Below are 71713 nucleotides of genomic sequence, written 5' to 3'. Positions count from 1 at the left end.
TATATATATATAAAAGTGGGCAATAGGAAAGTTAGGTGGCATCTCTCTTAAGCCAAGAAACATATTTATCTTTTTTCTCCTTTTTTGGGGTTTTTCATCATTTTCCCATTTATTTTATATTAAAATTTCTATCTTCATAACTCACACCCCTTTATTTTCATAACTTATATTTTTAATAATTTCAATAACTCCCATACTTATTTCATAATTTTCACTAATGGTCTTTGATTTTGTTATCTTTAGGTTTTTGTTGTATAAGTTGAAGTAGTGATTTTTTTCAAATAAAACATAGAGTTTGATATCTATTTTTTGTTGTATATATTTATACTATACAATTATAATAACTTTGAGTCGTGATTTTCTCCTATGTCGAAGTGAGATTCTAATGTGCTTTTCTTTTCCTATTATATATTGATTTATCATTTTTCTATATGTTCTTAATTCTTTTTGCCTCTATTTCTTTTCTTCAATGAATTTTTTGGAACTGTTTTTTCTTGTCTAAAGTTGTTTCTCTTCTAACACTTATAACTCCTTAAATTTCCTTCAAATGGGTTTCTTAAAAATATAACATGTTTACTCTAACGTTCTTTTTCAAAATTCTCAATTTCTTTTCGTGTTTTCATAATGCTCAAAAATATATTTACTTTTGGTGTTCAAAAAAAAAAAAAGAAACAAAAGCAAATAAGGATGAGATCAAAAGAAGAATAGTCTTACAAAGAAAAAGTGTGGCATTGTGACCTTTCTTGAGGAACAAAGATAATTATACCACCATTATCGTAAAGTTTTACTTGTATTATGAAGGTTGTACCAAAAAATTCAAACGTTCAATTCACTAGGCATTAATCTATGATACTGACAGTTTGTAGGTAACTTTAAGTTAACATATAATGTAATCTAATTAATTAAGAAAATCGCATGCTATACGTTTGGTAGTTTAAAATCACTAGACGACGAGTTAGTAACTTTATGAATAAAGTATTTTTGATTTTCGGGTTATGCTACTCAGCCGTCAGCAATGTCAGGAATGCTATAGATGATTGAAAATTTATTGAGTTCATAATCAACTGTCAAACAATACTCATTATTCTAATGTTAGGATTTACACACCATTAATTTTGGTTCTTATCTTCTTAAGTATTATTGACAGATTTTTTTTAGTCCTGTGAATGCTTGGTGAATTTTATTCTTTAAAGTGTGTCATTATCTCAAATTTAATATTGTCGTTACTCAATTAAATGTTTCACATAAAAGCATGCTTTAACTACCAAAATAATGCAATAAATTAACAGAATAAAAGTTTTAACATTAATGTTGCAAGGTAAGAGGAGGAGGTTCTACTAATAATCTTTTGTCCGAAAGCATGTATTTTTTCTCATAGGAATTTTCAGCTTCTCAATATGCAACTAATAATAATTTATTTTATTTTATTTGTGTAGTTAGTAGTTTTAAGAATTTATGCAACTTTTATTTTAATTTTTATTAGTCTTGGACTTTCTTAATTAGGTAAAACTTAAATAATATTAATTGGTAATATACAATTGACTATACATTACATAAATTATTTGCTACAAATGAACTAAATTGATGAACTAAACCAAATGTAGTTTATTTATTGACGATTTTCTTTCTCATAAAAAGAGGGATAATATCTGCATTTGTTATTAACTTGATAATTTTTAAATTTTATTAATGTTTCTTAAATCCCGCGCAAAACACGGGTAAGTTTACTAGTTTCATACTAAAAAGGAGGGTATATGGAAAAAAGACGTACTCCCTCTGGTCTATAATAAGCGGACATTTTAGCATTTTATTTTTGGGTCAAAATAAATGTTTTTTTTATAAAATCAAGAATGAATTAACTTTAGTTTTTTAAATTTGCCTTTATTTACATATCTTAATGTGTCTTAACAATATATAAATTTTAATTAAGGATAATTTATTCAAAAGATTTTTTTTAAGAGTTAGCATTTTTTTAAGGGGTATGCCAAAGACCAAAAAGTCATAAGAAATTTTTTTTGGCCATGTGGTAGAATGATTGGAAGTGAGCAGGAGTGTTAATTTCATTATGTATAGGAATTTTTACCTTCATATACACTATTTGAAACTTTATTACCCTCCCTACTCAAGTTTCAATTTAATTACAAAGACATATACAATTTACCAATTATATACACTTTAGGAATTAAATGAGTATCCCTTTATATTAGGAATTGAATGAATCAATTATTTTTCATCCTTATTCTCTCTCCCTCCTGCGGTCTCTCTCCCCGTCTCTCTCTCTCTCTCTCTCTCTCTCTCTCTCAATCCCTCATTCTAGTAATGTAGAGTAAAAGGAAAGAGAGCAGCAATTCCACGCTTATTGAAATTCCAGTAATGTCGAGCGAACGTGTTGCACAATTGGTGTTCAAATTCCAGTAATGTTGCATAATTAGTGTTCAAATTGAAATTGTTAATCAATAAATTTTGAAGGTGTTTGACTCTCCACCATTGATAACCATTAAAAAGCTTTGAAGCTTTGAATTCGATTTTGGGTTTTCAAAAACCATTATTTATTTGGATTGAGTATTGTTGCAAATAATTGAGAATATTGTTTGGAGTTTATATCTCTATTTTGAGGGTGCTTGGTGAAGATTAGACTTGATTTTGGCTGAATTTCATATTGAAACAAGAAGAAGAAGAAGAAGAAGACGACGACGACATGACATATAATATACTTACGAATTGTAGTAAAGTTGTAGTATAATTGTATGTAAATTATATTCTGTTATAGTTATATATATTTTTTATTTGAATGTTGTATGAAAGTTGAACAATAGTTGTATAATGTAAGAATCATTGTATAAAATTTATATGTAAGTTATCAATACAATCTTTTTACATAAAGTTATTGATATATATCAAAATTGTATTAAGAGAGTAAGTTTTGATTGGAATTTTAGAGAGGAAGAAGCACACACCACAGACAAAATATTTACAAATCAAATACAAAATATATACAAAGACATATTGTATAAAATTTGTATAAAAATTATATTTAAGTTATATGATATTGTAGTTGTATATAATCGGGTAGAAATAATATATGAAAGTTATAGATAAGTTGTATAATATATAATTAGTTGTATGATATTTATTTTTACTATGTATAAATCAAATATAAAATATACAAATGACATATTGTATAAAATTTATATAAAAATATCAAATATTGAATGCGGAAAATTTTACTACTACTTTTATTTATTAATTTTAAAAGAACGAAAGATAAAAGAAAAGAAATGATCAAACAATGGGGGGCTACAGATCCAACATATCTCTTATTATTGATTTCGTTCAGTTGTTCTCCAAGCAAGACTAACCAGTATGGCCCATACCCTTAGAATATCTCAAATCCTGATATCGTGCTTTAAAATTCTGGCAACTAACTTTAAAATCCTGGTATCAAGGCTATTTTTTCAAAAAAATTCTTAACGAGGTCAAAGTATAAATGGTGACACTAAATGATCCAATCTCTTTCTACTTTTTCCCCTCCTTTTTTTTACATGCATTTCATCCACAACCAAATCACAATTGCGACAAAATGCATTTTTCCATCGAACCTACTAATTTGTTTTTGTTTTTGTTTTTACTTTTACTTTTGTAGGTTTTCAGTTTTCATCGACAAAACGACGTACTCGTCCTCATTTTGTTGTGACTTTTGTATTAAATTTTGGTTTGGGCAAATTTCGGGTGTTAATGTTAATTCAAATTATGAATTTCATATTTGAAAGAGAAGAAGCTTTTCTCCATAGATAGCTTCCAACTTCACTGGTATGTTAAATGCAAAATGTCTTGACCCAAAATCCACTAAGGGTCATGATGGCGCCGGACACCATTGTCAGGCAAGCCAACCGAAAATACTTAATTAAATTCCAATTCTAGTATTGTTTAAAATTATTTTTCTTTATACATTAAATAACGTATAATAAAATTTACTGAAATAACCATGAAGTCTTTAACAAAACTTAACGTTTAATAATCCAAAAAATCCTTCCAGAACCCGGTGTCACAAGTGCATGAGCAGTTTCTAGGAAATAATATAATACAACAATCGTCCAGAGTACAATGTTGGACAGAAAATAACTACCGAAAACTGAAAGAGACTCTGCTAGTTGCGGGTCGCCTCGAGAAGTACAACTCACCTAAGTCTCCGTATCAACCATGCTGCTACGCCCAGTAGGCCACTAGAGATGCATGTGCATGTGCAACCAAAAATGCACAGAAGTATAGTATGAGTACGAAAACAGCATGTACCCAATGAGTATCCCGTCTAATCTCGAAGAAGTAGAGACAAGAGGTCGACTTCGACACTTACTAGTGGTCTAATAATGATATATTATTAATGCGAATAATCAAGGATTTATTAAGATTGACAGTAATTTCAAGTAAGTCATGAACAAGTGACAGTTCCTTTTTATATTAAAAATCTCAAGATTTATAATCCAATAGTTTCCCATTTATTCAAGTCGGGGAGAACAAATATCAATCCCAAATAATCTCAAGGAAAGCAATACAAGCATGCACAAATCATGCCGAGGACGTACGGCCCGCTCCAACAGAAAGTAAATTGTGCACTGGCGAGGGTCGAACGACGCGAACCATAGATGCATCTATTTTATCTGCCGAGGCGTTCGGCCCGCTCCAAAAATAAACACATACAGACTGACAACCAAGAAATCCACACGGAGAAATTTTCCAAAGAAAGTCAATCCTCTTTTAACCATTTAAGAAAAATGAAGTTTAATAAGTTTAGAAATTCATTTACTAATTCAATGTGATTTAAGCAATTCAAGTTGTCAATAAGTTCACAAATAATCCAAGTATAACATGCTCTTGGGTCCTAAACTACCCGGACAATAGTATAATAGTAGCTATACACGGACTCTCGTCACCTCGTGCGTACGTAGCCCCACAAATAGGAGCACATAACCAATGAACTCACCTATGGGGACAATTCCCTCTTTCAAGGTTAGAAAGGAGACTCAGCTCGCTCCGAAGATCCATAACCGACATTCCACGCTCTTCCGAAGACTCAAATTGATGTACAACGCTCCAAAACTAACCAATAATTATGCAAATCCATTAATATACGCTCAATTAATCATTACAATCCAATTTATAACAATCCCTAACCCCGATCGAAAAGTTGACAAAATTGCCCTCGGGCTCACGTGCCCGGATTCCGAAAATTTTCGAAGATTAAGCTTACCCATAACTCCACAAACTCAAATATATAATTTACTCTCAATTTCATACCCAAAATCGTGGTCAAATCCCAAGAATATAAATTTCTAGGTCTTTCTACCAAAACCCTAAATTTCTACCAATTTACATGCTAAAATCCATACATAATCGATGTATTTAACTCAAGATGGATAGGATTAGCTTACCTTATCGTTGATGATGATAAATCCCATTTGAAGCTCTCCAAAAATCGCCCCAACAAGAGTAAAATGGAGTAAAATGACCAAAAACTCCGATTTTAACACCCTCACTGCCTCAGCACTTTCCGCACCTGCGGTCCCACGACCGCTTCTGCGGTTCCGCCCTTTCTCCACTTCTGCGCCTTCTCCACCGCAGGTGTAGTCCCGCATCTGCGGCCAAACGACCGCATCTACGGTCCCAGCCTTTTTCATGCCTACCCGCTTCTGCAGTGCAATTCCTCGCTTCTGCGGGGCCGCTTCTGCGGTGAACCCTTCGCAGAAGCGGTTATACCAACACACAGACCCCTTCAACCAAAATTCCAAATTTTGATCCGTTAACCACCCGGAATCCATTCGAGGCCGCGGGGACCCCAATCAATCATACCAACCAGTCCCAAAATACATTACGGACTTGCTCGAGGCCTCAAATCACATAAAACAACGCTAAAATCATAAATCAACCTCCAATCCAAGCTTTATGAACTTTAGAATTTCAAACTTCTACATTCGATGTTTAAACCTATCAAATCACGTCCGATTGACCCCAAATTTTGTATATAAGTCATATTTGATACTACGGACCTACTCCAACTTCCGAAATTGAAATCTGACCCCGATATCAAAAAGTCCACTTCCGGTAAACTTCTCAAAAACCTTCAAATTTCTGTCTTTGGCCAAATGACTTTAAAATGACCTACGGACCTCCGAATTCACTTCCGATCACGCTCCCAACTCCATAATCACCATACGGAGCTATTCCCAGACTCGGAATCCTAAACGGACATCGACAACACTAAAATGCACTTCAAGCCAAACTTATGAAATTTCTTCCAAAATGCTAACTTCTACAACAGGCACCAAAACACTCCCAGCTAATCCTAAACTCAATCCGGGCATACGCCCAAGTCCGAAATCATCATACGAACCTGCTGGAACCTTCAGATCCCGATTTTGAGATCGTTTACTCTGAAATTCAATCTTAGTTAATTCTTCCAACTTAAAACTTACGAAATGAGAATTCTCTATCCAAATCAACTCTGAACTTACCAAAATTTAATTCCGACCACGCGTACAAGTCATAATACCTGAAATGAAGCTGCTCATGGCCTCAGACTGCTGAACGACACGCTAGAGCTCAAAACAACTGGTCGGGTCGTTACACAGATTGCTTTTCAAATTGGAGAGGAATGATGATTGAAATGATTACATGGAGTTAGGATGCCACATCCAGTTTAGGTTCCTCCAACTTTAATTGATTACTGTATATTAAGGCGGAAGAAAAATAAGGAAAGAGAAGAGGAGGAAAAAAAAGAAAAAGGGTGTAACTAAATTCCTTGATTGAATGCACTAATAATGGATATCACAACCCAAGTTCTCCCTCCATGAACTGTCATGACGGCACCTAGTCTCTACGACTAGGCAAGCCTATCATTTGCGGAAATGAAACGAAAACATAAAAGCTAACAACTAACATGTAAATTTAAATAAGAAGTTAAGATGTCGCTCGTCATATATAATAATCACTCTCGAAATGTACAAAAATTCTCCCAAAACCCGGAATATTATAAGTCACAAACTAAAGAAAAAAAAACAATATTTCTATACTACAGAATCTAACAAAAGGAAATACAAGAAGTGTTTGACATGGGGAAGAGTAGAAAGTCCACTTTGAGGTCTGCGGATGCGGTAGATATACCTTGAAGTCTCTACAGCTGTCTCGCCTCACTGATAATGCGACTGATAAGCGATAACTGGATCTGCACATGAAAGTATGTGCAGGGAAAGACATGAGTATACCACAACGGTACCCAGTAAGTGTCAAGCCTAACCTCAATCGAGTAGTGACGAGGTCAGGTCAGGGCCCTACTGGCGTATATATAATAAAACAATATAGGATGAAATACCGCAGTAAGCAAATACTGAAATTTAATAGGAATGAAATAACAGAAGATAACAGCTCAGTACATAGAGATAACAACAGGGGAATCTTTCGAGATACCATCTTGTAGTTCCAAACGTAAATGTGCAGAGGGGATCTTCCGGAATACTGTTCCGTAGTCACAAAATAAATATGCATGACAGGGGGATCTCTCAGAATACCGTTCCATAGTCCCAAAGTAAATATGCAGTACAGGGGAATCTTCTGGAATACCGTTCCGTAGTCCCAAAGTAAATATGCAGCTCAACCAAGAGAAATAACAGTTAGAGCAAGAAAACCTACAATTGAGACTAAGTTCAAGTCAAGGAAAAGCAGGAATTTCACTAAACATGATGTACAAAGTTCAGATAGGTAGTTAAGACACGTAGGCATGCTATTCTGAACTAAACAGGATAGTTACATATGCTAGAGTAGCTCAAATAAGGAGAAACAGTTTATTACTTAGTGAAAAATGGATTTTTACAACAAATAGCCCGTGTACGTTCTCGTCACCTCACGTACATGGTGCTCACATATCAAAACAGTACCAAATCCTAAGGGGAGTCCCCCCCCACAAGGTTACGCAAGCCACTTACTTCGAACTAAGCTCAATTAATAAGTCACAATGCCTTTACCACGAATATCTGGCTCCGAGTGGCCCAAATCTAGCCAAAATCAATTATATAACATAAATATAACTACAAATAACTAATCTAGCTAATGAAATCAAAGCTAAATAAGAAATTGGAAAATCGCTCAAAAAGCCTCCCCAGAACCACGTCTTGGAATCGGGTAAAAGTCACCAAATATTTACACCCATTTACTCGCGAATTCACTCGTACCAAAGTTACTCAAATCCGATACCAAAATCTTGATCAAAACCCAAAAATTCGGCCTAAGAACTTTTCTCAAATTTTTCCTAATTTTCCACCCCAAATCACTAATTTAATGATGAAATTAAAGACATAATCATGGAAATTAACCAAAACTAGGTAAGGATCACTTACCCTAAACACCCACACAAGAATCTCTCCAAAAATCGCCTTCTACCGAGTTTCCAATTCAATTTTGTGATATGAACTCAAAACCCTCGATTTTGAATTTTAAATTCTGCCCAGGTGCTCCCTTCTTCGCGAACGCGGAATACCCCTCACGTTCGCAAAGAAAAAATTACTCTTGCCCAGAAATTCTACATCATGAATGCGATACCCTAGTTGTGAACGTGAAGGCCTCACAACTCAACCCTACGTGAACGCGTAGGCATAAGGGCCTGGGGACCCAGCAACCAAACTCTTCTACGCGAACGCGGGACCCTCTTCACGAACGCGTAGACATATGACCTTAGAGCTTCGCGAACGCGAAGCATAGAATTTCCACCCGCCCCAGATGCCTTACGTGAACACTAGACTTCTCTCGCGAACGCGATGAAGGAAATCTCTGCAACAAAATACCAGAAAAACTACTACTTTCCTAAGTCCAAAAATGACCCGTTGAGCATCCTAAACACACCTGAGGCCCCCGGGACCTCAACCAAACACACCAAATAGTCATAAAATACCATAAAAACTTATTCGAGCCCTCAAATCGCATTAAACCATGCTAAAATCATTAATCACCCTCCGATTCAAACTTAAAGAACTTGAAACTTCAAATTTCCATAACCGATGCCGAAACCTATCAAATCACATCCAAATGACCTCAAATTTTTCACACAAGTCATATTCAACATTACAGACCTATTCCAACTTCCGGAATCAGATTCCGACCCCGATATAAAAAATTCCACTACCGGTCCAAAACTCCAAAAATTTAACTTTCGCTAGTTCAAGCATAATTAAGCAACAGACCTCCAAAATACAATCTGGACACGCCCCTAAGCCCAGAATTACCCAACGGAGCTAATGGAATCGACGGAACTCCATTTCGTAGTCGTCTTCATACAGTTCCGACTACAGTTCAAATTCTAAGACTTAAGCCTCCGTTTAGAGACTAAGTGTCCCAAAATACTTCAAAAGCCAAAATGAAACCTCCTAGCAAGTCACATAAGCAGAAAAAGATACGGGGAAACAACTAATAGGGGATCAGGGCTATAACTCTCAAAACGACCGGCCGGATCGTTACAGTGGATTTGGAGCCGTTTAAGGTGAAATGTAAATACTCTGTAAGTAATCCTTGTTTGAGGTGGGTAATATACAAAATTAGAACAATTTTGATAAATAAGTTTCAAATATTATATAGGAACTAAAAATGGGAGAAATTTAAAAGTAGCCATATTTACAAATGGTCATTCAAAAATAGCCACGGTTTCAAAAGTAATCGAAATTTAGCCATTTTTCATGTAAAGATAAATTTGAACGAAAACATTGTTCAAAATCCGGAAAATACTCCAGCATAATATACTGGAGTTCCAGCATAAGTATATTGGAACTCCAACATATAATAATGGAGTTCCAGCATAAGTATACTGGAACTCCAGCATATTAAATGGAGTTCCAGCATAAGTATACTGGAACTCCAACATAATATACTGGAGTTCCAGTATAATATACCGGTCCAGTATAATATGCTGGAAGTTCATACACAGGTCCTCCAATCTCCAGTATATTATGCTGGAACTTTTCGCGTGTTGGAGTTCCAGCATAATATGCTGGAAGTTCATACACATGTGCACCGATCTCCAGTATATTATGCTAGACCGGTCCCTGTTGCAGCAAAATAGTGGCGATTTTCAATGACTTTGCAAACGCTGGCTATTTTAGAATGACCAATTCACAAACTGGCTAGTCCGTGCTATTTTAACCTAAAAATCCATGTATAAGTGTATATTTGCTCGAGCTGGAGTATTGATAAGTTTACTTATGACACAATACCTAACTTGTCTCAACTTAAATTATGTTTTTCTTCAAAATTCCAACAGAAACATGATCTTTTGTCACGACCCGAATTTCCCACCCTCGGGAGTCGTGATGGCGCCTACTAATGGGATCTAGGCAAGCCAAACCTTAACTACTTGCTACACTTTCATTTTTGCTTCTTTTTAACAAACACAAGTCGATAATATGATAAAAGCGGAATTTTAAATAAATAAGCGGAAGTCAACAATTATATATCTTAAGGTCACGTCTATTACAACTTTTAAAACCTCAAATACCCCAAAACCTGGTGTCACAGTGTCACAGACTATCTAAGATTTCTACATACAAGGTCTGAAGAAATAGCAGTACGCTGTTTTTGAATAAAAGAAAAAGAAACAGGAAGTAGAGATAGAGGGAGACGCCAGGGCCTGCGGACGCCTGCAGTCTACCTTGGGTCTCCGGGTGGACTGAAGGAAGCACTTCAACTACTTTCCGAAAGTTGCTCCTGGATCTGCACACAGTGCAAAGTGTAGTATCAGCATAACCGACCCCATATGCTGGTAAGTGTCTAGCCTAACCTCGACGAAGTAGTGACGAGGCTAGCACTAGACTACCAAATAAACCTGTGCAGTTCAAATGTATATACAACGGAAAAGAAAATACAGAAAATAACCAGTCAATGTGGGAGGGGAAAACATGTTGTGGGGAGAAAACAGTTCCGAATAGAAAGTCATCAAGTAAGGAAAGAAACAACATAACTAGAATGTCAACAAGGAAGCAGAAATCATCAATTGCACGACATCACCCTTCGTGCTTTTACTCTCAGCCTCACCAAAGTAGTTATATAATAAAAATGTGCACGACATCACCCTTCGTGCTTTTACTCTCGTTCTCACCAAAACAATCATATAATCAAAATGTGCACGGCATTACCCTTCGTTCTTTTACTCTCTTTCCTCACCATATAATCAATAGAATCGGCACGGAATGACACGTCGTGCAGCACAACATCACCCTTCATGCTTTACACTCTTTCCTCACAATAACAAACAATGCACGACATCACCCTTCGTGCTTTAATACTCTTCCTCACCCAAACGACAATAACAAACAAAGGGAAAAGGGAATAAACAAAATAATAATAGAAATCCCGGCAAGGGAACAACATCAATAATCTCAACATCCCGGCAAGAGAGATAATCAACAAAGCAATAGTATCCCGGCAAAGGAACAATGTAATAACTCTTTCTCTTTCTTTCACTTTTATTTCATAACTCACTTTACCACTTGAGTCAATGCTCCAAAGGGTTCAATCATCTCATATGGTTCAATCATCTCATATACTTTCACAATTTGTAATATAACTTGAGCCAATGCTCTTCGATGTTCAAAGGTCACAATTTCCTTCCACAAGCTTTTCACAACAAATAGAAATCATCACCAAGGCATGAAAGATACAACGAAATCAAGATATTCACAATTTTAATACTCACGGTCATGCTAGACACCAACGTATAGATACTCGTCACCATGCCTATACGTCGTACTCAACAATTACCACATATCAAATAGGACTCAACTCCTAATCCCTTAAGCTAAGGTTAGACCAAACACTTAACTCGATGCCTCGAACACAATTCAAGTTTCAATTATAGCTTTACCCCTCGATTCCTCTGCCAATTTGCTCGTATCTAGCCCCAAGTTACTTAATTACATCAATAAATGCTAAATAAATCAATTTGAATGCATAAAAATGAGTTTTCCAAAGTTTTACCTAAAAAGTCAAAATCGCCCCCGGGCCCATATGGTCAAAACCCGAGGTTCGAACCAAAACCCGATTAGCCATTCCCCCACGAGCTCAAATATGTAATTTGTTTTGAAATCGAGGTCCAAATCCCCAATTTTTGAAAAACCTAGGTTCTACCTAAAACACCCAATTTCTCCCATGAAAATAATTGATTTGAAGTTGAAATCATGTTAAAAGATGTTAATGATTGAAGAAAACTAGTTAAAAATGACTTACAATTGATTTGGAGAAGAAATGTTGTTTGAAAAATCGCCTCTTATGTTTTTGGGTTTTGAAAAAATGCACAATGACTGAAAATCCCGTCTATTTATACCCCTCTCAGACCCCCTGTACGGACCGCACAAAATGGATTGCGGCCGCACAGGCCTTCCTGAGGGTACTGCAGTCCAGTGCCCTGTGCGGACCACACAAAGTCGACTGCGGCCGCACATCAGCGCCCCTGTGCGAACCGCACAAAGTCGACTGCGGCCGCACAACAGCGCCCTGTGCGGACCACACAAAGTTGACTGCAGCCGCATAGCCCTACTCCGCGCACCGCACAAGGCCGACCGCGGACCGCACTGGCGGGTTCAGAGGCCTGCAACTTCTGGTTTTAAGTCTAAAACATCCTGAACCTACCCGAAACTCACCCGAGCCCTCGGGGCTCCAAACCAAATATACACAAACTCCTCAAAACATTGTACAGACTTATTCGTGTAATCAAATCATCAAAATAACATCAAATTAAATCTTGAGATCAATGAAATTTTCTCAAAACTTCTTTAAACATAAATTTTGCAATTTAAGTTCGAATCACGTCATATGACATCCGTTTTTCACCAAATTCCATAGAAATGTCTTAAATAATATTAAGACCTGGACCGAGCACCGGAACCAAAATACGGGCCCGATACCATCATGTTATAACCAAATTTCATTTCAAATTTCTTTAAACAATTTCAGAAAATAATTTCCTTTGAAAGTTCATTTCTCGGGCTTGGGACCCCGGAATTCGATTTTGAGCATATGCCCGAGCCCCATATTTTCCTACGAACCTTCCGGGGCCGTCAAATCACGGGTCCGGGTCTATTTACCCAAAACGTTGACCGAAGTCAAATTAGCTCATTTTATAATCAAAATTTATCGTTTTTCACAGATTATCATATTTAAGCTTTCCGGCTACGCGTCCGGCCTGCACACGCAAATCGAGGTGACTCTAAATGAGGTTTTCTAGGCCCAAAAGGTCATCACATTCTCCACTTCTAAAACAACTGTTCATCCTTGAACGGACAGAAGAAGGAAGTACCTGAGTCGGGGAAAAGATGGGGATAACGGCTCCGCATATCGGACTCGGACTCCCAGGTCGATGCCTCAGGAAGCTGACCTCTCCACTGAACACGAACAGAAGGAAAACTCTTCGACCTCAACTGACGAACCTGCCGGTCTAGAATAGCTACCGGCTCCTCCTCATAAGACAAGTCCCTGTCCAACTGGACATTGCTGAAATCTAACACGTGGGATGGATCACCGCGATATTTCCGGAGCATGGACACAGAAAACACTGGATGCACGACTGATAAGCTCGGTGGCAATGCAAGTCTATAAGCCACCTCTCCCACTCAATCAAGAATCTCAAACGGACTGATGAACCTAGGGCTAAGCTTGCCCTTCTTCCCAAATCTCATCACGCCCTTCATAGGCGACACTCGGAGCAATACCCGCTCTCCAACCATAAAAGCTACATCTCGAACCTTGCGGTCTACATAACTCTTTTGCCTTAGACTGAGCTGTACGAAGCCTATCCTGAATAATCCTGACCTTGTCCAAAGCCTCCTGAACCAGATCCGTACCCAACAATCGAGCCTCTCCCGGCTCAAACCATCCAATCGGAGATTGACACCGCCTACCATATAAAGCCTCATAAGGGGCCATCTGGATACTCGACTGGTAACCGTTGCTGTAGGCAAACTCTGCTAAAGGCAAAAACTGATCCCACGAGCCTCCAAAGTCAATGACATAAGCTCGGAGCATATCCTCCAAAATCTGAATAGTCTGCTCGGACTGCCCGTATGTTTGAGGATGAAATGTTGGACTCAACTCCACCTGAGTGCCCAACTCTCGCTGAACTGCTCTCCAAAAATGCAAGGTAAACTGCGTACCTCGGTCCGAAATGATAGACACAGGCACACCATGAAGACGAACAATCTCCCAGATATAGATCTCAGCTAACCTCTCGGATGAATAAGAGACTGCCACAAGAATGAAATGCGCTGACTTGGTCAACCTATCAATAATGACCCATACTGCGTCAAACTTCCTCCGAGTCTGCGAGAGTCCAACAACGAAATCCATAGTGATCCGCTCCCACTTTCACTCGGGAAGCTCAATCTTCTGAAATAAACCACCAGGCCTCTGATGCTCACACTTAACCTGCTGACAATTCAAACACCGAGTTACATATGCAACGATATCCTTCTTCATTCTCCGCCACCAATAATGCTTCCGCAAATTCTGATACATCTTCGCGACGCCCGGATGAATAGATTACCGGGAGCTATGGGCCTCCTCTAAAATCAACTTTCGGAGCCCATCCACATGTGGCACACACACTCGACCCTGCAATCTCAAAACTCCATCATCATTTAAGGTAACCTGCTTGGCACCTCCGCGCTGCACCGTGTCTCTAAGGACACACAAATGGGGATCATCATATTGCCGATCACAGATACGCTCCAAGAAAAAAGAACGAGCGACCGTGCATGCCAATACACGACTAGGCTCAGAAATATCCAACCTCACAAACTGATTGGCCAAAACCTGAACATCCAAATCAAGCGGTCTCTCACTGATCGGAATATAAGCAAGATTGCCCATACTGGCTGACTTCCTACTCAAAGCATCGGCCACCACATTGGCCTTCCCTGGGTGATACAAGATAGTGATATCATAATCCTTCAACAACTCCAACCACCTTCTCTGTCTCAAATTCAACTCCTTTTGCTTGAACAAATACTGAAGACTCTTGTGATCCGTGAACACCTCACATGCCACGCCATACAGATAATGCCTCCAAATTTTCAATGCGTGAACAATGACTGCCAACTCCAAATCATGAACCGGATAGTTCTTCTTATGAATCTTCAACTGGCGTGAAGCATAGGCAATGACCTTGCCATCCTGCATCAACACTACACCAAGCCCAATATGAGATGCATCACAATAGACTGTATAAGGCCCTGAACCTGTGGGCAACACCAACACCGGTGTCGTAATCAGAGCTGTCTTGAGCTTCTAAAAGCTCGCCTCACACTCGTCTAACCATCTGAATTGGGCACTCTTCTGGGTCAACCTGGTCATCGGGGCTGCGATAGATGAGAACCCCGCCATGTCTGACCATTTGGGTCATCACATCTTTGTTCATTAGTAAAGTTTAATCATTTTTGTTAAGTCCAATTACATGTTGAATTTTTTAAGTCATAAGAAAATAAAAAATAAAAATAGCAAAGCTTATAAATTTAGTGGTACTCTACAGTAGATGTGGTCTTATTTCTTCCCTTTCTCCTTCGATTTATCTAATACTAGAATTTTTTGAAGCAAAAAAAAAATAAAAAAATATGTATTCCAAAAGGACGTATATGTATCTACATAGCATACTTAAATTAAATTTGCAGTTCTATTTTCTATTTCCCCCCCTCATAATTCTTTATATCATTTCATTTTTAACATATAAAGGAGTGCAACATAAGGTGATCCAGTCAATCTCCGAAGAATGGAGAAATCTCCATCTCTTATGCCCAAAAGCCTTTAATTCATTTCTTTCTCTTTCTCCCCTTTACCAGGAGCAACCAGGCCTTTCCTTATTCTGCCTAACCATTTTCCAAAAATGTCCACCTCCATTTTCCTCCTTTGGCTTGTTAGCATTCCTCTAGCCATTCATGCTGCCCCTAATAAAAATGTTCAACCCCACGGTAATTAATATGCTTGTTCAATTTCTATGACATTTGTAGATTATACATTAACATTTGTCTTAATTTGTCTCTAAATTCTGAATTCGTCTATGATGAATTTGTTGAGTTGCGAATTGTTTTGACATTTTCGATAATCATTTTGATCATACAGGTTTCCTTCTAAATTGTGGTGGAAGTGAAAAAATTGAACAAGATTCGCTTACATATACACCAGATGACAATTTTATAAAAACAGGAAATAAATCAGAGATACAACAAGAAGGGCTAGTGCCTTTATTATCATCTGTTCGTTATTTCCCAGATGATGTAGAAGAAAAATTTTGCTATCATTTCCCAGTGAATAAAGGAAGGAAATTGCTGGTGAAAACAATATATTATTATGGAGGTTTTGATGGAGGCAAAGAACCACCAATATTTGATCAGATTATTGATGGTACAAAGTGGAATATTAATACAACGGCGGATTATGCTGAAGGCCTCAGCTCCTATTATGAAATTATCATGGTTGCTCATAATAAGGTTTTGAGTATTTGTCTTGCAAAAAATGAGCACACAACTTCAAATCCTTTTATCTCAGCGATTGAATTGCTGTATCTTGATGATTCCCTTTATAATTCTACTGATTTTGGGAAATATGCATTGGTCACTCTTGCTCGTCACAGCTTTGGATCTCATGATACCATAATGTATGCATGCATTTCTACCCCTTAATTTTTTATTTTTTTTGATTTTTCACTATCGGTTTTTGGGATAATTTTGTGGATGGTCATCCAATTTTCTATTGAAAACGCATCATTACGTGGAGTGGCTCTGATACCATATGTAACAGTCCAGCCCATTAGTGATATTGCCCGCTTTGGGTCTAAGCCCGCACGGCTTTAAAACACATCACTAGAGTTTTTACTATCAGTATTTTGGGGATAATTTCGTGGATGGTCATCCAATTTTCAGTTTATTGCATCAAATCCATGAGATTAATGTTTGAAATGGAAAGACAAATCCTAAATTGCAAAAAGTAAACATTTTCCGAAAATGCTAAATTCAATCCCGAAATCACAAGTAGGTTGTCATATGCATAAAATTGTCAGTAAGTATAGCTACGTCTTTAACTCACTTTACATAATATTCATGACTCATCTATCAACCCAATCTAATACCCAATGTCTTTCACCATGTGGCATATAATGACTTTTTTTATATTCTTTTAAGTGGTGCCACATGAATATTATATAAGGTGAGTTGTCGAAGTGACACAACCTACTGTTTCTTGGGGACGTATTTTGCATTTTTAGATGTTTATCATTTTTTGTGATATATAGTCACAGTTGAGTTACTTTTCTTTCCCATTACAAAAATTAGTTTTAGATTTTGGTAGAAGAAATTGAAAGTTGGATGACCCATCTGCAAAACTATCCCTTAGTTTTTGTCATGACCCCTTTCTTGAGCTGGAAACAACACAAATATACATCTATTTGATGTTGAAATTTTCAATACGTCCCCTTCATACATCTATATGAAGGGAAGTCTTGGCGTAGCTGGTAAAATTGTTGTCGTGTGACCAGTAGGTCAAGGGTTCGAGCAGTGGAAACAACCTCTTGCAAAAATATAGGGTAAGACTGCGTACAATAAACCCTTGTGGTCCGGCCGTTCCCGGACCCCGCGCATAGCGATAGCTTAGTGTATCGGGTTGCCCTTTTTATTCTTCTTTAAATGTTTTGTTTGGTTACATGGATATTAATTGACAATTGATAGATGATGTTGAACATGTGGAACTAGTTTTCCAGATGACAAATTCAATCGTTATTGGTATCCATTACTCGACGACAATCCAGTTGTAACAAGCCATACAAGTATAACTCCTTCAGCATTCTGGAATATGCCACCTGAAAAGCTATTTGAAAATTCAATAACAGCTAGTAGAGGGAAAACTCTTGTGTTAAATTGGCCACCATTTCCAGTTCCTAAGACATACTACTACATTGCTTTGTACTTTCAAGATAGCAGAACGCCGAGCCCCTTTAGCTGGAGAGTTTTTGATGTTTTAGTGAATGGAGCAAAATTCTACAGCAACCTTAATGTCACGACCGATGGTGTCACTGTTTATAGCACAACTTGGCCTCTTGAAGGGGAAACTAAGATTACATTGATTCCCCCGAATAATAGTCCCGTTGGACCTGTGATTGCTGCTGGTGAACTCTTCCAACTTTTGCCTCTTGCTGGACTAACTCTCACTAGAGATGGTAATGGTTTTCTTCAGCAATATTTTCTTTACTAGTCAGTGGCGGATTCTGAGCCGAGGGTCTTTTGGAAACAGCCTCTATACCTTCGTTAGGTAGGGGTAAGGTCTGCGTAAACTTTACCCTCCCCAGATCCCACTTGTGGGATTGCACTGGGCTTGTTGTTGTTGTTGTTTCAGCGGCAGATCCAAATTTAGACGCCATGAGTTTTGAGTTGGATCCGCTACTGTTACTATTTGTCTGTCAATATAGTTGTTAGTTTCTAGAGTAACGAAGGGAAGTCTTGGCGTAACTGGTAAAGTTGTTGTGATGTGACGAGGAGGTCACGGGTTTGAGCTGTGAAAACTGTCTCTTGCAAAAATGCAGGGAAAAGCTATGTACAATAAACCCTTGTGGTTCGGCCTTTCCTCGGACCCTACACATAGCGGAAACTTAGCGCACCAGGCTGCCCCTTTTTTTCTAGAATAACACATTTTTTGTTGCACTTAAACAGTGGCAGTAATGGAAGATTTGAGAAAAAGCTTTAACAAAAAACCTCAAGATTGGCATGGCGATCCATGCCTTCCAAAAGACAAGTCATGGACTGGAGTTACATGCTCTTCGGGCATGAACACACGAATCATCTCCCTGTAAGTTTAATTTTCTGATTTAAATCCAGGAGTAGTATTAGTAATTTAACTACTGATAAATCAAGATCACTTTTCTGATACAATTTTGTGCACTTGGTTATGTTTTGGATGAAGGAATTTAACCAATGCTGGAATTTCTGGACCATTGCCGCCAAGCATATCTAAATTAACTGCACTCACTCATTTGTAAGCTATCGTTTATCATATCACATTGCTTGGTTTTTGTTATCTACAAATTAATGGAATATTACTAATTGAAAATGGCTCATTTAAAGGTGGCTTGGCAGTAATGAACTTACAGGTCAAATACCTGATTTAAGCCAATTGAAGAACCTAGAAACCCTGTAAGTTCCGATTTGTGTTTCCTTTTCCTACTTTTTAATATAACCGAGAGATTTCTAAGGGCCAGTTGGTGCACAGCTCGAAACTTGGCGTATAATGGGCCTAATTCTATCCTTCTCTACTTAAATACGAGACTTCGTTCGAAAGGCAAAAATGCAGATTTTATTCTTCCTATTTGACACTATTTCTTATCCAATATCTGAATTTCTAACAAATTCATGCCTCCCTGCAATGGAAAAGGCACCTGGAGAACAACCAGTTGCAAGGATCAATTCCTGAATCATTAGGACAACTTCCCAAACTTAAAGAAGTGTATGCTCCTCTTGACTAAACTCTGTTTTTATTTTGTATGTATGATGATTAAAATTCAGCTCTTTAAGTTATATTTCTGGTTTTATAGGTTTCTTCAAAACAACCACCTCAAAGGGAGCATTCCAGCAAGTCTACAAAACAAAAATGGCATAAACCTTAAGTGAGTAATCTTGAATTGAAACATGTCACTATTTACAAATTTGATACAACTTTTTTGATCTTATTGAAGGGGGTCTTGGCGTAACCGGTAAAGTTACTGTCATGTGACCAGGATGTCACGGGCTCGAGCCGTGGAAACAGCCTCTTGCAAAAATGCAGGGTAAGACTGCGTACAGTCGACCCTTATGGTTCGGCACTTCTCCGTACCCTGCGCATAGCGGGAGCTTAGTGCACCGGACTGCTTTTTTTTTTTTTTATCTTATTGATGTTATTTAATATCTTTTGTTTTAGGGTCACTCCTGGAAATGAAGTATCAAGTTAAAGAGAGGAAAAAATGTAGTACACACCAGAGTTTGTTACACATTTCAAGAAGTGGACAGAAACAAAGAGAAACACAAGCAAGAAGTTGGGATGGAGGGAGACGAAAGAAGAGCATTTAGTCTTTGGTATACTTGGTGTATAGCATAAGCATAATCAAATCTAAAATTTTAAAAAATAATTAGCAACGTGAGGGTGTATTTGTATATCAGTTATTATGACTAGTAATGATTTAATAGAGGATAGATGTAACCATGTTTTTTTACTAGAACTTTTGCTTTTTTTTGGTGGGTGGTGGGGTGGGGGTGGTGGGTAATGAAATATTGTATAAAAAATTGTTTTGAGAGGACTTTGCCAAAGTTATGGAGAGAATGTAAAATATCATCACCTAAAAGTTATCTGAAAAAGGAAAAAAAAGAAGTCAAATGCAAATTCTTCCAAGTTTAAATGGAATAGCATTGGTCACGTCACAGTTTGCTCGACCTATTTCTTCTAAGAGCCAAACAAAACTACGTTTTTCGTCTAAGAAACCATTTTCGCTACTAAGTTGTGTATTCGGATTATCTTTTCCGAAATTGTTTTTGCAATTTTTTTTAGAAATATTTTGAACATCTAAAGGTACAATTTAGTACTAAAAAAATCTTAGACTTGAACAAGTCAACAAAATCTAAGAATCCTTACTGGTCAATGGTCGTCAGGTTATATACTCTTCTTCACGTAATTAAAAAGAGAGCAAGAAAATCTAACTGAACAATAATAATAATAATAATAATAATAATAATAATAATAAAACTACTGAAATTCAATACTAGATATATTATTCTTAACAATTAAACATGCCGGAAAACATAATAATTGACGGAGAAATTTACTTGCACTCAGATTTTTACAAATTACAATAATTTATCATTTTTGGTGATAAAATTAAAGTGACAAGGTATATTAGTAACTAACATGGTTAAACAGATGATTTATGTTACTGAGTTGGGTAAACCAGTATAATAGCATATTTGGTCAAATTTCTAAAATCAGGTGAATTTTTCAAAATTATTTTTCAAAAAGTACTTTTGGTGAGAACTGAGAAGCAGTTCATATTTGGTTAATTAATTTAAAAAATAATTTTGAGCGCAATTAATGTTTGACCAAGCTTTTAAAAAGAGATTTTAAATGTACTTTTTTTAAAAGTATTTATCAAAAAAGTATTTTTGGCGAAAAACTACTTTTTTGCTTATTAAAAACTATTTTTGCTTCTTTTTAAAAACAGTTAAAGGTTTGGTCAAATACCTTAATATTGGAGAGAAAAAAAATAGTTTTGACTAAAAAAGCGTGGCCTTGTAACTTTTTACGAAATTAGACATTGCAAATTTCACCGGTGTTTTGGCAAACTTGTCTTCCGCTGTCTTTTCTCCGTCCATACATACTTAAAATTCCTTAAAATAAACACCCACGTTTTTCAAACAACTCACAGTTACTCCTTTATCTTTCTCCGATAAAAGCCATAAAACCAACATTCTCGAGTGTATGATACAAATTTCACCTTATTTCTTTCGAATGTTGCATATAATAAATCCTCGTTCAATTTTCACTCCTCCAAATTCTTCCATTTCCACATTCCCCTCTCTTTCAGCTCGTTCTAAAACGATCTTAATTCGTTGTCACGCCGCTGCTGACTCAGCAGCACCTGGGTTTGGCAGAATTAGCCAAAACTCAGACGAAGTTGCTAATAAGCGAATTGGGAATAATAACATTAAAAAGAACACAAAAGTGAATGCTAAAGAAAGGCGTTGGTCGCGTAACAGAGAGAGTTATTTGGCTGATGATAGTGAAGCTCTTCCTCTTCCTATGACTTACCCTGATACTTCCCCTGTTTCGCCGGAGGAAATTGACCGCCGGCTCCGGTGTGACCCCGTAATTGAGGTTCTTGTTTTTAATTTATTTTAACTTCTCTTTACGTGGAATGGTTTATTTTGTTGTAGTATTATTTTGTTGGATTTCTGTAAATTTGCAAACTTGTTGGCTCTAATTGAGAGTCTTGAGTTGAGATAAAGTTGGTAGAAGTGACCTAATGTACTGTGATAAGACTGCTAAAATTATTTGAACCTTTTAATTTGCTAACTGTTATACAGTATACTCATTAGTTAAGCTCAATAGTAAGTGCCCCGAGTTCTTAATATATATGCATACTTTTAAAATTTATTATCCCTTTTAGTTTTGCGTTCACACACACACACACACATATATATAGTTGAAGTTCTGGACAGTGGGTTATTGTGTTGTTCCTCTTTTTTCTTGACTTCGGATTTCACTGTGCTTAATTACATGATTACTGAATAAGAATATGAGGAAGACAAACATTTCATTTTTCTTGATTGAGTTCTTTTATGTACGGAATGGACATTTGGAGCACCTAATACAAGTATAATTTTGGAATATTTAGAAAAGGTGGGAGAGAGAGAGCCAGTCAAAGAAAAAGGAAACAGAAAGCTTTCTTGAGTTCCTATGCAGTAATGTTCAAGACAGCGATATCTGTATGTCGTACCAGAGCTAAGGCACTGGATGGGAGAGTGTCTAAAGGACAACCCGGTGCACTAAGCTCCCGCTATGCGCAGGGTCCCGGAAGGGCTGGACCACAAGGGTCTGTTGTACGCAGCCTTATCCTACATTTTTGCTAGAGGCCGTTTCCATGGCTCGAACCCGTGACCTTTTGATAGAATTCTATCAGCACAGTGTCTATGTTATCAGAATTCTATGAGACTTACTGATAGAATTGCCGACTACTGTATGATTCTTATGAATAATTTTATGGTTTCCATTGGTCATTCTTATTACTTCAGGATTGCAAGGAAGTCGTCTATGAGTGGACTGGAAAATGTCGGAGTTGCCAAGGGACAGGGTTGGTCAGTTACTATAACAAAAGGGGGAAAGAGACTATCTGCAAATGCATACCTTGCGCTGGCATCGGTACTATCATAATTTTATTTCCTAACTGAATAATATCTTTATGAATATTCATGTAACATTGGTTACCTTTGGGTTTTTGCTTGGACTAGGAGTTGTTGAAATTGGGACTAGAGAGAAGGAGGATTAGTTTGAAGTTCTGGAAGCAGTAGGAGTATATAGAAATGATCGTAAAGAAGCAGGAGCGCCTTCTCATTGGAACATAAAATCCTTGGAAGAGTAGATTATAAATTAGTTGATGATTAGCTCTCATTGTGACTTCCATAGCTTTAGAGAACTGTTTGTCCCTTTGGTAAATTTAGTTAATGAAGTACGATTCAAAAGGACTATATATATGGTTCTGATCAGTAGTGAGTTTAAACCTAGGTTAGTTTATGGATTTCAGTGAGAAAGTAGCCCCCCCAAAACACAGCATTATATCTCTCATCTTCCGAAGTTTTTTTCTCTTAACGGACTTATTAAAAAAGAAAATAATGGTTCTCTTTATGGGCATAGATTGACTTCAGAAGAGAAATCAAAACAGAATTAAGAAAATAGATGGACCACCAAATATCATAGTTTGCTATAGATGAAATTAGAGATCCTTGTAATGGAAACTCTAAATCAGTAAGGCAGCGACCATCTTGTTGAGATTGTGGAGCCATGTGTTCTCTAATTCATAGAGTTTTTTCTACTTGATGTGTCTTTTGTTCTTTTGTTTTCAGCAATTTGTATTGCTTGCTGGAGCAATATGGTTTTTGTTAACTGCTATTTTGAGCTTGTGCTGCTGGTATAGGTGCTTTTAAATTGGAAATGCGATGCTTCTGGCAACCTTTCAAAAAAATCTTTTATCTGGAAAAACAAGAGTCCTTAGAATCAGGATCTTTAAATCTTCTATATGGGTCTTGTGACATGCTTTTCCTTTTCTTGTGCATCTCTACATCTGTCTGATGTCTTAAGAGTTGGGGGAGAATATCGTGTTTGGTCTTGTTTTACTTATTGCTCCTTTGACCTATAATCCGTGTCATGTAGCATATTTCATGTACTGGCCTAAATTTGTCCACCTTTTCTAAACTAAAGGAAAAAGCGTGTTTCCTCCATGTTTTCCATATTCTGCGTTTTCTGCTTGTAGTTTCGGACATAATTCAGGTTCATGCCTCTAAAGGGAGAATAAATTCCTGAGATTGTTCTTTCTCTGGCTGTCTCTGGTGAATTAACTTTATCAACTACTATGATGGTATTTAAGTTCTTGATTCCTTTAGTGCTATCTAATGTGGTCCACCAAATATTTTTGTAAATGAGAAGGCATACAAGAATTCTCCTCCAGAGATGGCTGTACGTACATATGCATCCAGGGATTTCTCTGCGCAAGTTTTTTATTCTTCAGAAATTAGCCCCGAGAAGTTTTAATCAAACGATAGAAAAGTTAGCCCCTAAAAGTTACTTTGGTGCTATTTTGCAAATCAAGATTATTGATTACTTGTTATGTGATAAATATGGAACTGATATGTGCATTGTCTTCTGGGTTTACACTTCTTTTTCGTGGTTAGGTGATAGATATGTTCGGAATCTTAATCCCAAATATAACTATTTAGCTTTACAGGTTATGTGCAAAAAATAACACTACGCAACGATATTGAAGTGATGGCGGACTTGGATGATTGAAACCATCTTGACAAAAGCATACTCATACCATTTTGTTTAAACCAGTATACATTAGGAGAGCTGTGAAGAGGCACATAACATCGCGGAATTGCTGTATTCCTTGAGGGGCAAAGTGAGGGTCCAATTCTAAACCAATTTTCTTAAGTCGAATAAAGGACAGATTCTATACATCCGTAGCAGAATAAAGTACTTTCAGAGAAGTAAGTGAAATCGGTTGGAGCAACTGAGCTAGTTGTGCGAGGATCTAGAATGTATTTATTGCTTTATATACCTTTTTCACCTCAGCTGTTTCCTTTTTGGTTCTTTATATGCTTTCATACGTTGGATTGAGAATATTGTTGCTTACAAGTAGTTGAGGAATAATAATATTCTTCCTTATCTTCTTCGCTTTAAGCATCAGAATATCTATTTCCTTTATTCATAACCATTCTACTATTTAAGGTCTTGTGCTCCAATGTTATTCTCCAAGTTTATTACAGTTTTAAGTTTTAGATATCTTCTCCCAGATACAATACAACCTCTCCAATGTCGAACTTCAGCTTTCTTGATATCAAATACAACCTCTCAAAGAGGAGTTTCCTGCGTAAGCCAACTAGAATGTTTACCAAAGAGAGACAAAACTCAGGCTTATTGCCTATTTACCAACTTAGTGTGGATGAACTAAAGAAAGTCTTTGATAAATTTGATTCAAACAAAGATGGCAAGATTTCACCAGAAGAATACAAGGCTATTCTCAAATCCATGGGGAAGAAAAACCTCCTTACAAGGGAAGTTCAAAAGATTTTCGACGTTGCAGATGCAAATGGTGATGGATTTATTGATTTCAAGGAGTTTGTGGAAGCGCAAAAGAAGGAAGGTGGTGTCAAAACTATGGATTTGAAGAGTGCATTTCACACTTTTGACAAGGATGGTGATGGAAAGATCAGTGTGCAGGAAGTGTACGAGTTGCAGAAGGGGCTCGGACAGAGGTGCAGCCTTCAAGATTGCAGGAAAATGGTTAAGGCTGTGGATGCAAATGGAGATGGTGTGATTGATTTGGATGAATTCATGACTATGATGACTCGCACTATGACACTTTGTTAGAAGCTTTTTCATCCCTAATTGAAGGCCCCAACTGGGAATTCCTAGCTCATCAGTCATCACATCACTTAGATATGTGTTCCTTGTATAAATGCAAGATTTCTGCATGCTGGTAGCAATAATTCTTACTAGTTTGATATTTGATAATAAGTTTTTAGTTTCATTATAATTTAAGCTTTCATTCAATAGGTTAGCTGAGGGTCTATCGGGAAACAGCCTCTCTGCCCGTCCAGGGTAGGGGTAAGGAGGCTGCATACATATCACCTTCCCAAGACCAGCTTGTGAGAATACACTGGGTCGTTGTTATTGTATCCAATAAGTTTTGCAACTATGAAAAGTTAAATAGCATTGACAACACCATAACTTTCATAATAAGATCCATTGCACCAAGCATGGTACGTGCCGACTAGTGTAATTCATTGGTGTTAATGCCACTGTGGTACATCTCGTATGACGTTTGCAAAATTATGTTTAATCAGAAATGAGAAAGTTAATTGCTTCCCATAGTAATTCACATAGCAAAAGGTGGAAATGACGCCATGGTAGGTGGCACATCCACTTTCAGAGTATCAGGGAGCTAAAATGAAAGGGGACGCATTAAAACATCATCATACACGCCCAATACAGGCATACATAGATAAACAAATAACAAGAGGTGGAGCTAGAATTTACTAAAACAAATAACCAGAGGCGGAGCTAGAATTTACTAAAACTTATGGGTTCAGTATTCTAATTATTTTAAGTTACTGGGTTCTACATTAATAATTTGTACATAATTCAATAATTTTTTAAGACAAATACAGAGTTTGGAGAAAAGTTACTGGGTTCAGCCGAACCCGTATCCAAAGGGCTAGCTCCGCCCCTGCAAATAACCTATACATTTTCTTCATCGTTCCTTTCGTCAATGGATTTTTTTCGAATTTTTCTCCGGTGTTCGTCTTCTCACCAGATTAAGAAGAGGAAGAGCAAAAGCGGTGAAAAGACAAAAAAGAACCTATATAAAGGACTTCAATAAAAATAACGTTCACGTCAACGTAAGCTAAAGTTTTTGCATAGAGACGTTTAAGGATATAAAGAACAATCATACAGGATACTTAAATTAAATTAATTTAAACAAATAAATAACAAGAATAATTGTTATACTAATAAAAAATATCGTTTTTTGAAGCCACCCAATAATTGGTTCACGGTTAGTGATCAGTGATACAATACGTTCCCCATGATAATTTTGCAGAAAAGTCTAAACACCGTAGATCTTGGAAAAGTTGCCATGCTTTCTGCTCCTCTCTCAAAGCATTCTCCGTCCTCTAAAAACCAAAGATGGGCAGATTTCTTCATAAGTTAATGTAAAACTTGAATTAGTAAAATTAACAGAATTTGGAAAATCTAAACCATCACTTAAAATTGAACGTTTCAGAATCTAATGAAAGGATTTTGCATGTAATAAGAAAGTATATCAGGAGGAAAGAAACAAGGTTGGAGTGCCAAAATGGTACAAGGTTAAGATAGAGATCCAAAATGAAAAATGGTGCCAAGTTAAACGGGTTGTCTATGTATTTGGGCAAAAGCCAAATTTCCAGATATTTCGCCTAAGAAGACCACTTTGTCATCCAACTAAAATAAAAGGCTGTTCTATTGCGTTGACAACTTTTACAGAATAAATGAAATTATTTAATTTATTAATTCACGATTTCGGATGCCTCACACATGCATGCAAGCTAGTAGTCAATTTGTAAAAAATGTACAGCGCTGAGTTTCATGAAACAATAACATAACCCAACTAAAGCATTTTCCTGCCAAGTGAGAACCAGAAGACACCGTGAAAATATTGTGCAGATACAAATGGAACATTAAACAGAGACTGGTACTTCACTGACTAATCTCTTAAACACAAAGATACAAACTACTATTAGGAGTTTTTGGTATCCACAAGAGAGCAAGCAATCCATAAATTGCAAGATATGGTGATATTTGGCATTGTAATTATCAAAACATGCAAGTTGTTGGTGATTTTAGATGATCCTGAACAGTGTCATAACAAGTCTATAGGGATCTCAGCATCATACTCATTCCAGCATGCAGAGTCTTGATGATTTCTTGATGATCCTAAGAATTGAGGCAGCCAGTCTACAAATACTGCTTTAGCCACCGTAATTCACCAATAATCACCACAAGAGCATTTGCCATCCTTGAAATGATGAAACCGTTTGTTGTCCCTGACAATTAACTCTCGCCCAACAATCCTTGACATAATCTTGATGGCATTGTGACAATCACCACATACACGGAGATTCTTTATAATGCGCAAAGGTGTTCTAGCAGGGGTGCTAATCAGACCATATGCAATGGCTAAACGCTCACTGTGATATAGCAAGGCCTGTTCCTTAGCTTCCTGATCAATATCATGAAGAACATATCTGGTATCAGGCACATAAGCTTGTTCTTTCATTGCAGCCCTCAACTTCTCATCATCCTTATATAGGGTTGGGTTACGAGACTCAGCTACTCTATTTCTTCCCTCAAGCATGTTAATTGCTAGCTGCTTCTTCGGTGGCGGAGTAGGAATCTTATTAGCAACAGCCTTAGAAGGATCAAGCCCAACCATCAACTCCTCAGCTCGGTCCTCAAGATCAATATCGCCGTGTATACGAGCATAATTCATTAATGCTTCCCAGACAGCTGCAGTTGGTTCAAATGGGAGCTTAGTGATATAATCCTCTGCTTCAGCAAGATGTCCACATTTTCCTAGAACACCCATAAGTCCCAAGTAGTGCTCCACCTGTGGAGAAATTCCATACTCACTCTTCATCGACCCAAAATGCATGAAAGCCTCATCTATGGCATCCGCACTGGCACAAGCCTCGAAAACGTAAAGAAAAGTTTCCTCGCTTGGCTTCATTCCCAACTCCCTCATCTGATCATACAATGTCAACCCATCATCCCCCAATCCATTCAGTGCATATCCATTTATCATCAAATGCCATGAGTCCATATCCCTATCACGCATATGATCAAAAACCCTGCGGGCATCTATCATACTTCCACACTTGGAATACATATTAATAACTTTATTGCTCAAACGAAGATCACTCCTGAACTTTGATCTCAAAAAGTAATCATGCACCTTTTTAGCATCTTCAAGTTTCTTCGAGTTCGCACATAACTCAAAGAGCATCTCAAAACATTGCGCATCACCAATTACTCCCTGCTCCATATGTTCAATAACCTCCTTAACTTTACCCTCTCGGCACAAGCTGATTAAATCAACACTTGGCAGTTGATTCCGCACAACCTCAGCTTGGTTCTGAGGTTGATTATTTATCGGAAACCCACTTCCTGGCTGGACGTTCTGTGCCTGAGGAAGTTGACCTTGGCTTAATCTTGGCGTGTGATTTTGATTACTCCACTGATTACCAGAACCAGGCTGTGGATAATTCTGATTCCTATTAGGGTGTTGTGCGTGTTCCGGATTCTGATATCCACCTTGTGGATAACTTGGAGCTGCACTAGGATTACCTTGTTGTCTGAAGCCTTGATTTTGATTACTCCACTGATTACCAGAATCAGGCTGTGGATAATTCTGATTCCTATTAGGGTGTTGTGCGTGTTCCGGATTCTGATATCCACCTTGTGGATAACTTGGAGCTGCACTAGGATTACCTTGTTGTCTGAAGCCTTGATTTTGATTATTCCATTGGTTAACATTTCCAGGAGGAAGGTTATTTCGAGGCTCACCGGGGTTTGGCCTATACTGAATGTTCTGATTTTGAACATTAGGGCTTATATTGTGCCTGTCACTAATGTTTGGACGCTGAGAAAAGTTCTGATTCTGAAAACCTTGGCTATATACTTGACCAGGATTAGCAAATCCTTGACCGGGATTAACATTTCCATAATTTGGATAACCTTGATTCGCCTGATTAGGATTTTGAGTTTGATACTGAGGATACGACATATTCGTATGATTATTATTCGGATAATTCTGGGTTTGATTATTCCACTGTTGAGCAGGACTTCCAAAATCACGATTTTGTGGAACCCTAGGTGAATCAGAGGGGTGTGGGGGAATTTGTTGAGCATCGTTTGGTGCTGCGAATGTTGATAGGGTTTTCAGAGGTACTGATAAGAGCGGGGAGTTTAAGGTTAGGGTTTTAGGGAATTTAACGTTGGAAATAGAGCGCGAAGAGAAGTATAATAAACGTACCTTGTGTGAGGAAGTGGAAATGGAGATTCGAGCTTTGCGAATCGCCATTAGAGAAGCCATTTTGCGCCACTGAGACAAAAAAAAATCAAGCAAAAAAACCCTTTGTTAAACCCTAGAGTGGGAGTCTCGTTTGTAATCTGGACTTTTTGTTTGTAGTTGGGCTCGCAATCCGGGCTGTGGGTCGGACCTTCGTGTGAACCAAAATTTTGTGACCGTTAGATTTGATTTTGTTTTTGTTTTTTAATTTCTATTTCTATTCCTATACTATAAGTGAGGATAATCAGGCATCTCATGGTCAACATGTCTGGCCTAGGGATATTTTTGGAATTTCATACTCTTTCGGATCACTTTTACTTGACACCTTTTGATTTTTTATGCAGAAAAAATAAATGAAGTATGTAATTTATCCATATTAATTTATGCATATTTTATTACATTTGAGAAAATAATTTAAAATGAATAATAAATACTATGGGTAAAATATGAAAAAATTTATTGTCTTCTCTTGATATGCGTAAAGTGTCAAGTAAAAATAAATATTTATTTTTAGTATACATGACAAGTAAAAGTGATTAGGAATTACTTTATATGATTTGGTTTCAAGGTATTGTATTTGTCAGCTTTATTGTTTGTTCTGAATTATGGGGTCCACCTCAACTTTCCATACCACGTGTCACTGCAGCACTTTAAATACGCCACTTACAGATCAAGTGGGGCCCTCTTCGGATGTTTGATGTCATTACTCATTAGAGATAACATTGGAAAATAGTCCTTTTTCTTCTCTTCTTATTTTCTTTCTCTTTCATAAAATTAATTAATTGAATAATAAATGAAAATTAATTGTCTAAATATACTATCTTGCTATTCTTTGTTATCGTTACTCCTTTCATATTCTTTGTTATTATCTTCGATTTTAGTTTTCTAATTATTTGTCTTGCTATTACTTGCTATCAAGGCTTCTTTTACCTTCTTTAGCCAAGGGTCATTCGGAAATAATCTCCCTACCCTGAACGGGATAAGGCTGCGTACATCCTACCCTTCCCTAACCCCACTTGGTAGGATTATACTGGGTAGTCGTTTTTGTATTTCTACATAAAGGTTAAGTTTTGTAGCTTATTGCACGTGACCTTTGAATAAGGCAAATGCATTATACAATTATTATAGTTTTTGTATTATTATAGTTTTTGTATAATTTAAAATTTTCTAATTAAATTTTAAATATACTAAAATTATTTCGTGTATATTTATATATATCTTATGTATGTTTTACCTATTTTGTAAATATACTAGGAATATTTTATAAATAAAATGCATAAATAAATATTTACACATATACATTATTGTTATAAAATAAAGACTTTAAAGTAAAGAAATCAAAGACAAGTAGAGAGAGAGATTTATTATTCAACTTCAAATTCATGTACATAAACAACAACTACCCAGTAAAATCCCACATAGTGGGGTCTGGGGAGGATAGTGTGTACGCAGACCTTACCCCTGCGCCGGTAGGACAAATTCATGTACATAATGAACTGAAATCTCCTCCATTTATAGAAGAAAGGAAACTATTGTGTAAGCTACTACTGCAAGCTGCTGTGTAAGTTGCTACTACAAACTGCTGTGTAAGCTGCTACTGCAAGCTGTTGTGTAAGCTGCTTGTAAGTTGCTATTGCAAGTTGATGTGTTAGCTGCTTGTAAACTGCTACTACAAGCTGATGTGTAAGCTTCTTGTAAGTTGCTTGTAAGCTGCTATACCATATAAAGATAATCTTCTGCCGGGAGTAATATTTATCCATAACGGAGTACCGAAGTTTATTTCCAATAGAGTACTAAATAGATAACCATATTTACGGCGGAGTCCCATATGGATAAGCTTCTTCAGGAAGCTTATTTACAACGGAGTACTAAATGAACATCCATAATATAATATATATTTATAACACTCCCCATTGGATGTTCATTAAAGGATAATGTGCCTCATTAAAACCTTACTAGGAAAAACCTCGTGGGAAAAAATCCTAGTGAAGGAAAAAAAGTACATATATTTAGTAATACGCATTGCTAGGTGCCTCATTAAAAATCTTATAAGGAAAAACCCGTGGGAAAAAACATTAGTAAGGAAAAAAAAAGTGCATCGCGTATTTTACTCCCCCTGATGAAAACCTTGTTTCAAATATTTGAGTCTCCGCATTCGAATCTTGTATACCATCTTCTCAAAAAGTTGAGTTCATAGAGAATATTATCCACCACTATTTCAGATTGATTTAAATTAATCTCATCAAACCAAGAAGTTGCTACAAGTCATTGAGTTCCTTGCAACTTGCATGCATCAGCTGCTTGTGGATAACTTCAACGGAGTACTAAACAAACATCCACAATAATATTTTCATTATACTCCCCTTTGGATGTTCATTATTATGTGCCTCGTTAAAACCTTACTAGGAAAAACCCCGTGGAAAAAAATCTTAGTCAAGGAAAAAGAGTACACTAATAATGTACATTGCAAGTTGCTTCATTAAAAACCTTACTAGGAAAATTCCAGTGGGAAAAAAAACCCGAGCAAGGGAAAAAGAGTACAGTGCAGAGACTTGGGTATATCAGGACCAAAGAGTTCATCATCCTCTTATGGAGGTAAGAACAGATACTTAATCCGTATAGGAGAAGAACTATATCTTGCTAGTAAATTAACAAAAAATACTATGTCAGGCCTTGTAGCATTAGCAAGATATATTAGTGCACCAATTGCACTGAGATAGGGTACTTCAAGACCAAGGAGTTCCTCATCCTCTTCTGGAGGTCGGAACAAATCCTTATCCACTTCAAGTGATCGAACAACCATTGGTGTACTCAATGGGCACGCTTTGTCCATATAAAAGCATTTTAAGACCCGTTATGTATAGGCAAATTGATGGATAAAGATCACGTCTGCTAAATGTTCAATTTGCAGACTAAGACAAAGTTTTGTCTTTCCAAGATCTTTCTTCACAAATTCTTTCTTAAGATATTCAATTGCCTTTTGGAGCTCTTCTGGAGTTCCAACAACATTTATGTCATCAACATAAACAGCAAGTATATCAAATTCTGAATACATGGACAAATAACATTATATATGTAACTTTCTTTCAGCAAATATTCACTGAGGCGATAATATCACATATGCCCAGATTGCTTTAAACCGTACAAAGATCTTTATAATTTGATCGAGCACATTTTCTGAGACTTTGAATTATATGCTTCAAGCATTTTAAATCCTTCAGGGATCTTTATAGAGATTTAATCAAATCAGCCATATATGTTATGACTTGTATTTAAATGGCATGACATCTTCAGGTGCCTGGACTACAGGTCCGATCCTCACAATCTTTTACAATATTATGCACTATATTGTATCAAATATATCGTCGACGATTATTTTGTATCGGTTCGCAAGCAACATAACCTGTTGAGATCTCATCACTTTCTTTATTTTCAGGTACCTGAACTTCTTCAGGAGTTTCATGAAATATTATGTCGTGGTCTCTTCTAGAGTTTATTTCCTCCTTATTATGATCATTTTGATCATTAGCTCCTATCATTTTTCAAGAATTATTACCTTTGGAACCGATTGGTCTACCACGCTTCATGCGTACAGTAAACTTTGTCCTTCGGGGACTTTAATTTTAATAGGAGCATTTGCAGCTGAAATATGATATTTAATTTTGGATCAGCAAATGCTTCTGGCATTTTACTTGAATTATCTTCTAAGTGCGGATCATATTAATGATAATTCGATTCATATAGCATATTTTTCAGCTGTTTATTCCATCTCCCAAATGTTAGAAAAACTAACATATATCCCCAATCTTCTTTGGGAAACATATCTTTGTGCATTGTGGTAGAGAAATTAATCATATACCACATATCAAAAGATAGAAAAAATATTTGGTTTCTGATCCTAAACCAATTGTGAGGGGAGGACATATCATATGTTGTTGGTATGATGCATACAAGTGCTGGTATATGCAATTTAGAAAATCTTAGACCAACACATGAAACTTTATTCTCATAAGCAATGGTTTAGCCATTAATAAGAGGCATTCAATGCTAAACCAGCTTGGATATAAACCAGCATTATCAAGATGATCTGTCTTGATTTCATAATCTGAATGTTTTGCTCTTGGATACTAATATCAGAGTGCTTGGACCGCTGTGAGGGTGCTGTCTTCAGTCCACACAGGCGACCCGAGGTAGTCCTGCAGACGTTCGCGGGACTTGGCGTCACCTCCTATCTTTCCTTTATCCTGTTTCCTTTACTTATTTCAGAAACAATGTATCTTTTATCTTTCAGACTTTGTATGTAGTACTCTTAGACCGTCTGTGAAACTATGACACCAATTCTGGGTAGTCGATGCTCAAGCAGTTGTATTGAATACATATTCAGATATTTCATTGTTTTTCTTCCGCTTATTGTAAATTTTGTTGTCAATACATTATTGCTTCATAATTGTTAAAGAATATAAAATGGGTAAAAATGTAATTTGTTCAAACAGTCGGCTTGCCTAGCTCACATTAGTAGGCACCATCACGACTTCCGAGGGCGAAAAATCTAGGTCGTGACAAGTTGGTATTAGAGCTCTAGGCTACATGGGTCTCACAGTTCACAGACAAGCTTAGTAGAGTCTGAGGGATCGGTACGAAGATTTCTGTATTTATCCCTCATAGGCTACAGAGTTAGGAAAAACTTCACATTTATTCCTTCCTGTCGTGTGGTTTGGTTTCTCAATGCTAATTGAATTTCTACTCTGTTCTTTTGCAGATGACAAGAACATGCGCTTCCTCATCCACCAACCTGTAGCCCGAGCCCCCAGCAGCAAGTCCCACGAGAGGCAGAGGGCGAGGCCGAGGCCGTGCTAGAGGCCGAGCTCGGCCCAGAGCAGTGGCACCAGCGGCGAAGCCTCAAGTTGACTTTGATGATGAGGTTCCGGCCTCGATAGTCCCGGTGGGCCCAGCTCAGGTCCCATAGGGGTTCATTGCTACCTTAGTACTCCAGGATGCTTTGGTCCGTTTAGTGGGCCTTATGGAGAGTGTCACCCGGGCAGGCTTGCTTCCTCTAGCACCAACCGTCTCTCAGGCTAGAAGAGGAGCCCAGACTCCTGCTACTCGCACTCTAGAGCAGGTAGCTCCCCAGTTCCAGACTCCAACAGTTCAGCTAGTTGGAGCAGTTCAGCCGGGCGTGGTAACTTAGATCGGTGATGGAGCAGTTATGTTTGTCGACGCTTTGTGGAGGTTGGACAGGTTCACCAAGCTCTTCACTACTACTTTCAGCGGTGCATTTTCTGAGGATCCCCAGGATTATCTAGACAACTGTCATGACGTTCTCAGGAACATGGGGATAGTGGAGACCAATGGGGTCGATTTTGCTACTTTTTGCTTGTATGGATCCGCCAAGACTTGGTGGAGAGATTATTCATTGGCTAGACCAGCCGGATCACCGGCTTTGACTTGAGAGCAATTTACTCAGCTATTTCTGGAGGAGATAAATGTGCATGAATGTAGAACCCAGAGCTTATAATCATTTCTTCTCGAACATTACCATTGAAGTCCTCCGAACCCTTAACAACGGTTACAGAGGAAAATTCATATCCTTTGCTTCTGAACTTCTCTAAGCACCGTGCATTGTCTGAACAAGCAAGTTGCTTGGATCTCTTCATTATCCAAGGACCAGTCCTGGCACTGTCCGGCCAAGAAAAGGTAACAACAGAAGGCCCTCTTCCATTTGACGTGGTCATTATTTTCTGTGCTAAAAATCTATACTTTGGAGCACTTCCAGAGGTAATTTCGGCATTCTCTCCGGACAATGATGTAATTAAGTTGACATCAAGCTTTCCAAAATTCAAGTACAAAGAGCACAATGTAGCCACAAAATTCCGACTCTTAGAACTAGTAGCAGCACTCTTTTTAGTTGCATGACATGCTTTCTCCCCAGGAATTGATGGTGAAGATACATCAAGAGAAATAAACTGTTGCCAAGTGTAATAGCTCTTAAAACCATCATCATTTCCATAGGGGAAAGACAATATAATCCTAGCAGTTGGAAGAGATACAATGCCCCTGAAACTTTCCTGTTCTGAAATTCTTCTAGTGCTAGAGCAAAGCTTAGTCCTTCCAATCCCTTTGGATGAATCCATATGCCTATGCTCACGGGCCAGAGTGCCAGTCTTTTCAATAGGCCGAGGTAGGGGCAGAGCTCGGCCCAGAGCAGTGGCACCAGCGGCGGAGCCTCAGGTTGACTTTGATGATGAGGTTCCGGCCTCGACAGTCCCGGTGGGCCCAGCTCAGGTCCCATAGGGGTTCATCGCTACCCCAGTACTCCAGGATGCTCTAGTCCGTTTAGTAGGCCTTATGGAGAGTGTCACTCGGGCAGGCTTGCTTCCTGTAACACCAGCCGTGTCTCAGGATAGAAGAGGAGACCAGACTCCTTCTACTCGCACTCTGGAGCAGGTAGCTCCCCAGTTCCAGACTCCAGCAGTTCAGCCGGGCGTGGTAACTTAGATCGGTGATAGAGCAGTTATGTCTGTCGACGCTTTGTGGAGGTTGGACAGGTTCACCAAGCTCTTCACTTCTACTTTCAGGGTGCATCTTCTAAGGATCCTCAGGATTATCTAGACAACTGTCATGACGTTCTCAGGAACATAGGGATAGTGGAGACCAATGGGGTCGATTTTGCTATTTTTCGCTTGTATAGATCCGCCAAGACTTGGTGGAGAGATTATTATTTGGCTAGACCAACCGAATCACTGGCTTTGACTTGAGAGCAGTTTACTCAGCTATTTCTGGAGAAGTTTCTCCCCATCACTCAGAAAGAGATCTATCGGAGGCAGTTTGAGCGTCTCTAGCAGGGTTCTATGACTGTTACTCTTTATGAGACCAGATTCATCGACTTGGCTCGTCATGCTCTTGTTATACTTCCCACCAAGAGAGAGAGGGAGAGAGAGAGAGAGAGAGAGAGAGAGAGGGGGGGGTGAGGAAGTTCATTGAGGGACTTATCCAGCCTATTCGACTTCAAATAGTCAAGGAGACGGTGAGTGAGATTTCCTTTCAGGAGGCGGCCAATATGGCCAGGAGAGTTGAAATGGTTCTATCGCAGGGAGGTAGTCAAGGGTCTAACAAGAGGCCTCGTCATTCAGGCAGATTCAGTGGTACCTCGTTTGGAGGTAGGGATTCGTATGGTAGAGGCCATCCTCCTAGGCCTTTTCAGTCAGCACTTCAGGTTTCTCACGGTGCTTCAGGTGGTCGTGGTTCTCATATGCAATATTCTGATCAGTAGTCCTACAGTGCACCAACTCCTATCAGTGCACCGCCGTTTCAGAGTTTCCAGGGTCATCAGCCCCAGCAACCAAGGGCTTGTTTTACTTGTGGCGACACGTTTCACATTGCTAGATATTGCCCTCGAGCACCTAGCAGTTCTCAGCAACAGGGTTTCTGTGCTATGGTTCAGGCACCAGGTATTCCACCACCCACTCGGCCAGCTAGGGGTGGGGGTAGAGGTGCTAGAGGTGGAGGTAGAGGTATTAGAGGTATAGGTCAGACAGTTAGAGGTGGAGGCCAGCCAGTAGTAGGTCGTCCCAGAGATGTAGTTCAGGGTGGTGGGCCACAGCCCCGATGTTATGCTCTTCCAGCCTGGCTCGCAAATGCGAGGGCTGAGTCGCAAATGCGAAACAACCCAGGCCAGCCCTTCCTCGCAAAGGCGAGTTTTTCCTTTGCAAATGCGATGCTCCCCATTTGGGCCTGTTATCGCAAATGAGACTATTTGTTCGCAATTCCGACTTTGTAAATGCGAAAATTGCTTCGCAAATGCGAGCTTAACAGAGCCTGGGTTCACAATTGTGAACCCTGATCGCAATTGCGATACCTGCAACCTGTAAGTTCATAACTTAGACGCATTTTCAACCATTTTTCACATCTTTTCAAGACATAAACTCTCTAGGGCGATTTTTCAAAGGCAACTTCTCTTCATAATCGACTGTAAGTGATTTCTAACTAGTTTTCTTCAATCTTTGACATCTTTTCGCATGATTTCAACTCAAAATCAATGATTTTCATGGGGGAAATTGGGTGTTTTGGGTAGATTCTAGGTTTTTCAAAAATTGGGGATTTGGACCTCGATTTGAGGTCCGATTTCAAAACAAATTATATATTTGGGTTCATGAGGGAATAGGTAATCGGATTTTAGTTCGAACCTCGGGGTTTGACCCTGTGGGCTCGGGGGCAATTTTTGACTTTTTGAGTAAAAATTTGGAAAACATATTTTCATGCATTAGAATTGATTCATTTAGCGTTTATTAATGTAATTAAATAACTTGTGGCTAGATACGAGCAAATTGGTGGTGGAATCAAGAAGTAAAGCGATAGTAGAGACTTGAATTGTGTTCGTGGCATCGAGGGAAGTGTTTGGTCTAACCTTAGCTTGAGGGATTAGGAGTCGTGTCTTATTTGCTACGTGTTAATTGTGGAGTACGACGTATAGGCATGGTGATGAGTATCTATATGTCGGTGTCAAGCATGCCCGTGAGTTTTATATTGTAATTGTTATGATTCCGTTGTGGTTTATTGCGCTTCACATGTTATTATCATTATTGTTCCCTTGTCGGAATATTATTATCATTATTGTTCCTTTGCCGGGATGTTATTGTCATATTATTATTCCCTTGCCGGGATGTTTGTTTGATATTATTGATTCCTTGCCGTGATCCTTTTTTTATTGGTGTTGACCAAAAGAAATGGGAACAGGTTGCACGCCTGCAACGGTAATATGTGAAATGGGAGCGGGTTACATGCCTGCAACGGTAATATGTGAAATGGGAATGGGTTACACGCCTACAACGGTAATATATGAAATGGGATCGGGTTGCACGCTTGTAACAGTATTACGTGTGTGCCTGTTTCTTCTATTTCCTTATTTTTGTTGGTAATTGATTTATGGCATTCCTTATATCTCTCTACTGTTGTTTTGTTGTTACCTGTTATTCCCCGCAGCATGTTTCCCCCGCCCAATTTTAATTATAATTATCTGCTTTTATTTTCGCTGTATATGATTTAACTGCACAAGTTTATTTGGTAGTCTGATCCTAGCCTCATCACTACTTCGCCGAGGTTAGTCTAGGCACTTACCAGCACATGGGGTCGGTTGTGCTGATATTACACTCTGCACTGTGTGCAGATACTGATATCGGAGCGCTTGGACCGCAATGAGGGTGCTGTCTTCAGTCCACATAGGCGACCCGAGGTAGTCCTGCAGACGTCCGCGGGCCTTGGCGTCACCTCCTATCTTTCCTTTATCCTGTTTCCTTTACTTATTTCAGAAACATTATATCTTTTATCTTTCAGACTTTGTATGTAGTACTCTTAGAGCGTTTGTGAAACCGTGACACCAGTTCTGGGTAATCGACGCTCAAGCAGTTGTATTGGATACATAGTCAGATAGTTCATTGCTTTTCTTCCGCTTATTGTAAATTCCGCTGTCTATACGTTATTGCTTCATAATTGTTAAAGAATATAAAATGGGTAAAAAAGATAATTTGTTCAAACAGTCGGCTTGCCTAGCTCACATTAGTAGGCGTCATCACGACTCCCGAGGGTGGAAAATCCGGATCGTGACAACTTGACAAATGTTGATTATTTTTGAATGACCAATCCAAAAACTGGCTAGCCCGTACTATTTTAACTACGTCTCCTCATCGCTTTCTTTTCAGCAGATTCAAACTCCTATTATATTTTGCAATTTTGTACATGCAATGTACATACGTAAAAATACAGTGTAAGTTTACTGAAGTCATATGAATATCTGACACAACTAATGAAACCAATTCTGGTCAAGCTAAAAGCAAGCTTATTTCGAGAATTGATTTTTTCAAAAGTACTTGTGAAAAAGAGCAGTTTGGCTAATAAATTTGAAAAGTACTTTTTAGCAGTAATTAGTGTTGGCCAAACTTTTAAAAAGTACTTCTAAATATATTTTTCTCAAAAATACTTATGGAAAGAAGTTACTTTTTTCTATTTCTCCAAAACTAATTCTCAAGAGGACTAAAAGATTGGCCAAACACTTCAACTTTGAAATAAAGACACTTTTTTAAAAAAGAAAAAGGAATATTTTTGGAGAAGCTTGGCCAAACAAGCTAGTAATATATTGTTTTTCACCTCATAGAGATGTAGATGAAAATTTATAGCCTGTTTGGCCAAGTTGCAAAAATTAGCTTATTTTGAGAAGTGCTTTTCTCAAAAGTACTTTTGGTGAAAAGCAGTTTGTGTTTGGCTAATTAAATTGAAAAGCACTAAGTTTTAAAAAACTACTTCTAAGTGTATTTTTCTCAAAAGTACTTTTCAAAAAAGTGTTTTTGGAGAGAAACTACTTTTTTCTGCTTCTGCTTTTCCCCAAAGCACTTTTTTTCCTTTCAAAAGCTTGATCAAACATATTAATTTTAGAAAAAAAAGGACTTTTGACTAAAAAACATTACTTTTGCCTAAGAAAAGCTTGGCCAAACATGCTTTAAATCCACTGCCAAAGAAGAGTCATCTGATTAGAGCTGCTGAAAAGCATATGAGATGTGCTATTGGCCCAAACAACAGATACCTAACAAAGGTGTGACTGTGAGAACCCAAAGTAATGCTGAAGCAGCCAGCAGGGGTAGAGCTAGGTTCAGGCAAGCAATGGCGGATCTAGAGGCAATGGTACGGGTTATCGGGAACCCAATAACTTTTGCCAAGATCTTGTATGTATATTAAAAATTTATAAATATTTGACCGTGAATCTAGTTATTAACTTGAGATTGCTATAGGAATCCATAAACTTCAAATGATCAGCCTCTGCACGCAAGAGGTTTAAGTGACATTAATGGGCGTTGAATCCACTTGACACGAGGAACCCAAGATTCTAATACAGCCCAAAAGGAGTTCAAAATTTGCTTTAAGTAATAGGTTCAAAACTTAGGTGCGACATTAATTTGGTTTTTTAAAAAATCCTAAATTCTTGAAACTTTTGTTGCCAACACAAAATATACTTATACCTTAAAATAAAAAATTTCTACCCAAACAAACACTATTAGCCAAAAAAGCATGTTGTTATTCTATTGCTGCAAAAGTTTCCAAATTATAAGGGCTGCATATGACCTCCCCAAGATGTTATGGAGGTACAAAGTGCATTTAATCTTTAACTACCCATTTCTACGTATATCTTTTTGCCTACTAAGCTAATCCATTGGGGATCTGAAAAGCACAAGGACTCTGCAAAAAGGTGGTCAACACACAACTATGCATAACATGTGAAGCACATTACAGTAGATTACTACTACTATTACAACCACTAAATTGGCAACCTTAAGAATCAAGTTTTGATAATCTTTTTCCTTTTCTAAGGCACGCCATTATCCCTATATAGTAATACTTCACTATAAAAGTCAAGTTTTTTCAGAACCAATTTTTATGTTATGTTATAATATATGCAGAGGCGGATTTAGGATTGAAGATGGCGGGTGCCATAATTTTCTTTAATGTATATCTTGTAATGACTAATACGAAATTTGTTAGGAACTTTTATTCGATTTTTTTGAGTTTATTCGTGTCAACCTAATAAGTAATTTTTATTTGTAAATATAAAAATTACATCTCGGATATAAAAAACAAATGTAATTAGTATTTTAAATAAGGAATCACACCTTTATTATAACAACACAAGTAAAACTAACATTTTTACTAGAAAATCACATCCTTTTCTATATATTAAAAATAAATTTATACAAGTAAGATAACATCTTCAATAAGGGAATTACATCAACCAGAATAAGAAAATTTAAAAAAATCTCTTCAATAGATAAATTATACCCCATAAGTATAAAGTTAAAATAACTACAAGTTCCCAAAAATCAATATCATAAATCCTTTTTTTAAGCAATGCTTATGAAATTTTCATCATAATTTAATAGTCAAGAAATTTAAATTATATTTAATAACCATAGAATAACAAATTTTGTATAATATAATAAAAAAGATGATTTTTTTATCTCAATCCAAAACTCTCATCAAGACCCAAGTTTTTCGGATTTGAAAGAAGAAAACTCATAAATTTAAAATTAAGAAGAATGCTTCTTTTATATAATTTTAAAGTTTTAGAGTCTCCTTTTTGAGTGTTCTTGCTAGAGATCATATAGAAAACAATAGAATAGAGAAAAGAAAAATAAAACGACAAATAAAAATTGGAGGGTAATCGAAAAGAAAAATCATTGGGACAAATAAAAATAAAAATCACAAAGAAAAGGAAAAGTCGGATAAGGTTCAAGATAAATTCCAACTTGAATTTTATACATGGAAAAAGCTTTCAAAAAGATCTACCAGCCATGACATCTTTGTCTAGTTTACGGCTGTGGGTGGCAGAATCAGATATTGAACCTAGTTTAATTTTTTTTAAATATAGGTATATAATTTTTTGATCATCTTAGCAGGTGCCATGCCACCCCTTCTTAAAGGGTGGATCGGCCACTGTATATGTTCTATATAACAACACTTCGTTATAATATTCAAAAATATTTGGAACAAACGAGACTGTTATACTTACAAAGGCAAAGCTAGGATTTATAACGGCAATTTTATTGACTAATAATTGGGTTCTAAGTCGAATATTTTTAACACAAATACACTATTCGATCAAAAGCAAGTAACTTCAGCCGAACTCGTATCCAAACTTCTACCTCCGCCTAGCTCTTTAGATACTGAAATCTCTATAGTCAGTAGCACTCTGTAAAAGTTGTGCCGACAAATGAAACCATTAAAATTAAGATCATATTGATAAGGTGGTTGCCGTAATTACAATTTTGTACAGCACAACAAGATTGGAGTTATCTCCTTAGGCCTAACTGGCATAGCACATGTTCTCGTGAACTTTTCTGCTTTGAATTCTTAGAGAGTCATAAGAAGAGTAAGACTTGTTTAGGTATTTCATTGACTAATGTAATTAATATTATGTACAGAAAAGGTAAAAGAAAAATAAAGATTCCAATTTCATCTCACATGGTTTATCTTCATCAAAAAGGTATTTCAGGTGGAATCTTTGAATGGATGCTTAACAGGTGGCTGATTTCTTAGACACAAATTGTGATAGAAAAAGCTTTCGAGATTATTAAGAGAGGTTTGGTTCAATGGCTATGTGGTCTCCCATATGGTGAACAAATTTTGTCTTTTTACTCGTAAAATATAAGAATGCCCTATTATGTAATATGTTTATTTTCTCGCTACCACGATTAGCAAAGTCTGATCAACTTCCTCTCTCCAAGCCGTTCACAACTTAAATAATACTCCATCCATCTGAAATTATTTGTTATCTTTCTCTTTTGTCCGCCCTTTAAGAAAACATTAATTAGAAAAAGTTTGAACTATTTTAGTATTATTTATATCTTAAGATATAATCTTTCTTCATTAAATATATATTTACTCTATTCATATGTTATCGTCATCTTCAAGAACAATTATAATTAAATATAAAATGAGAAAAATAATTAATTTTATCTTGAACTTCCAAAATGACAAACAATTTGAGACAATCATTTTTAAAAATTACGATAGATAATTTGAGACGGAAGGTATACATAGTAACTATTTACATTAAATTGTTTAATTTGATGTAAATACTAAATATAAGTGATGGAGTAATTAGTATTTCCTGAATTGAGTGCTCAGCATATTGAAATTCTTTTAGCGTATCAAGGATTTTATTTTTATTTTTATTTTTGCATGTCAAAACGGAGAGAAATGACTAAGAGGCTCTCTAATGAAGATAAGAATAGGTTAATGCCAACTCATATTTAGTCTGTCTTCCCTATATTACGGCCACAAAAATGGGGTCCTACAAATTTAACCATGATTCGTTCATATAGTCTCACCATTAAGAAGTCAATCTGAGTGATGTTAGATTCATTTCTGATGACATGTTATATTGTACTGATCAAGAACTTAGGTGGCTTTTCGAAATTATGAAAAACAAACAAAATGGAAATATATTTAAAGTGAATACCTTCCCAGAAAGTCATAATGAATCCATAATAAGAGGGGTAACATTAACAATTGTGGAAAAAGCCAGAAGCAACGGAGAAAAATGAATCTCAAACGTAGAAATTAAGCATTACCAGCTTGAGATTAACTGGCTGCGAATGAAAGTTAATAGGTTTTATCTGGATCAACCATGCAAACTCCAGAGCATACAAAGGCGGATCCAAAATTTATAATATTTGTTGATATTCTAGTAATTTTTCACATGTATATTTATTCGCGTTTAAAATAATGGATTCAATTGAACCCATCAAATGTATGGTGCATCCTCCCTATGTTAGGACCGGAAAAACCAGGTATCATGCGGAAGCTAGCAAAGCAAACGTTGAACGACGATAAATCACGCAACAAAGAGAAATATACCAAAAGAGATACAAACATATAACGTGGTTATGTCAATTGACCTACGTCCACAACGGAGATGAGCAATCCACTAGAGTATACAAAGTATCGAGAGAACAACCTCACGAAGAGGCAAACACAAGTGATACACTAACACTTGTCCCGTAAAGTTCTCCCCCTAAACACGACTCTCAAACCTCATATAGCTACATTGTGGATGCTACTGAATGAGAAGGAAGGATCTTCAATTTATAGAAGTCCAAACCTTTTCCTACAAGAAAAAAAGACTAGCCAAACATAGAAAAATTATAATTTCTTTTTATAAAAAGGAAAATTCAATTATGGTAAGAAAATCAGGACAATACCTAACACCCTGTTATAATGACCTTCTTTTTTGGATTTTTGTTTTACCTATATGTTACACTTAATAATGTTAAGAAAAAATAGAAACCTAGAGTTCAAACGTGATAAATATGTATTCTTGTTCAAATATTCCGCAAGCATGGGCGAAGCTAGTGTAGTTCGTATGGTTGGATAGAAGTCAGTAGCTTTGACTTAAATTATATATTTGTGTTAAAAGATTCACGATAAATAATTTATCCAAAACTTAATAAAATAGTTTATTCAGAACTCATAAACTTAAAATCTTTACTCCATGTCGCAAGTATGTTCGCCGTATCGTTTCATCAAGAATCTAAGATCATCAGGGTTCATCTAATTTCTTACAAATCTAACGAGAGAAAAAGATCCCTTTGTCTACTTCAAAGAAACAAGATCGGGAAAGACCAAAAAAAAAAAAAAATTGAAGAAGAAAATGACGCTAAAATTCAGTTTACCATTTTCCTCGCCTCTAGATTAGGAAAATGCCTTACCGCCTAAGCTCTTTGATTTATTTATTCATATATTCCACAACAACAGGATTTGAAGTTTGTGAATTTTTACAACGATCTCAAGTTAATACTATAATAATATTTAGTAATATATATATATATATATATATATATAAGGTCTCAACAAAAATTATTGAATTTACGTGAATTCCTAACCAACCATCTGGATCCGCCCCCGACTCCACCCAAAATACACTACACTACATTTTAAACTATGGATTTGTCACTACACTACTAGTGTATATATATATACCCAAAATACACTACATCTTCCTATGCTAGAAATTAGAATTAATAGCAGAGGATCGATCTTATAATACAACAATATGAGACATGTTCTGCTTCATAATTAAGGTTTTTGGAAGTATAACATTTTAAACTATGGATTTGTCACTGACATTACTGTTACTACGAGTTCCTAATGGCCATGTTTATACATGAAAATTTACTTAATCATTAAAAAGTGGTGTGTACGTAATCTACTCGAATCATATTAAATTCCTTTTTTTCTGCCATTTTTATCTTGGAGCGGTAAATAGTCAATAAAGAGAGCAATAATTTAAGAGCAGTAAACAATTAGAGCGAAAAAACTGACTTCTAATACAATGCATCTAGCATAAGTCTCGAGATAAATTTATTTCAGTCATTCATGTTTGATTGGTGGCAGATAGATATCACTATCATATAACAGAGGAGAAAACACATGCAATCTGATTTATTTTAATGGATTCACATGCCTGCAATGTTAGATTAAGTTAAAAGTAGTTGTTCAATGAACAACTTTTGAAGCAAAAAATAGAAAACTAAAAGATAATATTAATTAGTTATAAACAGATCTGTGTGGCATAATGTATCACTACACAATTTATATGACAACTCCGATTAGCAAGGTGGATTCAAAATTTAAAAAATTTCAATTTACTTGGTTCAACATTTATTGTCTTACTACTGAATCTATAACACTTTTAAAATTTTGAGCTCCAAATTTAATATATGTCTAGTTTTGGTGATTTTTCTCACACGCAACTATATTTAGTGTCGAAATTGTTGGACTCAGTTGAACCATTGATTATAATTCATCCATCTCTATAGTCTGATCCCAATCCCAAGCAAGTTGGGGTCGCTTATTTGCAGTGGTGGATCTACATGACAATTGTGGGTGCTCAAGCACCCATTACCCTTGACTAGAAGAATTAGCACATTTGCTTATGCAATAAAAAAAATATTTAGTTAATATTAAGCGAGCACCATAATTTAACTCTTTTTTTCTCTTCTTTCAGAATTTTTATCGACTAGCACCCACGACTTTAAATTCATGGATCCGCCACTGCTCATATGAATCACACTGTCCATATCGGCCATGTGACGAGTGCTTACGTGTGTACATCCCAACATATTCTATATTGTGAAAATTCATCATAAATTCTTTAGTTTTCCTATCGCAACACTCTTCCTTTATTCGATCTAGGGACCGGCAACGTGAGCAAGCTTATACAGGTGTGAGTCATAGACAATTTAATTTTATTTATGTACACTAATGTGGTCATTGTCCTTTGAAGATATTTGGTAGTCAAAAGTTGATTACTGATAGAACAAGTTACCATCTATATAAAGACTAGAAAAACTGCATGTGACTTCTCAGAAGGAATACATTGAAAATTAGTGAGACATTATTTTTCCTTTGAATGGTCCATGGCATGCCTAAATCAGCAAGGAATTTGCACAACAATGGGTCCAAGAATCTCATTCTCAAATGATTTTGCTGATACTCAGCAAAAACATGGCTACAAAGAGGCACCTGTCTCCTCGGATTTCGAATTCTCTGTCTCTGGTTACAAAATGATTCCAGCAGATGAAGTTTTTTTCAAGGGTAAATTGTTGCCTTTGAGAGAAAACAGCACTAAGGCTACAACACTTAAAGATGAACTCCTTGCTGCTGCTGATGATGATGGTTATGAAGATATATTTCGTCCAATTGGAAAGGGGAGCTGGAAAGAGCGGTTTGGTTTCAAGAGAGCTCCAATTATGCCAAAGAAAGCTGATAAAGAGACAAAGATGCCTGATTTCTTCAATGACATTATCACAGGTAAGCCAACATTTGAACTAGTTCATTCGCTTCAATTTAGAAATTTGTAACGGAAAAAGTTTACACTATCAGATCACTTATAATGTAATTACATATAAATTTATATGATATGCATTAATTGATAACACAATGATAAAAGTAATTAACATATTGTCTCAAGTTAAACTATACTAATAGTTTCTGTACACCGTCAGCGCATATAACTTGAATTTCTTGTTTTTCAGGAGCTAATTGATAGATTGAAGAGGGAGGGAAAATGATGATGTTGTAGAATTCTTGGATCTAACAAGGGTGGAATTTTTTTTCTTGTTTCGGGGTGTTTTTAGAGATTTTGAGATTTTCTTGACTATTAGGAGACTGAAAACTTGTGATCTCTTTGATCATTCATCCACCCCTTAGAGAATTGAACCATGTACACATCTGCATCGTCGTGATTGTTTTATGTTGTACAAATGTTTTCCGCTTCTAAGTACTTTCGATGTAATCATATCTATTTGTTTGATAGAATCTAATCTAATCCGTTTGTATGCTCTACCAAATTTTAGATCTCTCTCTCTCTCTCACACACACACATCCCCCCCCCCCCCCAAGTCCAACTAAGGCTTCATTGAACTCTGAGGATATATGGTGTGCGTCATGAAACGAGAGATTCTGATAAAACTGACTCCAAAATTCACTAAGAAATTTTACTTGGATCTTTAAGGTTTAATAATAACAGACTATCTTAGAAATAAAGTAAAACAAGTTCCATACTAATGCTCTCAAGGATACTTTTTTATGTACTTTTATTATCAGGAAGGGCACATTTCTATGTACAAAAAATATCATTGTGACCATATTTCCCAAAGACCATAAATGTCACGTTTTCACTGGCCAGAAACTGATATACACCAAAACGAAAGGTCAAACAGTTTCGTCGTAGGCACATCATCAGAGCCGCCTTAAGACACCTTTATAGGACTCTAAATTGCTTATGCCGATTTTCTATCCCAACTGTTTTGTTCACAAATTTCATATTATTATCCAAATAGGACTATAAATTGCTTATGCAATAAGCAGATACAAAATCACTCACTTTTGAACTCACATTTCACGGAAGTCGCATGCTCAGGCTTTGCATCAAAATGAAATTGGAATCTGACCATTTAGGTGACTCCAAATAATTATTTTTACCTGACTTCATCCAAAAGTTTTTCCCCTTCTATGGGCATAATATCTAGGACCGGAATTTGACGTTCAACAAATAATTTATTGAAATATCAAAGCTACATAATAAACAAAACGAGAGCATGGGGCAACACAACCGCCAATATACAGTTGCACTGACCTGACATTAACATAAGATTTTACCAATAAATCCCACCAGTCCGAGGTCCTTGATGTTATAGTATATCAAGAACGCGTATTGCTAAAAGCCCAAAAGATAGTAAATTTTACAGACTAAGCACTCTTTTGTCTCTCTGAAAAGAACTCTTGTTATACATCATGAGATATAGGCACAATTACGAGAGGTAAGAGAATAAAGGGGGCAGAAAGGATACACATGTATATACATGATTTTTTTTTTTTGGCAACACCTATACACAGGATAATTACAACAAATAATGTTGTACAGATGAGATGGCAATTCTGCCAGCAAAACTAAGAGAACCAATATATTTACAATTTACACATACGACACTGAAACTAATGGCATGGTCGGCCGTATAAGTAAAAAATAAGATCACCACTCTGATATATGTACATTATTTACATGATTACCTATCTCCTCAAATTAAATAATCTGAACAATTGTCCTACAATCTGTACACCTGCCATCAAGCAATAGGCAAAGCAAATCAATTAAAACTACCTGGGTGGAAAAAAAACCCTATGAAAAATACATATAATGTTTACTCATTCAAACATAATATCAGTATTAAAGAGATAAAAGAGCGGAAGAAAGGTGAGCTATTGACAAATGAAAAATCAGCTGAATAACTACGGAGAAGCTGGAGATACCTTGTTTTGTTGTGTGTGTGTGTGGGGGGGGGGGGGGAGATTGTAAAATAGTTTTTGCTCAGAAGAAGGAACTAAGTTGACTTCGAAGTTTCACTTTTACCCGCCCCATGTTGCAACGTATTAATAACCTCTGAACTCACCTATACAAAACTAAAGCTGACTTGCAATTTTGTTGGAGCTCCTGATGATGAAACTTTCCTATGCAAACAAGAATAAAATTTGTTACTGCTTCTAGCCCATTTCATTCGGGAAGTAAAAGCTTCATATGTCTCCATTAGTTATACTCCGAAAGATAATTGTATAAATAGAAAATGTAACCCATGCTGGAAATGCACTAATAGATATAACTAAGGAGCGAAGCTGCATACCCACTACATGTACTGCTGAGGTGGAGAAGTCCCAAAATATATCTCCAAAGACAACTAAGAGTGAAGCTGCATACCCACCTACATATACTGCTGAGGTGGAGAAGTCCCCAAATATTTCTCCAAAGACTCTTTCTTACGCTCCGGATTGAGGCTGCATGGTACTATGAGTTAAAACTCCACATATTGAAGAATTCATCTTCAAACGTTGGGATCAAGATAAAATCTCAAAATGGAGTAATAATATTCAATAATCAATATCAGGTCATCACTAAAAATAGAAGCAAATTACAATGACTATTTACAAATTGATCAAGAAAATCAAAATGACTATTAGAACTTCTACCCTAGACTTTAAACCTAGGCAAGAATCTTATAAGCAATACTTCTTATGGAAGCAAGAATCTTCACTTAGTCAAATTCTTATTGAGCCAAAACACAACCACATAAAAATTAAAGTAAAATACTAAAAGAGAGAGAAAAAAATGCTAATACTAAATGATAGTTTTGTAATTCTACCTGGCTAAAAAATAAAAGGCAGTTGTTCAAAAGCATAAATTGATACAAAAGAGGGGGGGGGAGGAGGAGGAGAGTGCCGACCTGTTCCTTACACCTAGAAGAGCACAATGAACAGCTCGTGCCGTGGCAGAAGCAGGGGCAATGGCTGCCGCTGGAGCTGCTTGGACAGCAGTTGCTAAAGCAGACCCCATTCCAGCACCACGCTGATATCGTTTCATGGGAGCGCGTATTAAAGCAGAAGCAGACTTACTGAAGCCATCACTCATACTTTCATAAGCCTGCCAAGATTATCAGGGATCAGTACTTCAGTTATACTTTCATAAGCCTGCCAAGATTGTAACTCACGAGTGAGGTCTGCTGGACCCGGTTATGCACAAGGCACACTTGCGACAACGAGAAATGTTTATCCAGACACAAGGATAGTTAAGGTATCTATCTGACCGTTTATGCCAACTTTGGGTGTCTGCCTATGCATTTGGCCTTCCAAAATAGTTTGAATAGATGCAATTTGGGACTAAAATTCAAAACCTTCAACTAACCAGCCAAAAAGTAAAATGAAAGAATATCTCAAAAAAGGGATTATCACCTGTTGGATCCCTTGTCGGGCATCTCTAGGTTGATTAAATCTCACACTAGTGTTTCCTCCACTTTGCACAGGCCATGGTACTGATGGTGGAACACTTGTAAGAATATATTCAGCTTGCAGAAGGATTTCATGAGCACCAGCAGCCAAATGCACTCCAAGCCCAATTGCTTCAAGTGAAATACTTCTAAGGAATGCTATTGTACCTGCAAATCATTGAAGCCATTTTGAGATCTACAAGCAGTATCTCTCTTGGCACGCAGTATCACTCTTGGCACACAGTCTCCTTGCAAAATGGTTATGGAGGTATAATTTGGAGGAAACAGCTTTATGGAGAAGGGTGATATAAGAGAAGTATGGCCATGGAGGACCTTGGTGCACCAAACCAGTATCATCCCCACATGGAGTTGGTGTATGCGAAACAATTAGGGGACAATGGAGGTCCATTGCTGATCATTCTAGTATCAAGGTTGGAAATGGAAGAAGAGTTCTCTTCTGGTGTGACACATGGTTTGGGCACACTCCTCTGAAAGATCAGTTTCCAGACTTATATAACATTGCTGCGAATCCAAGAATTTCAGTAGCAGAAGCAAAATCCACATATGGGTGGAACTTTGTTTTCAGAAACTGGGAGTTGCAAAGTGTGGCAGATTTCTGGGAGACCTTAGAAGCTTTCCAAGGTCTCACAGAAGAGGAAGATGCTTTAATGTGGAAGGATCACAAATCAGGATCCTTTTCAGTGAAATCTGCTTATCATTTCATCAACAATACTCCTAATCCTACTCAAGGATGGCCATGGAAACAAATTTGGAGGGTCAGGGCGCCTGCAAAAGTCTTATGCTTCACATGGTTAGTAGCAAGGGAAGCTGTTCTAACTCAGGATAATCTTATTAGGAGAGGAATTCAGCTACATGTTAGGTGTAGTCTATGTGGCAAAGATGGGGAGTCAGTTTCCCATCTCTTTATACACAGTCCAGTCACTATTCAACTTTGGCATTTCTATCTTAATTTGGCTGGAATCTCCTGGACAATGCCCAATAACACTGCATCTCTTCTCAGTAGCTGGAACAATGGAGGGGCAAATATTAAACAGAAGAAATGGTGGAAGGTAGTTCTTGCTTGCATCTGGTGGGTCATATGGAAAGAAAGGAATGCCAGAGTTTTTGAAGATAAGCCTAGCTCTTACCAGAAAATTATGCTTAATTGTTTTTTGTTATTTCATTTTTGGTGCAAAGAGAGCTATAGGGAGGATGTACATTCTTTACTAGATTTGCTAGAAGAAATGTAATCGAACAGAATAGGCTAGGCAGTATCAGATCTTTTGGGGTCTGATTGTGGCTCACACAATCTCTTGTAAATATTTTACTCATTTATAAAATTTGTTACCGTTATCAAAAAAAAATGTTCCCTGAGAAAAAAAAAAAAAAAACATTTGTGTCCTGTGGCAGAGTTGTCCCATGATTTGAGCAAAAAAAGAGTCCAAAGTATCAATCCCACTCTTTTAACAGATAACAGAAATCGCTGAAGAGGTACTACTATTTGTCACCAAATACTAAACGAGACAAGTATATACACACACAAACCAGACACACTCACACACCAACACAACATATACACATATTCTGTTGTTACATGCTATAGTTTCAGCTCCTTGTATGAATAAACCCACAATAACAATATAACAGTGCAATAAAGCAAATATTTATCAGTGCAAAAAGTGCAGAACTTGAGTTCCTATAAACAAACACTCCACATTCAGGAAGAACATAATCAGTTCAAGACTCATTAAACATAGTGTACGGACTTCTATTTCTTCCACTACATGTATCCTCCAGAGATGCAAGAGATAGATTTCTTTAATATTACCTCTTTGCATTCCTTTCAACAATTTTTGATCCTTCTTGTAACTCTTCACAGGTAGAGATACCAACTTTGCTGCACTGGAACCAACAGCTACCAGTGATCTAATAGGAGGAAGGCCTTTCAATAGTTTATGAATCTAAAGGAAACACAATAATTAGGATCAGAACCCACTTCAAACTTTCACATGCAAGCCTCAAATTATCACTACTCTAACAAATATACAAACCTGATTTTGGGAAATATCTTCCAACCATTCTCCTATTATTATTTCACATACTCCACTCCAGCCATAGACACCTAGAGCTTGAACATGCTTGAGATGCAGGTCAACCCCCTGCATCAGGAAGTATTGGGACACACAATATTATAAACTTGTACGTAAAAATATTTCACCTCATGTACGTCAAGTACAACTAAATATGCCACTGGCTATGTCCGTACACATTCATTGAACTAGTGCCAAATCAAGGAGGCCAAGCAAGCACCTTAAGGTCCTAAATTATAATATCCTGGACAATTATTTGGAATACTTAAATATTTGAGTATTTCTTCATTTAGGTCCTAAACATATGGTTCTCTACAATTACAAAATATCTACTGAAAGAAAAATGAAATAGAGGAACTTTTCTTGTCTACTGTCAACGTAATATTAACATTTTCTCTAATACCTCTCAACAGAACAATTGAATTTATCATGGTAAAAAAGGTACAGCCGTTCTGAAAAACCACGATGCCAAGAGTGATTGCTGGTATCTCCAATAGAAAGACAGGAACTTGAATGATTATCAAACAAAAGGATGTAAGAAACCAGAAAAAATCTATCTTTACCAAGTTTGCATGCATCTGAAGGGTCCTTAGAGTACCACATCATTAGGAGACAGATACTATATGACTACACCAGGGAAAAACAACTCTGAAGCATGTCTAATGTTCTTCCTAACTTTCATTTTAGGTAAATGAGATTTCAAGAAAAGGTGATGAATTTTAACACTGAATACCTGGCAATCAGATGTCATTTTATCAAAGTCGGATCAGCTAGAGTTTACCATTTATCGTGAAAATTAATGCAGCCTTTTTTTATAAGGTAAATTGTATTAATCAAAAGGGAGAAAACTCCCGTATACAAGAAGTATACAAGAATTAATGCAGCCTTATGACAACTCATAAACTAATTCAACTTCATCTGAATAATTTGAATATGCATTACACAACAAAACAGTAAGAAGAGAAGGAAAACTCTAACCAGCTATCTAAAACCACACTAGAGCAATATTACCAAATTAAATCTATAAAGGAAAATCACGAGGGAGAAGGAAGTGAAATACCTTCCAAGGTACAAGGTTAACAAGTTCAACATACTTGCCACCCCTTAACGCTGCTAAATCAACATGGCAAGGGCTATAGTCAACCCGAAGATGAACCGGCCAGATATCAAATTTCTGCAACCAAAATCCAGTAAAATCAGCTTCAGCTATCACAAAACGCAGATGACAGTAGCAAACTGATCAAGCAACCAGCAACACCACTCTCAGACTAGAGCTGGTATATCCACAGATGAAAGGATTCAAATTGCAGCAACAGTCGCAAGCATTTTTAGGCACGACGAAACAGTTTTTCTTTTTCTTTTACTTTACCTTTTCAAAAAGATAAATAAATTTATCCAACTACAAGCTTTTAAAGTTTACTTGAAAGGAGGCAGCTATATGTCAAATTTGGCAAAAGGAACCTCCAATTTCTCACCTGAAAATAAGGAAGCAATGCCTCTTCAATTACTGCATCACCCCCAACTTTGGTTCTCTTTGCTACTATGTCCGACTTACTCAGACTCTGTGAAGTACTTTGGGATGGTGTAACAGCTGACTTTGTTCCTCCAAAGAAGCTGATGAGAAAATCTAACTGGTTTTGATGAAGATGTAAACGCATTGGGAGGAGAGCGATGCGTAACCTGAAAATGAAAGCATCATAAGTCCAATCACTTCATTACAGGTTTGGGATGAATTCTTTGTTGAAAATTCTATGAGGAGCTTTGTGTTGAAAAGCAACAAATGCTAAAGCTGTACGCATGAGCAAGCAAGAGAAATTCGCATGTGAAGTGATAAGATCGTGATGGAAGGAAACAACACAGTGCAGTTTGCTTATCACAGTTATTGCACGAAAGAGACCATAAGTGCCTTTATCTAAAATTTCTCGCACAAAAATTTTGGAGGCTGGATTCAGTGTGAACAATTAATGATGTGCATTCAACAGCTCGGATTTTTCTGAACAAACATATGAATGATGAGACATGAATTAGGGGGGACAGAAAGACTAGTCAATTAACCTACCTTCCTATACGTGCTCTTTCATAAAATATACTAGCGACAGCCATGGGACTTAAAAAGGGCGTCAACTTGTTCCAACATATAATAATAAGCTCAAACTAAAAGACAATCAAAGTATTTCGATACTTCCACATATTATGGATGACGTATAAGACATCTCTACTTTTCCCCCCTAGATGGATGGAGTATCTTAGATAAAGTTTCTGAAAACTTGACTCTAAATCGATTGAGTGAATTTTTTATGTACCCATATATTGTGCCACAATCCTTCAGAAAAGGATGAAAAGATTGGTAAAAGTTATACATACAACAACAACAACAATAAACCCAGTGAGTTCCCACTGTGGGAACTGGGGAGGGTAAGACTTACACAGCCTTACCCCTACCCTAGAAGGTTAGAGGTTATTTCCGATAGACCCTCGGTTGGATAAAAGTTATACATTTTTGTGGAAAATCGTTAGGTATGAATATGGACAGATTTCTAAATGGGGTCTCAATTGAGTGCCCAAATAAGCTCAATCCTTTTGATGGTTTAATAGTGTAAACAAAATCAATCGATTTTTTCCATTTGTGAATTGGATGTTTAATAGAAAATGGGGGACACATAATGGCCAAAGTTTATCGTGAATTGCCTCTTTTCCACCAAAAGAAGGTTATAAATAGTGTTTTTCCTTTAAATTTCTGATTTAGAATTAATTTGTTTAGGCATTTTACTATTTTAGAGAACTAAATATGTTCCTGCTCAAATGCAAACGAGGAAAAAAAACTAAACGAGGTTATGGTCCCATTTGGTATGACACATAGTATATTCCATGAAAACATAAAATGAGTTTCCCCACAAAAACTTCCATAGGAAATGTTTTCTCAAATGAAACAATTTCCCAAATAAATTTCCGGTGCTTCTTAGGATATGAAGTTGATGAATGGTGGTAGAAGGTGGGTGTGGGCCATAGATGCATGTTTGATGATAATCACAAGTATCCGGTGGAATATTCGAGGAAAATGCCCTACCTTAGAGTGCAATTTGAATTGTTGATTCACGTAATTGGAAATAAGCAATTAGGTTTACGATGAAACCTAGTGCGCGCCAGCTGGATTGCATGCTATTTTTATTTAAAAAATGATAAGTAACAAAAGACCTAAGAGTGTCATCTAGTAGAGTCAATTAAGTGGAATAAAAACCATGGTATACCAAGGTTAAAGCACCAACAGAGACAAAGAAACACTAGGTAATTTCTTCCCCGTCCAAGCCTTTGTGGCAAGAGTTACCTGGTGCTTGGTAGCTACTGTAATGGGAGATAATAGGTAAATGATTGAAGTAGGTGCTAACGTTGCTGAAAAAAATAAGTAAGAAAGGTTAAAATTGTTCACATGTTATAATCGTGGTATACAACAATAACAAATTCTTAAAATTATTGTCATAATCATTTTGTAATATCAAGTCATGTTGACATTTGTTTGTAATGCAGGGTATCCTAACAAGAGTGGTAATATTAATTTTGCTTGACTTCGTCATTCTCTTTTAAGAGTCCTTTTTCCCTCTTTTTTTAGATTAACCAAAGTCACCAACTCTTTCTAGTGTTCTATTTTCCTAACCTTGGCAGAAGCCGAATGGGGAGAGTGTGTGATTGGGGGGGGGGGGTTCTATACTAACATATATCATCATCATTTTTACGCTGGCCATTAACCTACAAACACATAGGAGTTCCACAAATATATATATATTAAATAGTTCTATTTTTGTTATTTGCTATTAGGTCTTGGTTCCATGGTCTTGATTTCATAACAGGTTATAGATAGGTTGAAAGCTTTACCAAACCCTCAACAGGTCTAGTAGCCTTCCACCACCCAAACCCACTTATACTCGCCATATAGTCACCCATTTTTCCACCTCTAAGGACAAATAATCTGCATTTGTGTATCCCTCTAACAGACAGATAAACAGCAAATTAAGCACAAAATGGACAAATACAGTAAGTCATGAGCATCTCTATATAATGTACATAAAGGGAGTGATAGAAGGACAGAAAAGATATGTGAACTTCTGCGCAAGTATGCTAAACAAAAAAGAACCAAGTCAAACGGATTCGTAATAGTAAAGGACTAGTCATAAACTTCTTTTCTAACTGCTGGGTGGAAATAAACGAGTAAATGTCATCTTGCCTGAAGCCTTATGTTTCTCTATGGGGTAGACTTTGTTTGTCTTTTCTCCTTCCAGTTCTAAAGCACATAATTTCAAACTACTTTCTAGTTACCATTTTTATAACCAACTATTCAGGCGCTTGACTTCTGAGCGCATCCAAATGAAACTATGCATGCATATAAAAGGCATTACAAAGACATGCTCTGTTGGAATAAACCGAGCAAATTATGGAGACGACAAAGTTTCCCCGGAAAAGAGAGACCGGTGCGAAATTGAGAAAAGTTCAAGGGAAATAGTGAATATACCGGTACTCCTCAAGAGGGATAGCAGGATCAGGTCTTACAGCTTCAAGATCCAGCTTAAATGCTTTGGAAGAAGACTTCCTTAGACAGCCTTTTGATTGATAGTACCCCAGCACCTTGATCATCAAACAGAAAAAAGAATTTAAATCCAGCATAATTGATGGTAAACTATTTGCAACTCCAAATACGTGAAGAGACTTTCTATACCAGTTTCCAAGGGGCAGCATTACTGCTGTCTTTAACACAGAAATCATGAACTGTTATGGATTGTCTAGATACCCGAGTTCCACCATCAGGAAAGATGTCATACTGAAATCGCATTCCAGAGATTTTCAGTTCTAAACAAACAGTTGTATCCCGCCCACAAGTTCCTGTTGATTGCTGTGGATTATTCTGAACATTTTGCCAGTCAGATCCTGCATACAATCTCCAGATGATATTCATGTTATTAAGAACTATGCGACCCTTAGTATTTTTGTTTTCATCAGGTTCACTGAGAATGCTAGACGCCTCAGATTCGGTCAACTCCGGTGAACCAGCTTTTCTGTTGACTTCTGAAACATGATTATCTAAAATTCTTAAAGAGTTGTCACCATACCATCCAGTATTTCCCCTTAAATCATCACCGCTCCTCATGGGACTAGGTGTATATCTAAGATTATCCTTCGACGATTGGTCTGTGAATGTTAGTTCAGACAAAGGACATAGGTCAGACAGGAAATATTCTTCAATTAACTGAGGTAGCTGTTCGGGTGATAATGAAGTCTCACTAGTTTCTTGTCCAACTACAGGAACTGAGCCAGTGAGAGGCGAGCTATTCAAGAACCTTGGAGAGTCTTCATTACTGGAGTAAAACGTCTCGCCAATGACACTATTATTCGGTGACAGATCGATGGGTGATTCACGATAATCAGCTTGGCCATCCTCCCCGTGGTCCAGTTGAAATGCGTCTTCGCATATTGCATCCATCAAGTTGATATTACCACCTTCACTACTTACATCTCCAGTCATAGCCTGCATATCAGAAGTTGATGATACAGAATCCACGTCAAAAGTGCTGAATTCTTTGCCCTCACGTGCCTGCTGAACATTATTCCACCTTGTCTGCAAGTGAACCACGGATTCTTCCAAGTCGGGTGCAAACAGCTGTTGCAATTGCGCAGCTAGACGCGTCAATCCACTAGCTGTATCATGGCAAGTGTTCAGAACAATCTGTGATTCCGAACAATCAATTTCCCAAAGACCCCCATTGTCAGAACTGATTCTCAAAAGAGCTTCAACATCTGCCTGTTGAGCAACTTTGACATACCCAATCTTGCGAAGATGCTCTACACTGTAGACACTGCCAGCACAGTTGGGTACACGCATAGCAGAAAGAAGCAGACCCAGATCCTGCACAGTAATTTTGTAACTGCTGATAGCAGAATCAGCAACAGTTGTACTGGAAAGCCTCAAGGAAGATGCAGCCAACAGGCATGCTACATACTGCTCATCTATTGCTTTCTCGCAATTGGGAGAACTTGACTGAGAATCAGCGCATCCCTGGATCATCAATTTGTTTAGGTATGGCTCATAACTCAAGGCAACGTCCATCAAGCTAAGGATAAAAGAAGATTCAAAAGGGACACTAGTTTCACAATCCTCTTTCTGCACATTACTATCACATTCTTGTTTAGTTTCAGGAGAGGGTGCAGCGAAAAGGGAGAAAATTGTGTCAAACCAATCCAAGCGGCCCCCAACTGCAACAATAGTGCCACATCTGATGGTGATGGACATGGAACTGCTCCGTGGATCGTGGAAGTGGATAATATCTGAACCCGACAACTTAGCAGATAATACATTTGAACCTTCTCCATCACCACGGCTGCTGGTAGTCTCACTGATGGAGATGAGGAGAAACTCTTCACCTGGAACTCCTGTAATTGAACCCCACAAGTTTCCCTCACCATGCGTCACCCAGAGGAAGCTAGCACCATTTGTTCCTCCAATATCTAAAACAGATAATAGACCAAAATTCAGAAGTTCCAGTCTAAAGCTATGCCAAGAACCAGTAATTTCATTCTGAAGCGAACCCTTATTATTCTTCTCCACGACTTCCTCATTAATTGATATGGTTATAGAATCACATTCAACAAGAACTGATGATTGAGAGCCAGAACTCACTTCTTCAGTATCACGAGGAACAAGGTCCAGTCCAGATAACCTATCAATCACTTGACTCAGAAGATCATTTAACTTCACAAATTCTGATTTGCTTAGAGCAATTGTAACAGGAGATAAATGTGCATGAATGCAGAACCCAGAGCTTATAATCATTTCTTCTCGAACATTACCATTGAAGTCCTCTGAACCCTTAACAGCGGTTACAGAGGAAAATTCATATCCTTTTCTTCTGAACTTCTCTAAGCACCGTGCATTGTCTGAACAAGCAAGCTGCTTGGCTCTCTTCATTATCCAAGGACCAGTCCTGGCACTGTCCTGCCAAGAAAAGGTAACAACAGAAGGCCCTCTTCCATTTGATGTGGTCATTATTTTCTGTGCTAAAAATCTATACTTTGGAGCACTTCCAGAGGTAATTTCGGCATTCTCTCCGGACAATGATGTAATTAAGTTGACATCAAGCTTTCCAAAATTCAAGTACAAAGAGCACAATGTAGCCACAGAATTCCGACTCTTAGAACTAGTAGCAGCACTCTTTTTAGTTGCATGGCTTGCTTTCTCCCCAGGAATTGATGGTGAAGATACATCAAGAGAAATAAACTGTTGCCAAGAGTAATAGCTCTTAAAACCATCATCATTTCCACAGGGGAAAGACAATATAATCCTGGCAGTTGGAAGAGATACAGTGCCCCTGAAACTTTCCTGTTCTGAAATTCTTCTAGTGCCAGAGCAAGGCCTAGTCCTTCCAATCCCTTTGGATGAATCCATATGCCTATGCTCACGGGCCAGAGTGCCAGTCTTTTCAATAGGATCCATAATTTTCTTGAAAAGTTCTGAGGTCTCACTTAACAAATCAAAGTTTACCCAGAAAATAAATGGTGGCAACTTCAATGAAAAAGATGTTGGCCCAACAAATGAGTTTCCTGAAGAACTTTTTGTGGCTTGGCAGAGGCAAGCACCAAAAGTCTTAAGCAATTCTACCTGCACTACGTCGTCAGCAAACATACTTATTTTGTTCCTTGGATGACTGAACCCATCTGTAAAATTCATCCCTAATAGATTCGGAGCAGCAGGTGCATTCTGATTATCCAGATCAACAGTCTTGGTGGACCAATCAAGAGGTGGAAGGGCAGTTTGAACTGCATCTTGAATTACTTTAATGTCATTATAGGTACGCAATTTGAAATCAACTGTATCATCCTTTCTTGAGAAGTGATCAGTAAGTTGCATATGCTGAACTGTTGCTTCAAAATTCATTTCCTGACGCCGTACCTATTAAGCCTTAATGGGTTTTAAAGTTAATAGAGGAGTTCTAAATTCAAAGAATTTTAACTATTATGAAGTAAAATCAACAACAAAGAAATGGAACATTACCTGCAACAGTAGAAGCAAATCTTGAAAATTTGCACTTACATAATGAACACAAAAACCAGCATTCCCTTTATCAGCATCCACGCTGCAGTATTGTCTCTCTTCCTCATCGATAAAAGAGAAAAGAAGAGATACTTTAGCAACTTTTGCCCTAAGATTGGTTTCAAGATGCTGCTGATCTGCAAGTGAATGTCAAAAGAAATTAAATCAGTTCTTTGACAAAAGGGCTGACCTAAAATGCGAAGACGCCATTACTGAAGTCCCCCACTAAAGCGACTGAACAATCTCAATCTTCATACTTTTAAATAAAATATATTGAGCTGTATAATCCACCCAATCAGGGAAACAGAAAAGACTAAAAATAAATCGGAAATACAAACTAAATCGAGTATCAACTCAGTTTAATCATCTTAAAAGATAAAAAAGAAATTGCTTTTGAGCTCCTCCCTGTACTCAAGTCTGTATATTTTCTTAGGCATGGATTAGCCTTGTGTGCACTTACTTTTGCTATGTCTAGAACACTCTGTTCTAAATGCCAATGGTTTATATGAATCATTTTTGCAACAGAAATAACTAATCACAAGGCAGATCAGCACATTTTCTGCCAGGAAGAAATTAGGATAATATATGCAGTGTGTGTTTGTGCATGTGGGGGCCAAAGAACATACCAGAAGGAATAAGCAATGACCCAGAAGCAAGGTTAGAGGCAGCTGTTATTGCACTAAAAACAGAACAAGTCCAATTCCACATCCCACTGCTTCCTAAAGCTGACTGCGAGTTTCTTAGATCATCAAAACATTCAAAAAACTGGTGCACACTGCAAGATACAACCATAAGAACATAAGCAGATACAACCATAAGAACATAAGGATGTATCAGCACAAGTAGATCCTGCTTCCATTGACAATTTCATGTCATGCTATCAGTATAGGAAGTTGAAAATTCAGTGTCGACGCAAAAGCAATACATAAAACTTCCACATGCAATTTAAAATCATAATGATCATTGTAAAGAGCTAGTATTGAATTGTGTGATCATCACATCTAAGAGCTTGAGCTATTGGAGAGAGCGCACTTTTAATTATTGAATTATATCGTCAAGATGCTTCCTCACGTACGGATCTGACTCTTTTTCTTGGGCCAAGCACGTGCCCCAGGCTCTCTGATTGAATTGTGCAACCATCTCATCTAAAAGTTCAATTCGCTAGAGAGAGCACACTTTTAATTACTTAATTATGTCTTCAACAACTACTATAGTGGTAAAGCTGGAAAGACTTCAAATTTTTGAAAGACTAAACTATTCAAGGCCAAATACTTAGAAAAAACGACATTATAAGGGTAGATACAATTCCTACAAGACATTGCAAGGGGTTGAAGCAACAAAAGGCAGAATTTTTTTTTGTTTCCCCCAAGACACGTGTTGTTACAAAAGCAACTTAAATTTAACAGATACCTATATGTATTGAAAATTGAATGCCGTCCATTGATAACCACATCTTTTTAAGGTTTTCTACCTTTTTGCTACACTTCTTTTATACGGGGTTTTAGTATAATTCATTAATAAAATAATTACTTTATCAAAAAAAAAAAAGCAAACTGAAACTTAGCAGCATGTCAAAGAGTTTGCATTTCTTTGAAAAAGATTAAAACACATATAAACACTCATAAAGTCCCTCTAGAATTATCATAATTTAAAGGTGCTACTGCATGATCAGTAAAACGCAAAAGGGTATCAACCTTTCCCCAAAATCTGGTTCCTCTTCATTGTTGATTTTTCGGCTTCTACTCACCCAATCCGATATAAGACACGACTCAGACAGCAAGGCTTCCCTCACTGGTTCACTGTTGAATGCATGTTCAGCAGAAAATGCTTTAGAACCTGGAAGCACCTCGTCCATACTGAGCATAGAAGTATCTGCCCTTGTTGAATCACAAGTCACTACTGAATCACAGGGGGGAAATTCTGTATCCTTCTTCTGCCCCATATCTTTTAAAATTCCCCACAAATATATTAAGCATCTGATGCTACTTGGTTGAAGTTTGATTACCAGAGGATCAATAGAAGCATCTGCCTCCACTTTGCAAATATCTAGGGACCCATTTCTCCAAGGTATAGTCAATTTTAAGTTCCCAGCAAGTCCGCCTCTTTCCCCAGTTATTATGGGGGTTGTGACATTTGGTGAACAGCTTGACCACTCACCTGTAATTGTTCCTGAAGTGCATGGATTCGGTTTCTTATCAACAATCTCATCAATTTGAAGGAATTCAAGAACTGCTCCACTAAATTTGATAAAATTTGTCATTTGAGTCAACCCCAGAAAGTTATCATCCACTGCTTCACTATCCAAAGAAGCCCCTTCTGAGATACATGTACCACATTCCACTTCAGTTACTCTTAAAACTAAAGTTTTGCAAAGCCCTGTCCTTTTCTCCTCACCTAAACAGGGATCAAATGCTATGATCAATTTTCTAACTTCTACATGAAAGCTAGTGAGCAACCACTTAACCATCTTAGCAATGGTCTTGACTCCTTCATGAACATCAAAAGCATTTGTTTTAGCACCACCCTCGTCTACGTTATCATCATTACGGTTTCCCAAATTTTGGTTGACCGAAGCTTTGGTTGAAAGACAATTTCCGAGTGTACTTTGAGAAAAGTTTGCATCAGGAGCAAGCACAAGCTCAAGTTCATCCACCTCTATCCGACAACCATCCCCTTTCCAAGGCATTGTCACAAGCAGAGAGCCAATTGACCCTTCTTGCACATACACGGCTGCTGTGGAACCAAACTGAAAGATGCAACACTGTCATAATCAGCTAAAATCAAGCATCTCTTTGGATAATGAAGAAGAAGATGCAGTGGGTTGTAGATAGGCAGAAAGGAAATTCAAAAATACCATGGTTGAATATAATTGATGCTTTGGTACCTGACTAGTAAGATAAAGTGAGTAATACATGTTGTTGGTTCTCTAACTGAATATCCCCCCCCCTGCAAAAAAGAGGTTTCGGGGAGAATAGGCCCAACAGGCAATACAATCCCTAGAAAACAGGTGAAAAGCAAGAATTCCAAATTGATCAGCAGCTGTAACACATATGCAGGTCATGATCTTCTATGAAGTACCTTAAAATCAGCTAGCTTTGCTGAAAGAGGCTAGCGAGTAACTTTCATGCAAGAAACACTTAAAAAGCTTGAAACCTTCTCTGGCAGCCAAAGAATCTGGCTTTCCACCCTAAAGGATACCATAACTTAATTTTTCAATTAAAACACACTTCTATTCTCAAATAATTCACCAACCAAAATGTGATAACCCTCGAAAGAGGAGAAAGCTAAAGTTAAAAGGAAAATGTGGACCTAAAGTGCGGAGATCAAAACTATTACCCTGCCTTTCCAGAATGCAAGAAAAAGATATTGAGTTCCAGGGATGATTTCGAATCCTATTACCTAGACTTCAACAAGGCTCGCCGGGCAGGAGTAACCATTAGAAGAAATTTTAGTGGCAGCACGTAAATATATATATTTTTTGAAAGGTTAAGTGACACCACATAAACATTTAAGCAAAAACAGACAGCGGAAATAAAGTATTTTGCTGTCTGTAAATTTTCCTCCTCTTTTTTTTTTTTTGGTTTGGACTCCAGCGGGTGATGCCAAACACTGTTAAAGAAGCAATATTTAGCTGGTTCTTTAGAAGACGGAAGAGAAGATGTGGAGGATGGGATGTTGCTCCTCTAACACTTATGTGGACCGTATGGAGAGAGAGAGAGAAATAGGAGAGTGCTCTTTGATGGAATAGAGGAGGATTCTGTACACTTGAGGAATAGCCTCTTATCTCTTCCTTTTTTTTATCAGTGCATCCACGAGGTTCCTATTTGTATAAAGATTGTGTCGTTCGTAGAAACATAATATTTTTGCAAGGTTTTCCACTTTTTGATACTTCTTATATACAAGTGTGTTTAGCCAATTTATCAACAAACAAAAATTCCTTTTTCTTCCAACTTTTTCTTTGGTGGATAAAGGAATCCATATAGGCTAACACAACTGGTTTGGGTTAAGGGCTACTTCTTGTTGTTACACTTACATAAAGTTTGGTGTCAGTGAGGAGTCTTCTCCTTTCTCTTGTTTTTTTTCCCTGATAAAAACTTGTATATCCTTGTAGAATAACTGTAGATTAGAGAAGCTTTAGCTATTGATTAATTTTCCTTAAAAGCAAATTATTTAGTTCGGAATAAAATGGACTTGAATAGAGTGAAATAGACCTAGAGAATTCATATAGCTGATCACAACTAACTCGGGATTTAGCATAGTTGGCCATGGAAGCTAAAGTTCAAATGTAGCTCATCCAACAATGAGGAAAACAAATTCCACTTCTAAAAAGCATTACCACACCAGAATTCCCAGCCTTCCAGATTAAAATCCCGATAGCAACTAGATAAACTAACTACCTAGCTCCAAAGTTAAAAGGATTATATGAACCTACAACTCAATGAACATAACTCACAAAACTACAGAAAGAATTAAACTTTATCCTATAAATAGAGATCAAAATAAACGAAAATCATTAAAATTGTACTACTTCTACTATCAAATTCAAATTCATATCCTCTGGAATTTGCAAAAACAGAAAGAAAAAAAAAAAGCACAAGCGCGCACCTTTTGATTGAGATAATCAACATTGAGAGCTAGATCAGAGAGCTGAATTGTACCAGCACTGAGCTGAACATCGAGCTGATTGAGATCGATATCGCCTAGTATGAATTTGCCCAATTTCTTCTTCAATAAAAACTTGCAAACCCTCTTGATCGCCCATCGCGAGAACAAAGTCTCCGCAGACCTCGCGAAATTCCACGGAAACATTTTTGCACTTCAATTTCACTTCAGAACCAGAAAATTCTTAGGGTTTCCAATTTAACAGAATCTGACTCCATCCAAGTCTAAGAATCAAATTGGGATCAAATTTGGGGTTTAGAGAATTAAAAAGAGCAGTCAAAAGAAAGGGATATGAAGGACAACTTGGAGAGTCGTGTTTAGGCTATAATTTCGTGTGATTTTGCCCTTCAAATATTTTAATTTGGGTTATTTTGTTGTTTTATTGTTAACGGTAAATTAATATAATCCTAATCCAACTCTAACGAGTATGGACATGCTAAGGGTGTTTGTACCTACTGATTATGATTAGGTACCTTGACCTTTGCCGTGAAGATTTGGGTAAAGTTCATTCCTCACGCAAGTAGGCAAATAATTGCTTTATTCTATTCATATAACTTGGAAATCTGTGACGAGTTAAATCGGTCCCTCGCTGGAAAATGTTTTAAAATCAATCTTTGTTAATGGCACGGGAATTTTTCTCAAGCTCTCGTTTATCTCGTGATTCACATTAAATTTTTGTGCTAAAGATTATTCTTTTTAATTAGGAGTACTAGTAAAGCTTCAAAAAATATTAATCATCAAACTTGTGAAATATCTTGTTAAGGTACATTAGTCATTTTTCTTTAGCGAAATTTCAATTATCATCTTATTTAATACAATGAACCTAATAATAAATTTTCTAAAATAAAAGAAAAGAATCATATAGTTATAGAATAAATTATTTGTAATCTTCTTTCTCTGGCGGATCTTCAAGGACGTTGTCTCCTTCCCCAAATGATATTTTGGATATGAGCTATACTCTATTAAATTTTTATTTTATTTCGATAAGGATCATTTGATTTCTCACTTTGTAATTCCTTTTTTCCGTTTTCCTTTCTCTACCTCCTATGTTGTCATAATATTTTAAAATAAACTTTCATTCCATTCCTTGAAATTTTTATTTTTTAAATTTGTCAATAAGCTACTTAATTATTTTCTCTTTACAAATAATTTATTTTTAAACTAATTCAAAAGAATACTCGTCTTGACATGAGATTCATCGGGAGCATCAAATGAGGCATGAGATTAAATTGCATGACTTGAACCAATAAAGAAAAAGAATCGTCATACCTACATGATACTGGAAAGTTAATCTCTTTAACGAATGAAATGAAAAAATATCACACTAAATCAATTTAACTTATTATAAACTATTAGTACTATTTTGTATAAAGCTTCACTTTGCTCCTTAAATTGAACTCACATAAACAATCCATATAATACTTTTACACTTCATTTTTTTGAAAGTTGACACAATATTCTATGAACAATCTAAACTAATGAAAGGAATACACAAAAGGAATATCATATATCCAATCATCTTGACATTCATAAACAAGTTATCATACGATGACCTACATTAACCATTCACAAGAACATGTATTTTATATTTTTATGTTTAATTATTTGCCAAATACTTTATTTTAATAATATTGATATTATTTTACAAAACGGTGTACTATGACTTGGTATACACTGCAAAAAAAATTAGTTAGCATAAAATCACAAATTCAGTAGAGATTCTTTTTTTCCACGTGAATGTATATGTTAATTTAATTTAAAATTAAAACTTACATTTCTAAATATTTATCGTATTGAAAGATTTTTATAGTGCTTTGGATAAAAGTTATAAATTGTTGTACTGTTAAGAAGTCCGACAAAGACAGAATGTTCATCTTCATCACAACAGCCGGCCAAGTAAAAGTCAAAATATATATATATATATTTTTGTGATAGAATATCGAATAAAAAATACTATTTGGTTCCATCGAAAAAGATGAGCTACCACATTGGGAAGCCCACCAACGCTGACTTATAAATGTGATTTCACGTAAATCTGAAATTGAACGGACTAAACATGTCGTCTCACACTTCCGTCTTCTCTTCTCTGTTCACACTGACCAGTTGATCAAGCCATAGACGTCGATAAGCATGGAGCTCAAGCCAGGTCTATCAGCTTTGATCACCGGCGGTGCCTCCGGAATTGGTATTTATTTATTTTTAACTTCAATTCGTCATAACTCTTCTGTATATCTGCTATTTTACTTTGTATTACAGTATTACTACTCTTTTTAGCTTGGAACTAAGTATACACGATAAGTGGCAATTGGCAAGGTAAAATATTATTCACAGATGCATTAGATACAGAAGGAACCACTTCATTGGCGTGTTAATTTAATGATTTGAGATAGCTATATAGGGTAGAAGACTAGAAGTTTCACGCTATTGGTGTGTATTACTTGGATTATATTTCAAATAATGATTCGTATTACTTGGAACTCAATGTTAAACCGTGGTAATTGTAAATTGAGCTTGTTTCAATGGGTTGGATAGGTGTGTAACACTGTCTAGGAGCATTTGCACTTGGTCTACTATTGTACGATCATTGGTTTAATCAACTTTGTATCAATCCTGAAATTTTTATATATATATGTGTGTGTGTGTGTGTGATTTGTGAATATGTATGAATGAACTAGTAAACATGGTGGTTAATTGCTCATCTAGTACTTAGATGATTAATCAAGCAATTGAAATTAAATTATCAAGATGGATGCTCTAGATTATTAGGTCGCCAGTTATGGTTTTATTCAGTTTCACAAGCTCTAGTTTAATAGGAATGTCAATTTTGGTTTTTCTGAATCTCATAAGCACCTTTTTTTGTTTTGTTTTATGCTTGCTTATAGAGCTCCTTTAAGTGTAACATTCGGGTTAGGCAGCTAAATGTTCCTTTCTATGATGTGCGGAGAAAGTGCCTTTTTAAGATTATAACAGCTGTGAAGCGAGAATTTAAATGCTAATATTATTTCTGTATGCTAATACGTGCAGGTAGAGCACTTAGCTTGGCTCTTGCCCAGAAGGGAGTTTTTGTTACAATTGTTGATTTCTCAGAAGAGAAAGGCAAAGAAGTTGCAGCCCTTGCTGAGAAAGAGTGCGCCAAATTCCATTTTGGACTGGAATTTCCACTTGTTATGTTCATCAGATGTGATGTCACTAATGCAGGCATGTAACATGTTTATGTATTTTGTGTCAAAATGAATCTTAAAGGTGGGAATGAGAAGTGATAAAAGCAATTGCGCTATTCAGATTATTCCTTTAGTTTGAGGTTCCCCTTGTTTTTTCACTTTGAAATGTTGTACATGCACCGGCTTGGTTACGATTGGACTCTGCAAGCATTCTACCTTCCACCCTCCTGGTGGTACAGCAATATGTGTATTTAGGTGTGGTACACTAAAATTGTACATGCTAGGGACATGGTTATGAAGTCCCTGACTTCTTGTGCTGCAGTTAGTGTCTATGCATGTTTGAAAACGGAACTTCTGTGTAGCATGGGTCCAAGGGCGTACGCGGGAATTTTTGCAAGCAGTGTCAAAATTTATAGAAGTACAGAAATATTCGTAGTTTATTGGTTTCTTGAGTTTCAAGTTAGAAAAGGTCATGGGTTCAATTCTAATTTATCACAATTGTTAACCATACACCTCTTAGAGCAAAATCAAGCACATAACCGATGCACCAAGAGACAATTTATGTCAAGTGGTGTCAATTATTCCTACTTATCCGTTTCCTCACAGTATTAATACATATATTTAGAAACGGATACAATTGGTGACACCGCTTCGCCAAGAGTACATCCGCCCTTGGGTCATTTGGCCAAGTTATTGAAACTTCTATTCACTGTCTAACATATTCATATATAAATGCTCTTGTAAATAGAATGCAATTGTATTGTTTAAAGAATTTAGCATTCCGGTTTTGGGGGAGGGGATGTGTCAGAAGACATCCTCAAAACTCAAGAGGGTCAAGCCTTTAGGTGGTTTAAATAGGTTGCAGTTTTTCTTTCTGCATTTCTTAGGGCCCCTTGTCTTTAGAACGATCTTGCTGGGTGTTTTTATCCATAGCTCCCTCTACTTACTTATTAACACCATTAGAATGCACTTACATGCAATTATGTGGGAAACGAGTTAATTTGCATTTTGTCAGAGGGGAAGGGAAGGATCATGACTGAGATAGGAGAGTTCGAAGAGAGAAACCCTAGAGTCTCAATGCTAGTAAACTTTATTGAGTCAGATGGTATTATCAATAGTTAGTGCTATATTTCATCAATTAGTATCAATTTGATCTAGCAACTGTGGTGCATTCTTGTCAATTTGAGTACAAGTAACAAAGCAACAACCAATGTTTGTTGAGTTATGTGCATAAATCTGAGCTAGAGATACAGTAGATTGATACCTGCTACAGTAACCTTTTTAAAAAAGTGCAACTGGGTCGTGGAATCCAAGTTTTCCCATAGGTTTTAGTTTAGCTCTGGCTATCCATATCGCTGATACGTTCTTTGAGAAGCTTGGAAATGGCTATCCATAGATGTTACGTCTATGGATAGCTTGAGTGAGTACTGCTTGAGTGTTACATCTGCTTGAGTGAGTACTGTTTCTAATTGGACAAGGAGTTTAAAAAGACAAGTCTTTACTTCTTGCTTGTGCAATGAAGACCTATAAAACCATGAGGGCACATCTTAGAGCTGCCAAATTTCATGGGTTTCAGTACAAGAAATTGTCGTACAAGTTAGTGGGTACACTATATTACACTGATGTTTAGGTTCTGAGAGAAAAAGGAATTTCAGGGTCAGATCACATCTAGAAGTTTTACACCATAATAGCATCCAAAAACCTCCCTGACTTTGAAACATCCCATCTGTAATATAAGCTAACCTCTGATGGTCATTGCTGAGAATTGCTTTTCTTGAAACATTTGAGCTGGCGTAGGATGCTGTCCTTCTTTTACCCATAAAACTAAGAAGATGTTATCCTTATTCTTTGAAGGGGTGTGGTACCGTTGATAGAACTAAGATTTAGAACAGGTCCTAGAAAAGAAGTGGCTATGGTTGTTTTAGTACCCATTATATTTTGATGCATTCAAGTGACGGCTTACCATCATTCTGTTCCTTAAAAGAAAGGAATGCTAATTTTCAGGATCGCAAATTTTAATCAAGAGTCTCAAGACTCAAAAGAAAGCCTTAAGAATTAGAATCCTCCCATTTATTTGATTCGTGAACTGATTTTCATGCTTGAATATATGTGCTTGTTTGTGTGTATTTTCTTGTAGAAGTCTATTGATGCATAATCTTTATCATGTATGTTTTCTGCAAAATGGAACGACATGGTCAGTGAGGATTCATATAGCCGCTGCCAACTTATTTGTTATTAAGGTGTAGTTGTTGTTTGTTTGTAAGTCTTTTGCAAAGTAAGCACACACACAAACATTATATGTGGAATTCTTTTGATGTATAATTTTAATCACGTGAGTCTTCCGCAAAATAAAAAACTCTCTACAATAAGTAATAGCGTCTTCATCATCTGCGCAGGAGAACTAAAAGCTGCTTTCGAGAAGCATTTTGTAACATATGGAGGACTAGATATCTGTATTAACAGTGCAGGGATTGGCGATATTATTCCATTCCGTAATGATCGAACTGATGGGTCTAAAAGCTGGAGACACACAGTTAATGTGAACCTCATTGCAGTTATAGATAGCACTCGTCTTGCGGTAAATTCCAACTCACTGTTTTGTGGTTGCTCAAGTTGATGGATATTAATGTTTACCATGCTACAGCTATTACGAAGCTTCATTAGAACCAAGAAAAATTTCTTCATTTATCAATATTCTTCTGCATATCCCAACTTCTGGAGATACATAGACGGTTGTACTCTCAAAATTATAAGGCTGATATTTTTACTTGTGCTAGACTAAAATCTATTCTCTATTAGGTGTTTGCATAGATTTACTATTGGTATTCAAGCTATGGAATAATTTAGCTAGTCTGGATAGTTAACATTTGTTAAATACCGTTGCATTAACCTCCATATGCACTGGTTTTTATGTGTGACAATATGACTATTAAAGGTGAAAAAGAGGATAAGATAGA

The 71713-nt window shown here is 37.0% G+C and overlaps 6 protein-coding genes across 11 annotated transcripts in view; 4 read left to right on the top strand and 2 right to left on the bottom strand.

Annotated features, from left to right (window-relative positions):
• Positions 1-15785: 15785 nt before the first annotated feature.
• Positions 15786-20257, top strand: LOC104222908 (probable LRR receptor-like serine/threonine-protein kinase At1g67720). Of its 2 annotated transcripts, XR_710016.2 has the most exons (10): positions 15786-15989; positions 16141-16675; positions 17766-18229; positions 18720-18855; positions 18970-19041; positions 19131-19199; positions 19438-19509; positions 19598-19669; positions 19739-19828; positions 19960-20048. XR_710016.2 is itself a non-coding variant. In XM_009774233.2 (9 exons), exons 1-9 carry the CDS (start codon positions 15905-15907, stop codon positions 19988-19990), a joined length of 1536 nt encoding a protein of 511 aa, XP_009772535.1. In that variant the 5' UTR covers positions 15786-15904; the 3' UTR covers positions 19991-20257. The 2 variants fall into 2 exon arrangements, 1 of the variants encoding a protein (XP_009772535.1); XM_009774233.2 differs by lacking the exon at positions 19739-19828 and having other exon boundaries at positions 19960-20257.
• Positions 20258-21423: 1166 nt separating this feature from the next.
• On the top strand, positions 21424-26025 carry LOC104222909 (calmodulin-like protein 30). 4 transcript variants are annotated; one of them, XM_070171580.1, is made up of 3 exons: positions 21424-21903; positions 22821-22947; positions 23037-24604. In XM_070171580.1, exons 1-3 carry the CDS (start codon positions 21508-21510, stop codon positions 23072-23074), a joined length of 561 nt encoding a protein of 186 aa, XP_070027681.1. In that variant the 5' UTR covers positions 21424-21507; the 3' UTR covers positions 23075-24604. The 4 variants fall into 4 exon arrangements, with proteins under 4 accessions (XP_070027681.1, XP_070027679.1, XP_009772536.2 ...); XM_070171578.1 differs by lacking the exon at positions 23037-24604 and adding an exon at positions 25095-26025 and having other exon boundaries at positions 21435-21903; XM_009774234.2 differs by having other exon boundaries at positions 21437-21903; positions 24527-26025.
• Positions 26026-26697: 672 nt separating this feature from the next.
• On the bottom strand, positions 26698-29993 carry LOC104222911 (pentatricopeptide repeat-containing protein At2g15690, mitochondrial). The gene is made up of 2 exons (XM_009774237.2): positions 27735-29993; positions 26698-26975 (listed from the first exon to the last, which is right to left on the bottom strand). Exon 1 carries the CDS (start codon positions 29930-29932, stop codon positions 27824-27826), a length of 2109 nt encoding a protein of 702 aa, XP_009772539.2. The 5' UTR covers positions 29933-29993; the 3' UTR covers positions 26698-26975; positions 27735-27823.
• A 16774-nt stretch (positions 29994-46767) lies between these two features.
• Positions 46768-47802, top strand: LOC104222914 (uncharacterized). The gene is made up of 2 exons (XM_009774241.2): positions 46768-47263; positions 47488-47802. The coding sequence occupies exons 1-2, from the start codon at positions 46870-46872 to the stop codon at positions 47496-47498; spliced, it is 405 nt and encodes a 134-aa protein (XP_009772543.1). The 5' UTR covers positions 46768-46869; the 3' UTR covers positions 47499-47802.
• Positions 47803-48788: 986 nt separating this feature from the next.
• Positions 48789-65960, bottom strand: LOC104222912 (autophagy-related protein 2). Of its 2 annotated transcripts, none has more exons than XM_070171571.1 (15): positions 65539-65960; positions 62628-63679; positions 61560-61708; positions 60895-61070; positions 57568-60792; positions 57364-57476; positions 54335-54539; positions 53920-54033; positions 52821-52928; positions 52598-52730; positions 50735-50937; positions 50230-50426; positions 49711-49783; positions 49405-49462; positions 48789-49074 (listed from the first exon to the last, which is right to left on the bottom strand). In XM_070171571.1, the coding sequence occupies exons 1-13, from the start codon at positions 65740-65742 to the stop codon at positions 49711-49713; spliced, it is 5952 nt and encodes a 1983-aa protein (XP_070027672.1). In that variant the 5' UTR covers positions 65743-65960; the 3' UTR covers positions 48789-49074; positions 49405-49462. The 2 variants fall into 2 exon arrangements, with proteins under 2 accessions (XP_070027672.1, XP_009772542.1); XM_009774240.2 differs by having other exon boundaries at positions 49633-49783; positions 65539-65959.
• A 1634-nt stretch (positions 65961-67594) lies between these two features.
• The window catches only part of LOC104222915 (uncharacterized), a 13451-nt gene continuing 9332 nt past the window's right edge, over positions 67595-71713 (top strand). Inside the window, exons 1-3 of the mRNA XM_009774242.2 lie at positions 67595-67780; positions 68620-68793; positions 71153-71334. Coding sequence (XP_009772544.1) covers positions 67726-67780; positions 68620-68793; positions 71153-71334 — 411 coding nt within the window. The 5' untranslated portion in view covers positions 67595-67725. The remainder of the gene's footprint in view (positions 67781-68619; positions 68794-71152; positions 71335-71713) is intronic.

Source organism: Nicotiana sylvestris, chromosome 1, assembly GCF_000393655.2.
Source record: "Nicotiana sylvestris chromosome 1, ASM39365v2, whole genome shotgun sequence".
Classification (NCBI taxonomy): Eukaryota; Viridiplantae; Streptophyta; class Magnoliopsida; order Solanales; family Solanaceae; genus Nicotiana; species Nicotiana sylvestris.
The sequence above is the reverse complement of the archived record's forward strand: the minus strand, read 5'-3'. Positions and strand labels throughout refer to the sequence as shown.

Bases quoted from the DNA above. Each gene is read 5' to 3' on its own strand.
- LOC104222908 (XM_009774233.2), top strand. From the start codon at position 15,905: ATGTCCACCTCCATTTTCCTCCTTTGGCTTGTTAGCATTCCTCTAGCC. The intron at 19,042-19,130 runs GTAAGCTATCGT...GCTCATTTAAAG, and splicing joins TTAACTGCACTCACTCATTT to GTGGCTTGGCAGTAATGAAC. The intron at 19,510-19,597 runs GTATGCTCCTCT...CTGGTTTTATAG, and splicing joins CTTCCCAAACTTAAAGAAGT to GTTTCTTCAAAACAACCACC.
- LOC104222909 (XM_070171578.1), top strand. From the start codon at position 22,925: ATGCATACCTTGCGCTGGCATCG. The intron at 22,948-25,094 runs GTACTATCATAA...ATCTTCTCCCAG, and splicing joins CATACCTTGCGCTGGCATCG to ATACAATACAACCTCTCCAA.
- LOC104222911 (XM_009774237.2), bottom strand. From the start codon at position 29,932: ATGGCTTCTCTAATGGCGATTCGCAAAGCTCGAATCTCCATTTCCACT.
- LOC104222914 (XM_009774241.2), top strand. From the start codon at position 46,870: ATGGCATGCCTAAATCAGCAAGGAATTTGCACAACAATGGGTCCAAGA.
- LOC104222912 (XM_070171571.1), bottom strand. From the start codon at position 65,742: ATGTTTCCGTGGAATTTCGCGAGGTCTGCGGAGACTTTGTTCTCGCGA. The intron at 61,709-62,627 runs GTTGATACCCTT...TGTATCTTGCAG, and splicing joins GAACCAGATTTTGGGGAAAG to TGTGCACCAGTTTTTTGAAT. The intron at 60,793-60,894 runs GTAATGTTCCAT...AAGGCTTAATAG, and splicing joins ATTTGCTTCTACTGTTGCAG to GTACGGCGTCAGGAAATGAA.